This window comes from Spinacia oleracea, chromosome 4, assembly GCF_020520425.1.
Source record: "Spinacia oleracea cultivar Varoflay chromosome 4, BTI_SOV_V1, whole genome shotgun sequence".
NCBI lineage: Eukaryota > Viridiplantae > Streptophyta > Magnoliopsida > Caryophyllales > Amaranthaceae > Spinacia > Spinacia oleracea.
Genome location: NC_079490.1, coordinates 179,109,488 through 179,181,576, shown reverse-complemented (window position 1 = coordinate 179,181,576; position 72,089 = coordinate 179,109,488). Strand labels below are relative to the sequence as shown.

Here is a 72,089-nt window from a genome sequence, read left to right as displayed (position 1 = left end):
GTTTTCAATTAGTTGTCATATCATCATCACTCAAAAGATAAAAATATATAAATCCAACTACACCTACCTTATATAGTTATATAAACTCTCACATACACACACATACTACCAAGAAAAGAAAAGAAAAGAAAAAAAGATCCACCATCCTTACCACCCCACTCTAGTAGGAACTCCATTTCCCTCCATCACTCCATGGGTTCCTTAGAACTCCCACTCTCCACCCAAACCCACCAACCCGACCCAGAAAAACCCAAACATGATATCGACGACGACTACATCTCCCCGATCGAGGAAGTCCGTCTAACCGTGACCAACACTGACGACCCAAACCTACCCGTATGGACCTTCCGGATGTGGTTCTTGGGCCTTCTATCATGTGGGGTACTATCATTCCTTAACCAATTCTTTTCTTACAGGACCGAACCCCTCATTATAACCCAAATCACGGTTCAAGTAGCAACCCTACCCATTGGTCATTTCTTGGCTCGTATCTTACCCCAGACCCAGTTTCGAATCCCCGGGTTTGGATCCAGGAAATTTTCTCTTAATCCGGGCCCGTTTAATGTGAAAGAGCATGTTTTGATAACCATATTTGCTAATGCTGGAAGTGCATTTGGAAATGGATCAGCTTATGCTGTTAGTATAGTCAATATTATTAAGGCGTTCTATAAGCGGAATATCTCCTTCTTGGCTGCTTGGATCCTCATTATCACCACTCAGGTCTGTATTATTCCTCCGTTTTTTAAATTTTTCTCTGGTAATATAAGCTAACTAGCTAACCCTTGAGTAGTTTAATACTTCCTCTGTTCTTTTTTAAATGACACAATTATTTAGGCACGTTTGTCAATGCATGATTTCAAACATTAATATCTTCAATTATAGATAAGAAAAAATTATAAAAATTTGATATTTAAAAAGTATTTATTGAGACGAATCTAATAAGACCCCACACGCCTATGTTTTTTCTTAAGTATAAATCACAAAAGGAAGTCAAAGGAGCTTGTGTGAATAGTAAAACCCAATTGTGTCATAAATAAAAACGGAGGAAGTATCTACCTAGAACGTCTAAAATTCCCTTATTTTTTTATTCTCTTTTTATTTCGCGCACTTAAAAAGTCTAAAAAAATATGCATACACATCATATACATAAACACTAGTACTCTATATAAGGGAAGAAATATGATTTGGTTTACAAATTAGAAAGAATCTCAGGAAAAGGATATGATTTCGGTCATAATTGACTGTTGGATTCCTGAGATGCTTTGAACCAATATTAATTAATTCATTATTAGTCTTCCATTAAGCTAAGCTCCTAGCTGACCAATGAAACAAATACGGTCCTAACAATTTACTCCCTCCGTCCCTTAATACTCGCACCGGTTTGCAAACCAAATTTGAATTGACTTATTAATTTAATGGGTGTTTGTTGATAGTGGGGTATTTTTTTAATATAGTTAGACGGAAATGGGTAAGGGGTGGGGAGTGGTGAGTGGTGAGTGGGGGGTGTGGATTTTTAAATGATTTTTTGTAGGGAGTAGGGGTGTAGGTGAGGTAGTAGGTAAGTGTGAGAAATAATATAATATTGGTAAAGATTTCCATTTATAAAAGCAATGCAAGTATTAAGGGCCGACCCGAAAAGGAAAGCGGTGCGAGTATTAAGGGACAGAGGGAGTAGGATATTTTATCATAGAAGTATAAATTTGTCCTATACAAAAAAATTTGTCATGTTTAGACATATAATTATGTCTAGTCACAATTATTGATTTTTGTTCTGTGAATGAACTAGAAGGATAATATCATAATAATATTACGGAGTACGATGGAAGAGAGGGAATTGAAACCTACGGAAGTATGATCTATTATAAAACACAAACTTATAAACCGAAATTTAAGGACTATATGCTAGATTAATTATTTTAAGAATACAATTGCCCAAAAAAATGGGCAACTGGTCACATACAGTCATACTGGAGTGCTCTTATCAGATATTGGCAATGTACAATTAATTAAAAGTGATGCGGTCCATCTTGGTTGTTTGTTGCCTATTATAAAGGCCCACTGTCGACATAATTTTAGCTGCTCGGCAGGGGCAAAAAAATGAGCTAAGAAGAAATTAGATACTCCATATTTACTACGCATTTGTTTTTTGTTTTTTTTTTGGATGAATAATAAGAAGAATAATGTATTAGGAGTTCCTCTCCACTCGAGGGTTAGTCCCAAGTAATAATTTATTAAGAATAGAAACTAACAAGGTTCTACAAACATATGCGTATTAATAAGATGTTTGGCATTTGCAATCCAGTTTGCTGCTCTGTTGACTTCTATCATTTGATTCTAAATTTTAGAAATATTTATGTTTTCGGTTATTTTTTCAGGTATTAGGATACGGTTGGGCAGGTCTGATGAGGAAATATGTGGTAGAGCCTGCTCATATGTGGTGGCCAAACACTCTTGTCCAAGTCTCTCTTTTCAGGCAAGTTCCATTACCGTTGCTGGTAATCCGTATAGCAGTTTACTACCTCCGTTTCATATTTAGTCCTGTTTTTCATCTCGTGTGTTTCATGTTAGCCATGTACACAAATGTCTCTCAGTCTAGTAGGGTCGTTAATCTTACTCTTACCCAACCAAACGTACGCAATAGTCTTAGAGTAAATTCCATTTGGTAACGTCGACCTTGACATCAAAATCTAAAGGAACTATGACATCAACATCTATAGGAACTATAACATCAGAATATGACATCGGAGTAACGTCGATAACACCCAATACACCGATCAATTATACGGAGTACTTCATATACCTGAAACTACATATAATAACAATTAAGTAATAGTAACAATAACAATAGAGAATCATTTTAAACAAATTACAACATATAATAACAATTAACTTAGGACTTGACTGTGCTAAAACAGGACGAGAGAGTGTCAAAACTTGCACGGATGTTCGTCTTCTTAACAAGAATAAGAGCAAAAATGAGCTTACAAATTTCCCTATTTGAACAAATAAAAATGATAGTGTTTTGGGCATCGTCAAAACACAAAATCCTCTTGAAATGTGCACCCAAAACCCAGTTAATATCTCACAGCAGACGAAATACTGCATTCCTGCAGGCTGCAACTGCAAAAACTGGGGAGAAATATGAAAGCAAATTAGCAACTTGTTAGAAGAAAAAAAAAGTGGCTGTTATTGCTCCTAGTAGTTCAACGGTTCTACCCTATCACTCTCATATATTTGCCCCACTGGCCTCGTTGAAAATTTATTAATCAATTCATCCCGTATATCAAACAGTGGAATTTAATTAAAAAATAATTAAAATTTACAAGTAGGCCATTTCGTCAGAGGTGTGAAGCTACAAGAAACAAAGTACTCTCTATAATTTAGCAAATGTGAATAGCTCAACTAATTAGGCAATTAGTATGCCCAAGCGAGATACGGTGACATACTTGGAAATTATTCGAATAACTGTAATTCATAAATGTGAAATATAGAGTGGAAGAGGACTTCAACAAGATAAGAAAATAAAGTATCATAATCCAAGATAAGGATTAGATAATTAGAGTATGCCATTAGTCAACGATGGCTGCATGCCAAACTAATGGTCCAACAAGAACTACTAGTCTACTACTACATACTCAGAAAATAGTAAAAGCAACGTTAATGTATAGTGCATAGTTTTTCCACTTGCAATAAATAGGTGTACCGTGTACGTGCACGCAAATGTATAGAGTGAAATCCAAGGTTAAGGTTAAGGTTAAGGTTAAGGTTAAGGTTAAGGTCAAGGTCAAGGTCTAGTTTGATGGCTAACCAGCTCAAACTCTGAGTCAAAGTTACTACCAAAATGTCCAAAATCAATGGGAAATTTAACGGGTGTTCAGATGGACATGTGAGCAACTGTAATATGTAAACATCAACACTAACCTTGGGAAGCTTCGGAGACGTATGAATGGGTTAGGAGAAAGAATTAATGAATCAGAATATCCCAAAAATGAAACCCGGAATGCTTGTATATACGCCCAAATCAACTGTCTGATATATCATAAATGTGTCAGTGCCATGATCACAATCCCCGATTCCAATAATATGTACAGGCATGTTACTTTGTGCTGCTAAATCTGTGACCGGAAGAAAACAGTAAATAGATCCATTCAGGGAAGATTAAAGAAATAAAGCAACCCGATCCACATTGCAGTAACAGTAACACTTGAAAACAGATAATTACACATCATTAAAATATTATAAATATATGAATCTAAACAACTAATTATGACCTTCTGAATTAAGCAACTGAAACTTCAAAACAATTTAACTGCAGCTGATCAAACAGCAATGAAACAGACTTTGGCCTAAACTAACTAGGTTAGCAGAGTCGCAAGACTCTCAACAGTTGTATATACTCTAGCAGAGAACTTTCACATCACAAATTGGCACAAGAATCCAAATTTTAATGAATGCCTACCCTAACATCAGTACTGGCTTCTTTTTCATTTTATGCAGAGCCTTGCACGAGAAGGATGACAAAGAAGAAAGGCGCACATCAAGGGCAAAGTTCTTTGTAATTGCACTAACATGCAGCTTCTTGTGGTATGCAGTCCCGGGTTACTTGTTCTCAACTGTCACAAGCATATCGTGGGTGTGCTGGGTATTCTCCAGATCTGTGACAGCCCAACAACTAGGCTCAGGCATGAAAGGTCTTGGTCTTGGAGCCATAACACTAGACTGGTCCGCTGTAGCCGCCTTTTTACTAAGCCCCCTCATAACCCCATTCTTTGCCATCGCAAATGTCTGCGTAGGTTATGTTCTGATAATATACATCTTCATTCCCATAGCTTACTGGGGACTGGACTTGTATAGTGCTCGCACGTTTCCCATTTTCTCCTCACATTTATTCTCAGAACATGGTCAAATATATAATATATCAGCAATTGTCAACGACAAATTTGAGCTAGATTTGGCACAATATGGGAATCAAGGAAAAATCCATATGAGCACATTTTTTGCTCTGACCTATGGCTTTGGATTCGCCACCATAGCTGCAACTCTTACTCATGTGGGATTCTTCTACGGAAGGTAAAAATATACTTAAGACGTTTTGTTGACCTCTTTTTCAGAACAGATGTGTTCTAATCATCAAACTTCTCTCAACTCCAATTTTGTTTCATGGTATCAAGAATAGTTCAGTTTACAGTTAATTTTCTGATATTGAGTAGGTAGAATTAAGCATCATATTCCAGTCAGTTGTTACTACAAAGCCAGCTTATTGAGTCGCACTAATTGGGCTTAAGTTACTCTAGGTTTAAGTAGTTCTTGTTACTTAAAGCCCAAATTTTGCAGAGTAAGAATATTATATTTAAAGTAAAACATTTTTCACTGAGGGGTAGGTAATGTAAAAGAATGACAACAGTATCGAATGTCCAATAAACAGGGAGATCATCGAAAGATACCAAGCATCCTACAAAAGCAAGGAGGATATCCACACGAAACTGATGAAGAAGTATGAAGACATACCAGCATGGTGGTTCTACATACTTCTTGGGTTGACAATAACAATTTCTTTTCTGCTCTCTATCTTCTTGAAAGACCAAGTTCAAATTCCTTGGTGGGCTCTACTCTTTGCTTGTAGCATAGCGTTTGTTTTCACTCTTCCCATCAGCATCATAACTGCCACAACAAACGTGGTAAGTGGTAACATACTCCAGTATGTCAATAATTATCCCTACTCCTTATAATTGAGAAATATTTACCTCTGTTTAATTTTAAGCATCATCATCATATATAATTTCCTGCAGATCTCACTTTTTATTCATTCATCGTATAAGACTCTGGAACCATTTCCCAATCTAGTGTCTAGAAATTCCCATTTTGGTGTTAACTCAATACCAAGAAGTATCCTGAAAGTTATTCACACTTTTCATGCTCTCTGCAGACACCAGGATTGAACATAATAACAGAGTATGTTATGGGACTCATATTACCAGGAAAACCAATTGCCAACGTCTGCTTCAAAGTCTATGGTTACATGAGCATGTCACAAGCTGTTTCTTTCCTCAGCGATTTCAAGCTAGGCCACTACATGAAGATCCCACCAAGATCAATGTTTTTGGTTCAGGTATAGCTCTCACCTAGTTATTAACTTGGATTCTGCATCCAGATCACACATCTCCCACACTAAAGTAAGACTACAGCTAGTCAAGTATTTCCAGTGTCATTTACCATTTATCCCGGTCATATTTATAGTTTTTTACTTTTATAGATAACATCGTACCTTACTCTTGTAGACCTTTTTATATGATCTTTCAGTTCATAGGAACCATTTTTGCTGGTACCATCAACATTTCAGTAGCGTGGTGGTTGCTCAACTCAATTCACAATATATGCGACGATAGTCTGCTTCCAGCTGACAGTCCTTGGACTTGTCCTGGTGACCGTGTATTTTTTGATGCTTCTGTTATATGGGGCCTGGTTGGTCCTAAGAGGATTTTTGGGGATCTTGGAACGTACAAAGCCATGAACTGGTTCTTCATTGGAGGGGCAATAGGACCGATTATAGTTTGGCTCTTTCACAAAGCGTTCCCTAAGCAATCATGGATTCCATTGATTAACCTTCCTGTACTTCTTGGGGCTACAGCCTATATGCCACCAGCAACAACTGTAAACTACAATGCCTGGATCATAGTTGGAACAATTTTCAACTTCTTTGTTTTCCGTTACCGGAAGCAATGGTGGCAAAGGTACAATTACATTCTTTCAGCGGCTTTAGATGCTGGGGTTGCCTTCATGGCAGTTCTGTTGTACTTCTCACTAGGTATGGAGAATAAAAGTTTGACCTGGTGGGGTACAAATGGCGAGCACTGCAATCTAGCAACATGTCCAACAGCCAAGGGCATAGTGGTTGATGGATGCCCTATCCACTAGTTCTTGTACATCTATAGAATCTTCTGTATACTTCAGTTTGATAGAGTACAGGGTATTAGTGTGAGAGTGTGAATTCTTTTGACAAGAATCTGGGGAAGAACCCAGGTGCAATATGTACATTCACATCTCAATTTTAGGGTAGCAACAGATCACTTTTTAATTAAGAAAGACACAAGTATTTATACAGTATACTCTATACAAAGTGAACAGTACCCTCCCTTTTCCCTTCTCTTTTCAGATAAGGATGTATAGAGAACTTAGACACACTATTTGTACTTCCATAGCCTGCTACTTCTATTTTCTAAGGGATTCATAGGATTAGATAGAGATGCATGGTATCCCTAGTTATGGTTATTGATAATTTATTGTTGTCCGTCGTCCAATCCTAATCTGCATTTGTGGTAAAATGTTGCCCTAGACTCTTTAATATTGCTATTTTCTTGATTTAAAGTTGTAATCATACAAACAACCCTTTTATTGGTTACTTATTGTCTTGACCGTTTAATTGATAGTAGTAAAGAACATTGTTTACTTCCCTAACTATATTTTTAGTTGGTGAACATTAGGTTTTGATAGGAGTGCGATTTAGCCTGTGAGTGTGAAGCAAAGAAGACTTTGACACTCTGTGTGACCCAACTCGAATGCCTCACGGGTCATATTAAACAAATTTCAAGGGGGGGGGGGGGGGAGAAGATTAGAAAGTTATATAGAAATATTTCCTTTAATTAGAAAGTAGAGATTACTTCAAAACATTTTAAACTCGAATGAGTTAAGTGAGGCAGAAGAGGTATAAACGAATCCACTGGTAGTCAAAAACCATTAAGGTAGTGTCTCGAAACCTATATTTCATTTGAGTTTAATCATTTCAAATGTGGGGATTGAAAATTTGAAATGTTGGCACTCAATTCCAAATCCAGTGTTTGGCAAATATCCAGGTGCTCCAAAAAGTTAAGTTAGTACAGATCTTGACAGTCACAAAACTCACAATTTTTTCCACTGGAAATGGCGGGAGAGATATTCCAAGTAAGGAAAAGCATTGCAGCAAGAAATAGGCTGTCAATATCAAGACACTCCATCAAGAAATAATTATCACATTATGTCAAGAGTCAAGCCCCTCATAATTAAGGAAGTGACATGACTTGACTATAGGCCACTTTGATAGTTAGACCACCCTAAATTTCTACACCATTTCCAATCCTTCAATATAAATAGGGATAATTTAGGGGATTCAATTGCAAACCACCACTATTTTAAGAAAGGTGACAGCTTCCTTGGACACCCCGAAATGGGGATGCGAGAAATGTTACTATTAATTACGGACAAAGGGGAGTATACAGATCCATGCAAGCTGCAAACATATACGTAGTATAATGTAGGCCAACACTTTCTTATGTACAAGGGATATAAGATAATACCTACAATTAACTTGACAAATTGACTGAGAGCCACTGGTTATATTCATCCATCCTTATGATGAAGGAGCTAGAACTAGGCAAACCTCCACCACCATATGCCTACAAAATAAAGAAGCAAAGAAAAAAGAAAAACTAATTACAGGGCTTCATCTCAAGCATCCAAAAAGACTGAAACTCAAAGGTGGAAAGGAAAAGGAACACGATTTCTATAGAAAATACCTTTGCAATCTCAGAGGTGTCCGTATTTCCATCCATACTTCTCAGACACACTTTCAGGTTCTTACGTTGCATGAAAACTACAGCTCCTATAGACCTGGGCAAGAAGATATTCCAGAAGATGGCAATGAATAAAAGTAATTTCATACAATGTGCAGCAAGGGTTGGCACAGGGCCTGCTGGCTCATGTGCTAATCGTACCATTAAGTAGTATAACTAGTATTCTATAAAAACAGAATTATTTTTACATAAGTTGCGTTGCCTGCCCTTTTTTTATAAACAAAACATTTCATTTTGATCTTTGTAGGAAGTATTAATGACTAAATACTAACTAATTATGTTGGAGTATTAGTAAGTTACTAATGTATTTTTTGTAATAAACGAACAGTTTGAAAACGTTATTTTAAGTGAATAACAAACTAAATAAAAATTGGATGGGGGGAGGGGGGGGGGGGGGGGGGGGGAGAATATGAAGGGCCACTAGCCATGCCGTGCTATACCATTCTCCCAAACCTTTGACTCGTGCCCGCATATCATGAACATCTATTGATGTGATTTCCATTACAGGTTTCCAGACAGGGGCAAAACCATAAATTAATCATGGGTGGGTGGGGGGGGGGGGGGCAAAAGTTAACATTTGATTTTTATAACAATGCAAAACAAAACAAAAAATTGAGAAAAAAACAAGTATAAAGTAAGGGAGGCATGATTCGAACCTTGTACCCTCAACAACTTCAAACTTTCAAGATAAAATTACCACTTGAGCTATATGAGACATGTGTTTTATAATGTATATTTAATTTTTGAATATATCATGGGGGAGGCCATGGCCCCCGCCAACCCCCCTGAATTCCGCCCCTGTTTCCAGATTGACAATGCTGATTTTGAGAAGTTACCTTAAGCCAGCTGCAGCACTCTTCAAACTAAGTTCTTTCCCAATTTCATCGCTCAGGTCTGGATTGCTATCAGCTCTAACTCCCTGTAAAGATGAATTTAAAAAATCATAATAGTTTAGAAGGAAACATATCAAATAAAAAGTGGGAATGTTTTGGCCTTAAAACAATGACTATATGAAATTTTCAGCTGGCATTTCTTTTTTGCAGTCATGATATCTCCTTTTTGTTTTCCTTTGGTACCATCAAAGGGAATCAGATAAAAGTCATAAACAATTTATGAACGCCAAACATGGTTCAGCAAGAAAAACAGGGTATGTCAAATATAATACTGATTTGAAAGTATGAGATCTGCCCAAAAGTTACCAGGCACTCCCCATAGAATCCTCGACCTAGCCGAAGTTTAAAAGATTTTTCTAGAAATACTTTTGCCGCATCTTTTCGAGTTGAAATATTGGAATTTCCCTTGGTAATCAGTTCCGTAACATTCATCTCCAGTAGCTGCATTCAAGCAGTAATTATCAAGTTTGTCAAAGAAGAAACACATGATCAAATCCATGCAATCCTACCCAAACACAATTATAATACTCATCAGTACGCTAAGTTATTGAGGAAATAAATGTTGTTTTGGCAGCCTCACAGAAAATAATCAAAAAATTCTCAGAAAAAATATCTTCTGGCAAAGAAAAAACTTTCATTACATTTTACAAGTAAAAGAAGTGCATCAAGTACTTAAAAGGAAGACCATCAATTACATAAAAGAATGACACCAGTTGGAGGACACAAACATGAATCTGTCCCAAAAGGCCTTCCTATAGAATATATATATTCTCATTCTTCCCCAAACAAATAAAACCCGAAAAATGGCCAAGCACACCAGCCACCATAGAGACTGTCTTCCCTTATTCCCCCTAAGCTGACATGGCAGAATGCGGATAATAGTAGGCTACTTTATGCAGGTAAACATCGGATCCTCTAAAAATAGGAGGTAACTGAAGTATAAGCAGGTAAACTATGCAAAGACAAAATCAAGACCCCACGCAAAAGCCTAACCCACCAAACTCATCCTTTTATTTCAATTATATGAAGGTGTACATGCATTTGCAGGAAATCATTGGTTGTAAAAATATAGAATGTGAGTATGTGACACAGGGTGTCCTTCCTAGCTGAATCTCAGTCTATACATGGAGGTGCAACATGGTCCGTATAGTACTAATATATGATCACAATGTGTTGCTCCAGACCAATTTTGACAAAAAAAAAAATACTATACCATTAAGGCTACAGGTACAAAATTAAACAGAATCAGGGAAACAGTTTCATAAAAAATTAAAAATGATTACAAGAGCCCCATGATCCAATATAGGAATGAATTTTCATGTCCAGAACTTTCCCTACACACCTGGTCAAACATGTGTGGATTAACGATACAGTTCAACTTCGACCTCCATTCTGAAATCCCAATACTAAAAGCCTGAATGTCAGGCAACCTCCATCGACGTAGATCTCCATCTTCAAGATAGTTCAAGAGTAGTTCTATACGACCATTTGAGTTTAGCAAACTACTAGCCACACCCTGCATCAGAAAAAGTAGATGATGTTTCTTTAAAGAATCATTAAGTGTAAGTGCTGCACATGTCATAAGGAAAGATGCCAGATGAGAAAATGACCAACATTTCCAACAGGTGATTTCATGCATTCAGGCTGGCTTGAAAAATATTCAAAAACGGCCCTTGAGCTACTCCTCCCAACATCAACATGAAACGTTAGTTTCCCAGAACAATCCTCGACTGAAGGAATCTTTGGAAGTGTCAATTTTCTATGATCGAAGCATATCACTCTGATATCACAAGTCAGAGAAAACAAAAGGTCAACCTCCCAATGCAAGAAGCTGCTTTATACTTATAGAGCAATCCAATGACAAAGGGTATGAGCTTACTCGCAAGCTGTCCTCCGCCAAAGCTCCACAGCAAATCCTTTCGGGCCAATGAAATCAAGGAAATAGCATGTCTTGAGTCCTTCATAACACAGATCTTCAACCCTATTATCACGGACATCAAAGTTCAGCATAATAAAAGCTGAGTAAGACACCCTGTAAAACATGTATACAACTCCCATAAAAGCCAACATCCAAAAAAAAGGGGAGAATTATACCCTGGTATTCCACAATCCCATTTACTGCAAATTACTCACAGGGAGTTGTATTTTTTTCTTTTCAGTAATACACCTAATTATAGCATAGTAGTGAACAAAATTTGAATTTTTTACGCCTAATATCATAAATTGTACAAGTCGAATCAGATCATTTCAAATACAATCAAATAGGCATGATCATACAATAATTTGTTCCAAAATTTCAATATCATTTAACTGAATTTCTGCATCTACAACCATCACAACAAAAATGACCTAGAAGTAAAATCAAACGCAAATTACATAATCATTCTTCGAATCCTTCTTTTCACAACAGCCAAACTAAAACAGACAGAATTAAAATTGAACCCAAAAAAAAAAAAAGCAAAACTCCCAGTAGTTTCTAGTGATACACATGATTCTAGCATAACAATGAACATTTTCAATACTCCTAATCAATTTAGCTTAAAGTTGGAAAAGTGGTGAAGTAAAATTAGTGCACTTAATAATTTAGTAGTCGTATTAGGTAATTAATTAGTTAAAGATATTGCATGAATGGTAAAATTGACAACAAAATTGCAACGGTAATTCAGTGAGAGATAAACCTGAAAGGTATGACGGAGGAAAACGGGAGGAGGAGGCAAGGGCGGCGGAGGTGAGAGTGGAAGAGGTGAGCGAAGAGAGCTGAATAAGCACCGGAAAATGAAGGGTAGTTGTACAGCGCTACTACTGGCGTTTTCTCCTCGGCAGCTCTTGCGATTGCCTCTAGTGTCGCATCTGATCGTAGTTGCCGGAGTTGTTGGAACGACGACGGTGATGATGGGTTTCTCCGGCAGCTAAAGAGGAGAGATATTGCCATTACTACGAGCACCAAACGAAACGATTCAACATGTAGTTACTGAAAAACGGCTGAAATTGGTTTTATTCTGGTTTTTAGTGTGGAGCGCCAAAAGTCGCCTTATATTACTCAAAATCGCCCTACTGTTTTCCCTTATTTTCCAGTAGTATCCTTACTTAATCTTACTTTTCAATTATCTCCCACCACCGCTGGCCACCATTGCCGACCACTACCTCCGGCCACCACCATCACTTCGTCGGCGACAAAATGACCGAGTCTTCACAAGAGTTCTTTTTTTTTGTCCGGAATTTTTTTAAGAAACTTATGCATTTTTAGCTTGTACTATGGTACAGAATTATGAGTGTTTAGCTTCGACCATGATATTGTCTTATGCAATTTAAGCTTGTATCATGGAAGGAGCTTAAAATTCATAAGCCCGTACCATGGAAGGAGCTTAAAATTCATAAGCCCGTACCATGGAAGAAGCTAAAAATTCATAGGTCTCTATTTTTTTTCCTATTACATTAAATCAAATGCAACAATAAATCAAAACTTAAATAATATAGACTTATGAATATTTACAGGCTTATGAATTTTTTAGCTCCTTCCATGGTACAAGCTTAAACTGCATAAGTCAATACCATAGTCGAATCTAAATACTGATAAGTCTGTACCATGGTACAAGCTTAAAATTCATAAGCCTGTACCATGGTACAAGCTAAAAATGCATAAGTTTCTAAAAAAATCCCGGACAAAAAAAAACCTCTTGTGAAGACTCGGCCATTTTGTCGCCGACGACGTGATGGTGGCGGTGGTGGTCGGAGGTGGTGGCCGGAGGTGGTGGTTAGATTGGGGGTGGGAATGTAAGAGGGTAAATGAGGGGGGTAAATAAAGGAGGGTATATGGGTAAATGAATGGGGGGTTTTGAGTAATATGAGGCGGGAAATAGTAAGCCCATTTTTAATTCGTTGTAATGGGAATCGGTAGACATCAGTTTCGAAGGAAGTCCGTGCAGCTAGAGGCAAGTACTAAATACAGTATAAATAATTCTAAATGTAGAACAAGTTAATGAAATTTAGAAATTTTACAAGACAAAAATACCCTTATTTTATTAATACACTTTCTTCAGCCTCAGCACTTTTTCGTTCTTCTTCCCTGACACTATTTCCCCCTCAACAAACACTCTAGAATTCATTTCTCCCTCCTTGCTGGTAAGATTTTTGTTGTTTAATTGTTGCTCATTCATCCTCCCTCATTTGCTATGGTAAGATCTTTCAAATTGTTGATTGACCTTTATCATTTTCGCCGGGTAAACGAGTCTGCCGAAAACGTTTTTCGGAAGTTAAAGATAGGCTGTCGGTTAGATTTTCCGGAGGCTAAGCATATTTCCGGAAGGATAATCCGGAGGTGTAGTAAGGGAACCGTCTACTTTCAACGGAGATAGTTATTAACCACCGAGTACAAGTTCCGGAGGTGCTTGTGTTCTGGATTTTTTTTTATCTTGATTGTTATGTTTAATTGGTTTTTTTTTACTTCTATTCATACTTTATAAATTCGGTGAAAACATTGAGCTAAAAGAAAATCTAACTTGTAAATATTATGTATCAGTGAGAATTGGAGAAAAAATGGAGAAGAAAAAGGTTTTGAAGGTGTTGGTGTGGTTCGCTTTAGGGGAGTTAAAGTTGAGAAATGGGTCATGAGGAAATCACAATGATGAGTGCAGAGGAGGAGAAGAAGCATGACAGTACATATGTTTCTTTTGTTTGTCATAATGGTGGGTTCTAACTTCTAGCCTTCTTGCGGAGTTCTAAGGGAGTAACTACGTGGTTGCTGCTTGCTCATTTCCGGCAAAACTGAATGACATAGAATTGATCTTAATTAGAGTTGACTGTATAGATATTAAAACAAGGGTAATTTAGGAAAAACAATATTTTAAGTAACATTAAGTTGTTCTGCATTTAGGTAAAATACTACCTGCATTTAGTACCCACCAATAATAAAAGAGGTAAATGACAAATAATAGAGCAATGTATTGTGAAATAAATTAGAGAAGAGAGATATTGGGAGAGAACAATTGTATATCTTATTCTATGAACAATTAGTTTTTGGCCTGTTCTACGAACGACCTACTTATAGGAAAAATGAGATTATATATATTCGGAGTACTTTCGTGGGCATGTAGAACATGTTCTTGCAACATATGTATTTTGTTTACACCAAAAAAATACGGAGTATTCGTTAAGCTTTTGGGCTAAAGCCCGCTGCCACTAATAGTTTATTATACACTACAAACCTAAACACTGTAAAAATATGTTTTTGCAAGTAAATTTTGAAGTATAGAAAAATCTTCCAAATTCCTCCAAACTCTTTCCAAATTGCGCCACCCCCTCCTGCTTCATTGAGCTTTAATCTGAACACAGTGAGGAAAAATATACTAAAAAGAAAATAACTATTAGGGAGGCATATAAGTACCACTTCTTTAAGAATTACGGAGTATATATAGTAGAAGACTGGTAGGGCTCCCCGTATCTGCAAAAATAACTCATATTTATTGATTATGATTAACATAGCAAGTCAGTCTTCCTATCACCATATAGGCTAGCATCAAAAAGACAAAACCCTATATCATATAAGTTTTCAATTCACAAGACATTCAAATAATTTTTTTAAAACCAACCAAAATAACCTACAATTAATACGTAGTATAAATAAATATAAAGTTGTGAATTTTAGTTAAAACAATTTAAGTATTTATAATTGCATTGCCAAATTTGAAGTAATTTCGTGTTATTAGTCAAATGACCTCACTCTTAGCTACCTCGCCTAGTATTTTGATTGCATTGGCAATTGCAGATAGCAAAAAGCAGATTCATATGACCTCAAAAACCAAATTTATCATTGTCACTTAGCAGGATCGATTATGATAAGGTTTTTTCAGCCAAAACCTATATCTAGAATATCAGAATTATAAAACATTATCAACCAAAATCAAAAAACTAACATGTCTAACATCAGACATTCAATAGGAAGAAAATTAAAAACACAAAATCAAATTAAATAAGGGAGAAGCAAAATAGAAAAGACTTACCAAAAGTTGCTTCAACTTCTCGTCTAATTCATTAACCCTAATCACCTATATTTATACAAAAACTAAAATTCATAAATAAATATAGGATGTATATCGAACGTGGGTATGATCCTCATTGAATCCAGAAACCTTCATAAAACGTCAACCGTTTCAAATCCACCAATTATTAAGTGTTCTATTAAATCAATTGGTGCAAACAATTCAAAAATAAATTGAGGAGAAGGAGAATTAAGAAAGAATTCATTACAAATCAATTAGGTTTCAATACCAATTCATTTGATGGAAACGCTAATTGTTAGGTTATGACAAACATAAGTCATATATTTCATGCGGAAAAACCATAAAGCCAGGAATCCAAATTAATTGCCACATAGTCAATTAGCATAATTTAAGATACATACATGTGATGCGTGCCTTCCCTAGATGCTCCCGAACCGAACAAGAACAAGTTTAGGACTCCAAATGTCGCCCCTCCGTAGATAGTCCACAGCACGTTCGGATCCGCCTTAGATTCAATTAACTAGAATATTATCTAAGGTTTTATGTTTATTCGAAACCTTAATTATATATTTAGGCAATTTATTAAATTCGTACTTGAACTTAAACTATATCAATACTTATTGATTATTGTGTATAAATTGTGATTATGAACCACGTATTTATAGGGTGGAAATAATGGACTTAGATTTCTATTAGGATTCAAATAACTAAATCAATTAGGATTCTAGATAAATTAATCCTTTATAATTTAATGTTTAATCAAACACGAAAACATTTAATTCTTGTAGAATTAGGAAAACGATTAATCAAGCAATCCTAAACGACCAAGGAGTTTGGTCGTACGTAGCATTGCAGACACACGCACAACCCACATGGGCGTGGTGCACGGCTCGGCCCAAGGCAGGCGCTGGCAGCACGCGGCCCATCCGTGGGAGCTGCTGTTGGGCCTTGCCTAGCTCGCTTGCAACGTGCTGGGCTTTGCCTTGCTCGCTGCTTGCTGCGCAGGCTTCTCTAGGCGCGGGCCTGGCTTCGTGCTGGGCCTTGCGTCTAGCAAGTTCGTTCGTGGATCGTTTCGTACGTCGCGCTTTCGATTCGTTTTCCGATTCCGGAATTCATTTCCGATTCGAACAATATTTAATATTTTCGATTCCGGAATTTATTTCCGATTCGAATAAATATTTAATATTTCCGATTCCGGAATTTATTTCCGATTCCGACAATATTTCCGATTCCGGTAATATTTCCGTTTCCGGTAATATTTCCAATTCCGGCAGTATTTCTATTTCCGATAATATTTTCCGATACGTACCATGTTTCCGTTTCCGGCAACATCTATGACTTGGATAATATTTATATTTCCGTTATGATCCATATTCCTGTTTCCGGCAATATCATCATTTCCGGAGTATTCATATTTTGCCTTTTGACGATTTCAGCTCCCACTAGAACCGAGATCCGTCGATTCCGAATATCCATAAATTAGAGTATTTAATTCACTTAAATACTTGATCTGTTCACGTACTATTTGTGTGACCCTACGGGTTCAGTCAAGAGTAAGCTGTGGATTAATATTATTAATTCCACTCGAACTGAAGCGGCCTCTAGCTAGGCATTCAGCCCACTTGATCTCACTGAATTATTAACTAGTTTAATTAATTAATACTGAACCGCATTTATTAGACTTAGCATTGAATGCATACTTGGACCAAGGGCATTATTTCCTTCACTCTCCCACTTGTCCTTAGGGACAAGTGTGCATTGCCTAATTCCTTTGTCGCTTGATGCTTGCTCATGAACATAAGGTAAGAATAGTCATCCGTATATGTCCAGAGGTATTTCTCGATTTCAGAGTTCAACAGATCAAATAAACAGATAATCATAGCCTATGATTCATCTGAGCACGGCCATGCATTTTACAGTTTCTAGCTCTCCGAGTGGCCTTGTACAACTTCAGCATCTCATCCCGATTTATGGGAGGACAATCCCAATCTTGTGATCTTGAGGTTAGACTTCGTTTGATAGGTGATTACCTGAGCGTTGCCGTTATAGCCTCCTTTTACGGTGCGACGGTTGACAACGTCAAAGTAACCAGTTCTCAAACAAGTAATCTCAAATTACTCAGGTATTGAGGATTAGTGTCTAATAATGTAATGAAATTTACTTATGACAGATTTTTATCTCTTACAGTAAAGTTTCATAGGTCTTTCCGATACTAGTCTTCTCAAAGTAAGTATCTATGCAAATGATTGCGACATTGCCATGTCCACATAGTTCAAGAAACAGAACTACTAGTCATCTTGCATTCTAGTCGTCTAGAGTTTTCTATGCGTCCACCTTTATAGAAAACTTCCGACCATGGACCATTTTCAACTTTTGACATTCAAGTTTACTTGATAGACATTTCTTAGTCACAGGACTGGTCCTGACAGTCTATCTTGAATATATCGTCAAATTGAAGGGACTCATCATTTACTAAACCACAAATTAAATGGAAAATGAATTCTATTCATTTATATGAATGGTTAACAAAATTCTTTTACAAAGTATTAAACTCTAAAACTTTAAAACATTAATTAAGGATATCAAAGCCATTCTCCAACATGCTTGATTCCCAAAGCTGCAGTGTGCAAGTTGTGCTTCGCTTGCGACAGAGGTTTACTTAATGGATTAGAGATGTTATCGTCAGTTCCAATCTTTCTTATCTCGACTTATTTTCTTTCAACAACTCTCGTAGAAGGTGAAATCTACGAAGTACATGCTTGACTCTCTGGTGGTGTCTAGGCTCCTTTGCCTGTGCAATAGCTCCGTTATTGTCACAATATAGAGTTATTGGTCCTTTAATGGAGGGGACTACACCAAGTTCTCCTATGAACTTCCTTAGCCAAATAGCTTCCTTTGCTGCTTCATGTGCAGTAATGTACTCCGCTTTAGTTGTGGAATCCGCAATGGTGCTTTGCTTAGCACTTTTCCAGCTTACTGCACCTCCGTTGAGGCAGAAGACATACCCAGACTGTGATCTGAAATCATCCTTGTCGATTTGGAAACTTGCGTCCGTATAGCCTTTAACAATTAATTCATCATCTCCACTATAGACCAGGAAATCATCTTTGTGCCTTTTCAGGTACTTCAGAATATTCTTGGCAGCAGTCCAATGCGCCTCTCCTGGGTCTGACTGGTATCTGCTCGTAGCATTGAGTGCGTACGCAACATCCGGGCGTGTACATATCATAACATACATTATTGAACCAATCAATGATGCATATGGAATCCCACTCATTTGTCTACGCTCATCTAGTGTTTTTGGGCACTGAGTCTTGCTTAGAGTCATTCCATGAGACATGGGTAGGTAGCCTCACTTAGAGTCTGCCATATTGAACCTTTCAAGCACCTTATTGATATAAGTGCTTTGACTAAGTCCAATCATCCTTTTAGATCTATCTCTGTAAATCTTGAAGCCCAGTATGTACTGTGCTTCTCCTAGATCCTTCATCGAAAAACATTTCCCAAGCCAAATCTTAACATAGTTCAACATAGGAATGTCATTTCCGATAAGTAATATGTTGTCGACATATAATACTAGAAAAGCAATTTGGCTCCCACTAACCTTCTTGTATACACAAGATTCGTCTGCGTTCTTGACGAAGCCAAAGTCACTGACTGCTTCATCAAAACGTACATTCCAGCTCCTTGATGCTTGCTTCAATCCATAAATGGATTTCTTAAGCTTGCATACCTTTTTAGCATTCTTTGGATCCTCCAAACCCTCAGGCTGTGTCATAAACACAGTTTCTGTTGAAACGTCGTTTAAGAACGCGGTTTTGACATCCATCTGCCATATTTCGTAATCGTAATATGCAACGATTGCTAACATTATCCGAATAGAGTTTAGCATTGAAATTGGTGAAAAGGTTTCATCGTAATCCACACCGTGGACTTGCCTGTAACCTTTTGCAACCAATCTAGCTTTGAAAACTTCTAGTTTCCCATCCTTGTCCTTTTTCAGTTTGAAAACCCATTTGCTTCCTATGGCTTGGTAGCCATCTGGAAAATCGACCAAATCCCAAACTTGGTTTTCTGACATGGAGTCTAATTCAGATTGCATGGTTCTTGCCATTGCTTGGAGCTAGGGCTAGTCATAGCTTGTTTGTAAGTCGCAGGTTCATCGCTTTCCAGCAATAGAACTTCATGGCTCTCGTTCGTCAAAATACCTAAGTATCTTTCCGGTTGAGACCTATATCTTTGCGATCTACGCGGGGTTACATTTCTAGTTGGTTCTTGATTCTCACCATATACTTCTAAAGATCTCTGAGTTCCAACCTGAATGTCATCTTGAGCATTCTCTAGAGTTTGTTGTTCGAATCGAATTTCTTCGAGGTCTACTTTTCTCCCACTTGTCATTTTGGAAATGTGATTTCTTTCCAAAAAGATATCATCTCGAGAAACAAACAACTTGTTCTCAGATGTATTGTAGAAGTAATACCCCTTTGTTTCCTTTGGATAGCCCACAAGGATACATTTGTCAGATTTTGGTTGAAGTTTGTCTGAAATTAATCGTTTGACGTATACTTCACAACCCCAAATCTTAAGAAAAGATACATTTGGAGGCTTTCCAAACCATAACTCATATGGAGTCTTTTCGACAACTTTAGACGGAGCTCTATTTAGTGTGAGTGCAGTTGTGTTTAGTGCATGTCCCCAAAATTCTATTGGTAGTTCGGCCTGACCCATCATTGATCTAACCATGTCTATCAAGGTTCTGTTCCTCCGTTCTGACACACCGTTCCATTGAGGTGTTCCGGGAGGAGTCAATTCTGATAGAGTTCCACATTCTTTCAGATGGTCATCAAATTCATAGCTCAGATATTCACCGCCTCTATCAGACCGCAATGCCTTAATCTTCTTGCCTAACTGATTCTCTACTTCACTTTGAAATTCCTTGAATTTGTCAAAGGATTCAGACTTATGCTTCATTAGGTAGACATAACCATATCTATTGAAGTCATCAGTGAAAGTGATAAAGTAGCTGAAACCACCCCTAGCATTTGTACTCATTGGTCCACATACATCTGTATGGATTAAACCCAATAGTTCAGTTGCTCTTTCTCCAACTAGAAAGGTATCTTTGTCATTTTGCCAAGTAAGCATGATTCGCACTTACCATAATCCTCTAAGTCAAATGCTTCTAGAATTCCTTCCTTTTGAAGTCTTTCTATGCGCTTCATGTTAATATGGCCTAATCGACAATGCCACAAATAGGTGAGATCTGAATCATTCTTTTTGGCCTTTTTGGTATTTATGTTATAAACTTGTTTGTCGTGGTCTAGTAAATAAAGTCCATTGACTAATCTAGCAGATCCATAAAAAATCTCTTTAAAATAAAACGAGCAACTATTGTCTTTTATTAAAAAGGAAAATCCCTTAGCATTTAAGCAAGAAACAGAAATGATGTTTTTAGTAAGACTTGGAACATGGAAACATTCTTCCAGTTCCAAAACTAGCCCAGAGGGCAACGACAAATAATAAGTTCCTATAGCTAATGCAGCAATCCGTGCTCCATTTCCCACTCGTAGGTCGACTTCACCCTTGCTTAATCTTCTACTTCTTCTTAGTCCCTGGGAATTGGAACATAAGTGTGAGCCACAACCTGTATCTAATACCCAAGAAGTTGAATTTGCAAGTATACAGTCTATAACGAAAATACCTGAAGATGGAACGACCGTTCCGTTCTTCTGATCTTCCTTATATTTTGGACATTCTCTCTTGTAATGGCCAATTCCATCACAATAAAGACAGTTTGATGTGGACTTGTCCTGCTTTGTCTTCTTTTTGGGAACTGACTCAGCATTGCCCTTGGACTTTCCACCTTTCTTGAAGGGTCTCCCTTTATCCTTGAGTAAATCCTTGGCTTCACAGTCGAGTATGATTTCAGCCTTTTTGACCAGGCGAACAAACTCTTCAACTGTTTCTTCTCTTGGTTCACTCATGTATAGTAGCTTAAAGCGACCAAACCCACTGTGGAGTGAATTGAGAAAGATAGAGACTGCCATCCTTTCTCTTATTGGTGTTCCTAGTAGACTTAAGCGCTCAAATAATGAAAGCATAAAGTTCACATGAAACCTTAGTGGAACACCAACCCTTTGTTTAGTGCGAAGGACCTGAACATGTGTTTCTTGGACGTCTATCCTAAAACATCTGTTATGAGAATCAACCTTTAGGCCTGACATTGACTGGATCAACTCATGCACATTTAGGTCTATTTCCTCCGTGTTTCCACGATAGATATCCCTCAGATTCTTGATGAGCATAAAAGGTTCGTAAGCTACAAACCTCCTAGCCCAATCATCAAGGATGTTGTTCAGCATGAGACTCATAACCTTCTTGAGATCCGCATCCCAGGCGGCGTGTCTTTCAGGGGTCATGTCTCTGGCATAGTAGTTTGGCATGGGATTGAACAATACATACTCAAATCCATTGAGTCTCACTATTTCAACTAGCTTAGCTTCCCATTCAAGAAAATTTGTTAGGTACAGCTTGATCATAAGCTCAGAACCCATGATGATGTTTTGATTGTTGTTTGCCATAGTTAAAATTACAATTGAAAAGTAAAAACAAGTAAATAACCATTCACAGTTTCTCTTAATAAACTTAAATTCTAACATTCATGCATAATTCAATATTTATTAAGCATTTTATTCAAGTTATGTGTTCCGGCAGGTGTGAATAAAATGATTCCAAGACCCTTAAATCTTTGAAGAATTAAGCACATTACGTATTTAGACTCAATTCTAAAATAGTTTACGTAAGCAAATAGTCTAGAAACTACTCTTGGTTGATAGGTACGTCTAAGGATTTATTAGGTAAACCTATCTGTTTTGCCACGACATAAAAGGACTCCTTATATCGTTGAGTTTAACCAAAACTAACATGTACTCATTATTATTTGTGTACCTTACCCCTTCAGGATCAATAAGTAACACCTCGCTATGGCGAAAAACTATTACTAAGATTGATGTAAAGGTTATCCAAGTAAGTGTTATTTTGGCATGGCACCTTTTAACTCAATTTTTAAAGTTTGGAACTTAAGGCTCTTACTATGTTGGTTAGATTTAAGTGAACTAAAATCTTTAATCATACAACATAATCAAGCCATAATCTCATGCATAATTAAGACATATTTAAAGCAATAAATAACTTAAAGCATGCATAAGATATAAATGTGATCTAGTATGGCCCGACTTCATCTTGAAGCTTCAACTTCAAACTCCGTCTTGAATGGATTAGAAACTCCGTCTTGAATTTCACCATGGGAGGCGCCATTTTCTTCAAATAGGATATGCTATAATTGAAAATAATTACAACTATTTGATGGTACGCAGACCATATTTAAAATTAAAAACTTTGGTGCATTAGACCAATTTTACATTCAAATTAATGGTACGCAGACCATATTCTCTATCCTATTTGGGCCATACTAGTCACTTTCCATAACCTGCAAAACAGTACATTTACAATATACCATTCACCCATTCATTTATCAATGAATGGCCCACATAGCAAGTTAGTAGAACATATTATGCATCACATAAATATTTGCAACAACTAATCAAGGATTCCAATAATCTATAAATTAGTCAATCCTTATTAGTTATAATCGAGTTGTTTTAACCTTAAAGGAATGTAGACCTAATCAAGAGTTTAATGACTAAAAGCTCCCACTAAAACCAAGAAATTTACATGCTTTACAAATTTTAAACATAAAATGTATTTCCTAGTCCAACCGGAAACTTACAAATTTAATTAAAATTTAAAGCTCATATAAAATATTATTTTAATCCCTTTATTTTATTTTCAGTTGATTAAAATTAATTAATTTTAATTTTTTTTTTTTGGCAAGCAAATAAAGGATTATATTGATATCAAGAAACAGTTTTACAAACTAAGCTTCCTCAAAACAAAGAAAGCAAACTGAAAGGCTAGCTAGCCTAAAACAATTGTGAATCACAAAGAATGAAACCAATTCAAATCAGAGTTTCTAACTTTCTTCCCTAGCAGTTGCTGAATTCTGCCTTTAGTGCCTTTCTGAATCCTCTTAACTGTTTGTTGCACTGTAGGAACACTAGCTTCCCAAACTGCAGTGTTTCTAGCTTTCCACAGGTGGTACACTAGCCCAGCACATGCAGTGTAAATGGTCTGCCTTGTGAACTTACTAGAACCTTGCTTCCTAGTCCACTTTAGGAGCCTGTTTAGATCACCATTATAGCAAGGCAGCCCTAGCCATAACAGAATCAGATTTTTACATTCTTTGCTATAATTACAGTCAAAGAACAGATGGATAACTGTTTCTTCTGAGGTATCACAAATAGAACAATTGCTATTCAATCCAATTCCCACCTTAAGCAGCCTTGACCTTGTTTTCAGCCTGTCCAGACTAGCTAGCCACATAGTGAACCTATGCCTTGGAACATTATATCTGTTCCAGACTTGCTTAGCCCAATGAGCATGAGGCTGGCTTGTACAGAGACTGTTGTACATGTCCTTGATGGAGTATTTAGGGGAGGAGAGCCACTGAGAAGCTGATAACTTTTCATTGAACATGTTTTTTACTCTGCACACAATTTTCACAGCCCAACTAGCAGTTACTGGGGCTGTGAACTGACCCTAATCTTTGCCTTTTACATACATGGTGTGCACCCATTTCACCCAGAGGTTGTCTTCTTTTTGTGAGATGGCCCAAGCCTGTTTAGCAATAGCTGCTTGATTCCACAGAATCAGATTTCTGAAACCCAACCCACCTTGACCCTTAGCATTGCACAACCTTTCCCATGCAACTGCTCCAGGTCTGCTGTCATCATAAGCACCAAACCATAAATAAGACCTGCAAATTGCATTGATTCTTTTCAAAACAGCATTTGGGAATAAAAAGATTTGAGACCAGTAGACACTGATGCTCATCAGGACAGAGTTCACAAGCTGCATTCTACCAGCAAAAGAAATGTGTCTAGAACTCCACACCTTGATTCTAGCCACCATTTTATCAATGAGCATATCACATTCTGCACCCTTCAAATTTTTTGAACTGATTGGTACTCCCAGGTATGTAAAAGGGATATAACCAATTTTGAAGCCAGACAGTTGAGCAACTTGTTCTTAAACATGATCATCCATCCCACAGCAGTAGATAGAAGATTTGTTGGGGTTGACTTTTAACCCTGTAGTATCAGAGAAACACTGGAAACCCTCCAGCATGAGTTGAACAGCTTCAGTAGTACCTTTGCAGAACATAAGTAAATCATCTGCAAAGCAGAGATGATTTAGCTTCATGCTTTTGCATCTTGGGTGGAACTTGAACTCTAGGTGAGAGCAAACAGCTTTCATTGCCCTTGAAAAGTATTCCATACACAGAGTAAAAAGAAGAGGAGAGAGGGGGTCTCCCTGCCTCAGACCTCTGTGGGGCTGCACAAGATCAGTAGGGGCACCATTAATGAGCAAAGAGTATTGAGTAGTGGACAAGCAAGTCATAATGAGGCTAGTGAAATGAGCAGGGAACCCAAGAGCAAGCATCATTTCTTGTATAAAATCCCATGCTACAGTGTCATAGGCTTTCCTCAAATCCTATTTCATCAAGCATCCAGACTGCTTTTGACTCTTCATATACAGCTTTACAATATCTTGGCAAACCAACACATTATGAAGTATTGATCTGCCTTTCACAAAAGCTCCCTGATTGTGAGAGATTATGTCAGGTAGGACTGTGTTTAGCTTTTCACACATCAGCTTAGAAATGCATTTGTATAGAATAGAGCAACAAGAAATAGGCCTAAAGTCACCTACTGAGGCAGGCACAGGCACCTTTGGGACCAAAGTAATGCTAGTTACATTGATTTCTTTTAGCATTTTTCCTGTAGAGAAGAAATCATTGATTGCCCTTGTGAAATCATCTTTAATCACAGGCCATGCAGTTTTGAAGAACAAGCTACCATACCCATCCATACCAGGTGCTTTATCATTAGGAATAGAGTCCAAGACTCTTTTGATATCTGACTGGGTGAATCTACATTATAGCCTCTCTTGGTGCTCAGCTGTCAGTCTTGGTCCATTCTCTAAAATCACAGTGTTAACAGGAATCCTGTGATCCAAACTTCTCCCAAAGAGAGAGTTGTAAAAATTAGTGAAAGCCAACTGGACCCCTTTCTCATCTCTCACCCACATCCCATTCTCATCTTGAATGGAGTGGATTTTATTCTGATTTCTTCTCTGTTTTATACTTTGGTGGAAAGCTCTTGTATTCTCATCCCCTACCTTCAACCAATGGAGCTTAGCTGTTTGCTGTAAGTAGGATAGGTAGTTCTTGTGGGCAGCTGCATATGAGTCAGCAATCCCTTTCTCTTCACTGGCTAGCCTTGTGTTCTTGGGATCATCATGAAGGGAATTATGAGCAAGGATTAGCTCATTATACAGTCTACTCTTTTCAGATTCAGCAGTACCAGAACCACTAAGTGCTTTCAACTTTGGTTTTAACCATTTAATCTTTTGAAAAATTCTGATTATTGGGCAACCATAGACATAATTGTTCCAAACTGACTCAACCTGCTCCATAAAGTTACTAGCACTGGCCCAAAGGTTGAAAAACCTGAAAGGCCTCTTAAGATGACCCTCATGGTAACATCTCATTATCATTGGACAATGATCAAAATTAGCTTCCTCTAAGTAATTAGCTTCAGCTGTTTCAAATAGGTCAGTCCATTTTGAGTTGCTAAGAACTCTATCAATTCTAGAAAACACCCTGTCAGCTCCAGTCTGCTTGTTATTCCAGGTATAATGCCTTCCCACTGTTTTTATTTTAGTCAGATTGCAAAGACTCATACAGCTTCTCATAGGCTGCACTTCATTAAGACTCACTCTGGAGCCAATTCTATCCTCCAACTCCATTACAGCATTGAAATCCCCCATAACCACCCAGGGGTCATTGCTAATTCTTGCTATTTCTCTCAGTTTTTCCCACAGTGGCTCCCTCTCTTTTGCAAAGTTGAAACCATATACAAAAGTGCCAAAAAAAACCACACCAGAGCTTCTAACCACAATGTAGCAGTGTATCATTTGGCTACACATATGGATTATATCCACATTAAAAACATCAGCATTCCAAGCCAAGAGAATTCTTCCATTTTTATGACAGCTTAAATTGGTGGTGAAGCACCAGTTGGGGCAAAGATTGAGGTACAATGCACCCAACTTGGTAGCTTTCACCCTAGTTTCCAAGAGGCAAAACAGTTTAGCTTGTTGAGAATGAATTAACCTTCTCACTTCATTTTGCTTCTCAGTCCTGTTTAGCCCCCTCACATTCCAGCAAAGCACATTATCAATTAGGCATAAGGGAGGCCAATCCCTTGCCTAATGTACCACTCTCCAGTTCCCCTGCCTTGGTTGTACCATCTACATCCCCCATTTCACTGCTGATTTCATCTACACTGTGGTCATCTGAGAGAGCCTGAATGGTGTTTCTAGTCACAATAGGCCTCAACAGTTGCCCTCTTTGTCTACTAACACCAGAAGTTTGCTTAAACCCATCATCACTAGTTGTAGCTCTACTGTCCACATCCACAAGGGCAATTACTTCCTGTGCAGCAGTTGCAGCTGTTGTTATGGGCATCCAGACTTTCTTCATTCTTTGCTTTCCCTTATGCTTGCACTGTGTATCATCATGGCCAATGCCTTTACAGATAGTACACCCAACTGGCAACCAATCATACTCCACAGGCTGTGTCATGGTGATGTCATTCTCATTTACAAAGTGGACAGTTGTGGGAAATACCTGATCAAGTTTCACCTCTACTAACACTTTAGCAAACATCAATTTATCTCTATTTAGTGTGGCTTGGTCAACCTTCATTGCCCTGCCTACACCTCCTGCTATCTTATACAAACTTTTCTCCCCCCAATACTTCACATTCAGCCCTGGTAGTTTGATCCATATTGGTAACATCTTCATAGGTTCTTTAGCATAGTTGATATCAGGGGTCCAAGCTTTGATAATCAAAGGTTTTGCATCAAAAAATTGAGGCCCTCCCTTTAACACCTACTGGCAGTTTTCCATGGTGAGAAATCGAACCAAGAAAATCCCCTTTCCCGCCAGTGAAACTTTGTCCACCCCATATTTCCCCCATACTCTATGCACATACCCTTCCATTACATTTTGGGGTGGGTTTGCCCCCAAAACGTAGCAAACCAACGCAGAGTTCCAAAACTGAACTTCATCTTCAATATCTTCTAATTCAATTTTAACATGTGATTCAGGCTGAGTACTTCTAGTATTATGAACATCCACCATGCCATTATCAATAGGATTCTTATGCGCAGACAAATCGATTGAAACAGGGTGCGAACAAAAATGGGTACGAACATCTTTACCTTGACTTAAACCATTGAGCCAGGCATTGAAATTCGTTCGAACCTGCGATTGATGCTGTAGTTCAGCCAGTCCAGAACGTGGGGTGAGAATGGTATGCTGCATCAAATCATCATCTTCTGGGTATTCCTCCGAAACCTCCGAAATCTCATCATCATCCACCATTGTTGTGATCATGTTGTTTTTCGCACTTGCGCGTGTCTCAGGTCTGGTAGTGTTGTCCCTTGGTTGCGCTTTCTTCGCCATAGAAGCCTTGGGAGGTCTGCCTCGAGGTCTTGCCATGGCGTTCGTAGAGAGAGTTCTCTCCGAAAACCTCTCGAGCAAGCAACACTTTTTTATGATTATTATTATTATTAATTAATTAATTTAAATTTTATCAAGGTTTAATTTTAGTAAAATAGTTAGTATAAATAAATTTATAATAATTAAATTAATCAAAATTAAATTCCGAGAAAAAATTAAATTACGAATTTAAATTTAATTAAAATCGTTTTCAACCGGAAAAATAAATACAACGACCCTTACGTACTAAGGCAAGGCCTTAGGCCGAAGCCCAAGCCTAGCCCAAGCACAACACAGCCGCAGCGCCATGGGCCGCGTGCACGAAGTAGCGCTCAGGCCTGCGATGAGTATGGCCGAGTGATGCCCATCGCTGCGGGCTGTGCTCGCTGCCTTGCGGCTGCTCGCTTGCTCGCTGATGGCTGCCAGCGCTGGGCAGTAGCATGCACAACGCATGCGAGCTCCCTTGCTCGTATCCTGCTGCCTTGCCTCGTGCCTGGTGCTACGTAGCATCATTGCCCTACATTTGCTCGATCACCTACACGGCACACACGGCACAGCCTATGGCTGTCGCGCATGCCTCGTTGCTCGTTGCCTTGTACAGCATGGGCGACGAGCTCCCTTGCTCGTCGTCGCATGCCCGCACAATGCAACACCCCTTAAGGGTAACACTTAGCTTCCAATGCTTCGTGCGTGCAACATTGGTGATCGATTTTATAAAAATTAATAATTTTTATACTTTAGTTTAATTGACGAATTAATAAATCATATTAATTTCATTAAATTCGGGCAAAAATCGAAAATTTATTATTCAAATTAATTTCCGATTATATTTACTTTCATGGATTCAAATCTAGGTCATAAAATTTTAAAGCTTTTCAATTTTGACAAATTTTATGGTGGTTTTTAATCATAGGATCCTAATTAAATTGCTAATTAATTATGAAAATCAAAACAAATTCTAAATTATTCGAAATTCAACAAATTAATTACAATTACAAATTAGGTTGTATAATTAACATGATTAGGCTTTGAAATTGTTAAACATATACAGTAGGCCAATCATAGATTCAACATTTACATATAAGATCCGCAAATTTTTAATTTAACATCATAAAAATTATAAATTTTGCATTCGAAAAACTAAAGCCTCCGAAAAGTCATAGTTAGGCTTCGAATTTGGGAATTCTGGGTTCAGCGACAAATCTTTGATTTTTGTCAAAATTTTAAAACGTCGTTTACATGCGAAATTCATTATAAAATTATACGATTCCGACCATTATTGACAAAACTGCCGAAAAATCCTGCGAACATATAATCAAATAATCGCACGAATTTGCAATTAATTACATACAACGAAATTAATCACCCCTTTAATTCATTGAAAATTTATAAAATTTAACCATGTTAACTATAATTGATTATGGAATTAATTAGAGGCTCGTGATACCACTGTTAGGTTATGACAAATATAAATCATATATTTCATGCGAATAAACCATAAAGCCAGGAATCCAATTTAATTGTCACATAGTCAATTAGCATAATTTAGGATACATACATGTGATGCGTGCCTTCCCTAGCTGCTCCCGAACCGAACAAGAACAAGTTTAGGACTCCAAATGTCGCCCCTCCGTAGATAGTCTACAGCATGTTCGGATCCGCCTTAGATTCAATTAACTAGAACATTATCTAAGGTTTTATGTTTATTCGAAACCTTAAATATATATTTAGGCAATTTATTAAATTCGTACTTGAACTTAAACTATATGAATACTTATTGATTGTTGTGTATAAATTGTGATTATGAACCACGTATTTATAGGGTGGAAATAACGGGCTTAGATTTCTACTAGGATTCAAATAACTAAATCAATTAGGATTCTAGTTAAATTAATCCTTTAGAATTTAATGTTTAATCAAACACGAAAACATTTAATTCGATCTTGTAGAATTAGGAAAACGATTAATCAAGCAATCCTAAACGACCAAGGAGTTTGGTCGTACGTAGCATTGCACAGACACGCACAACCCACATGGGCGTGGTGCGCGGCTCGGCCCAAGGCAGGCGCTGGCAGCACGCGGCCCATCCGTGGGCGCTGCTGCTGGGCCTTGCCTAGCTCGCTTGCAGCGCGCTGGGCTTTGCCTTGCTCGCTGTTTGCGAGCTTCGCTGGCCTTGCTGCAGACGCGGGCCTGACTTCGTGCTGGGCCTTGCGTCTAGCAAGCTCGTTCGTCGATCGTTTCGTACGTCGCGCTTCCGATTCGTTTTCCGATTCTGGAATTCGTTTCCGATTAGAACAATATTTAATATTTCCGATTCCGGAATTGATTTCCGATTCGAACAAATATTTGATATTTCCAATTCCGGAATTTATTTCCGATTCCGACAATATTTCCGTTTCCGGTAATATTTCCGATTCCGGCAATATTTCTATTTCCGATAATATTTCCGATACGTACCATGTTTCCGTTTCCGGCAAAATCTACGTCTTGGATAATATTTATATTTCCGTTATGATCCATATTTCTGTTTCCGGCAATATCATCATTTTCGGATTATTCATATTTTGCCTTTTGACGATTTCAGCTCCCACTGGAACAGAGATCCGTCGATTCCGAATATCCATAAATTAGAGTATTTAATTCACTTAAATACTTGATCCGTTCACGTACTATTTGTGTGACCATACGGGTTCAGTCAATAGTAAGCTGTGGATTAATATTATTAATTCCACTCGAGCTGAAGCGGCCTCTAGCTAGGCATTCAGACCACTTGATCTCACTGAATTATTAACTTGTTTAATTAATTAATACTGAACCGCATTTATTAGACTTAGCATTGAATACATACTTGGACCAAGGGCATTATTTCCTTCACTAATACCGTATGAGGGAAGATGGATTGAGAAGTGAATTTGATTGTTGAAGGAATATCTAGATTAAATGGGAACTTGATTTGAAGAGGGATGGAAGATGAGGAGAGGCGGCATCCAGGAAACAGGAAAATGAATTAAGGGGGAAAGGGAGGAAAATTGGGTGGAAGGAAAAAATGATATGTGACATATATGGTTTGAGTTTTTAAATACTATCTATAGATGGGGTATATATACATATAACAAAATATGGTTTGCTTAGATGACAATACACCCTAAGATCTAGAATATTCCGGAAAAATACTAGGGGTATAACAGGCATCCTCAATTTCATAACACTCCCCCTTGGATGTTCATTATTGAAGATTATGCCTCGTTATAACCTTACTAGGAAAACCACGTGGGATGAAACTAGTGAAGGAAAAATAGTACATCATTTTTCATAATACGTTTGAGATGTTGCCTCGTTAAAAACCTTATCAGGAAAACCCAGTGGAACAAAATCTTGGTTAAGGGAAAAAGAGTGCAACGCGTATTTCTCCCCCCTGATGATACATCATTTGAGACCTTCTGGTGCAATCAATCCAATATTGTTGAGTAGCTTCTCAAATATAGCCGCATGGAGTTACCTGAAAATTGATTCTCCAAAGTTTAACTTGAATCTTCTGTAACACCCCACATTTTCAAAAAAACATATTTTGTTAATACTAATTATTATTAGCTTAAAAACGTCAAATTTTAATAACGTTATTATTAGTATAATAATTTTACTATTTATCATTTATGAATTACATATTAATTTATGAATTTGAAAACTAATCACGGAACTAGTATGAAGGGTTTAAGCCCAATTAGCCAACACTCATACCAAAATCAGAAAATTGTCCAAGTGGCAGAATTACGATTTTACCCCTAAGTCAACAAAAGAACAAAAGTCCATCTTCTTCTTCATCTTCCTCCATACTCCTCCCTTACGTGTAAATGGAACACCATGAAGGTCAATGTTTCTTGACAAATGTCACACATGCTGCTTGCTCTAGCTAACTCAGCAAAGACAAAGTACACAGTTTTATTCTTCCTCTCTAAAAATTTCCATGGTATTGAGCTTGGATGTTTTGCAAAACCATTAGCATGAGCTCATGGCTTACGTGATTCCTCTCCCAAACTTCCCTATAAATACTCATGAAATCAGGCCATAAAACTCACCCAACCAAGCACCAACTCACAGAAAAATAAGCACAAGAAATTAGCTATGTAATTCCCGTAACTATCCCCTGTTTTCGCGCATCACCACCACTGTCACCACCGCGGCACCGCCGCCTATACAACCCACTACTACCATAAGCACCTCCTCTCGTTAACTAAGACAAAGTGAAACCATTGTCCTTTATGTACAAGTCAAGTTGTAACAAACCGTAGCCGAGTCGAAACCCGAAATCACGTAGTCCCTCTCTCTCTCTCCTCATTAGAGCGAGCCACCACCGTCTACCACCACCCAGAAGCTGCCTCCATGAACCTCCGACCGCCTACTCTCAAAACAGTACCACTCTTGTGCCGCCTCACACGCAACCCATCTTCCTCCTTGTCTCGTGCTTCTCTGTTTCACGAGACCAAATTGGTCTTGAAACCAATTCCCCCAATTGGAGTAATATAGTATACTGTACCTAATATCCAAAAGTCAACCTTTGCTTCCTTTTAACCACCAAATAAAATGAGTAAGTTTGCTTTGCTTGGATTTTTAGTAGTTTACGCATTAGTGTATTTTCAATGATTATAAAATGGTTTTAAAACAATTACTACATACGTACTAGCTAAATTGCATTATTTTTTTTTAATAGCTACTAATTAATAATTTTCATCTTAAATTATAAACTATAAATAGTGCTGAGCTTGGGAGATACGGTACATTGAACAGGAAGTACAAACTACGGTTGAGGTAACATCTATTGCTAACACCCACAATCCCCTTATAAAATGTGTTTATGTGATTATGAAATATGTTTATAATGATGTGTTTTTATTGGATTGTGGGATATGAAATGTATTTATAAAGTTTGCTTTATGCATGAAGATATTCAAATATGTTTATGAATGATTTTATAAGACTGATGTTTATATATGAGTTACGAATAAGATACGAAACATGATAAATAAAAGTGTAACCGGTTCTGGCAGTTAGTGGGGTTACTATTTCTAGGTCGTGCACGTACCGCCGTACCGTGGGACACCCAACAAGGGAGAGTGCTCCTTGAGGGTTACCGCAAGCTAAAAGAGAAACTACTTAGGTACGGGCGTATGTCCAACAAGGGAGAGTGCTCCTTGAGGACTATCGCAAGGTGGGAGACGTCCCGCAAGGCTAACTTGTCAGTTACCAAGTAAAATGAATGTTTTATGAAAGATAATGGGAACTATTAAAGTTTCAAGTTATAAATTATGTTTTATTATAATGCATTTATGAAAGTGTTTTACTATATTCTATTCTCCCTGATTGCAAAGTAAATAAAATGAATTGAAATGAGTTTACGTTGTTAGGGTGGTATGTTACTGGGCCTCGGCTCACGATGTTGCTTTTGTTTTAGGTACGAAGAAGATCATGGGATGCCTTAGAGTGAGGATGCAACCATCAAATTCACGATCGATGTTTAATAAAGATAACTATGTCATTAGTAATAAAGGGATGTATTAATTAAACTCTAAGTTTGATTTCACGATTTGAGTTAGATTTTTAAATTAATGTCTAAACTTGTTAGAAATATTTATTAAGGTTTACTTAGATTTCAATGTAAATTTTAAAGAATTAATGGAAGTGAAGCATAATTACTGTTACTCAATAGTAGTCAGTAAACGTAAAAAGGTTATGTCGCCTTGTATTTCCCACGAGGGAGATACGGCAAGTGACGCTCCGACTAAATTAGGGTTTCCGCTGCTAATTAAAGATAATTAACCTAATTAATGGTGTTTAGAAGTCGGGGCGTTACAGTTTGGTATTCAGAGCCAAGGTTCTGCGACCATAAGTGCTAAACTTTACGGGTTTTGCACGAAATAAAATTTATTAGGTTTTAAGCAAGAATTTTAAGGGATGAGTAAAAAGAATAAGTTAAAATCATGCTAAGTTAAAATGAAATGAGTGTGAGTGATAGGACGGGGAACGCAACGGGAATGTTTTCTTTATTATGATTTGCCGAATTTCTTAGTCTAATTTCAAGAAGAAAAGATTATCTGAAGTGTTGTATCCTTGCGATCAGATCGGCGATGACTTCAAGCGGAAATATTCCTATTGACGGCACTAGAAACGATAACGATGTTAACGATGGCAATGGTAATCACAAATCTGCATTAGCGCTGGAAGGAATGCAAGAAAGAATTGAAGAATTGCGCAAGGATCCCATTTTCGGGGACACTCCAGGAGAAACAAGCGATAATCGAATGGATTTAATGAGATTGATAATGTCGGAACTTCTGCAAGGAAATCGTCAAAAGCCAAGGTCAGAGCAAGAAGAATGCTCCAACATGTTCAAGAAGTTCGCTTCTCATAAACCCCCTACTTATGATGGCAAGCCAGACCCTACTGAATTTGAAGAATGGATTAGCGATATGGAGAAGTTATTTGACGCAACTCAATGCCCCGAGAAATGGAAGGTCAACTACGCCGTCTTTTACTTGAAAGGACAAGCCAACCTGTGGTGGAAAAGTGTTAAAGGAATCCAAAACGAGCCTGGTTTTGGTTGGGAAAAACTGACGGAAGCTATGCGGGAACAATTTTATCCCTATTCTCTGCAACTGCAAATGGAATCGGAATTTATCAAATTGAGTCAAGGAAAGAAGAATGTTCTGGAATATGCAGTGAAATTCAATGAGCTTGCTCGATTTGCCCCTGACCTGGTGACTACTGATAGGCAAAGGATGAATCGATTTGAAGGAGGATTAAACATTGAGATCCGTGATCGTCTTTCGAGTTCTAGAATTTCCACTTTCCAAGAGTTGTACGATCGAGCAATTAACGTCGAAAGAATTATCAAGCTTCGAGAAGAAACATATGGAAAACGAAAAGGGAGCTTCGAAGAAAATCAACCGAACAATAAGAAACAAAATGTCAATGTCAGCTATCAAGGAGGGAATAACGGAAACCAAAACTTCAACAAGAATCGTGGATGCGCCAAGTGTGGAAGATGGAACCATACTGAGAAAGAATGTCGAATTGGTACGCGAGATTGTTTCAAATGTGGTAGCAAAGATCACAAAATCAGAGATTGTCCTCAAATACATCGAGAGCAAGGTGATAGGAGAAACGATGAAAACAAAGGAAATGGTGGCAATACAAGTTTCAATCGTAATCCCCCACGTGGAGCAACTTCGAATGGAAGAGTGTTTTTAATGCAAGGAAAAGACGATGATGCAAATGACAATGACGACTTCGCTAGTACGGAATGAAGAATGAAGCGTAATGACCTTTTGAAATCGTGTGATCGAACATCTAGAATATTTTAGAATAAATGATGGAAATTTTGAAAGTAATATGCGCTAATCAAGTATCTAACTAAGATGTATTACCATCATTAGTTATATGAATGTTATGCTTATGTATGAAATTTTCAATTAAAGAATTATGTGTTTAAGATATGCTTTATGGATTATGTTTATGCTGACATGATTGTATTGGTAATAACTAATCGTTACGTATGAAAGTCGTCTTCGATGGAAGTTCTCCTGAGCTCAGAGTACGAGATTATTATAACAAATAACTTTTACAAATTATTTGACTATTATAATTGTTAGGTAAATATTTATTGTCATTATATCTATCTTCAGAATTATATTAAAAACATTACTACTTTTGGTAGAAAATATTTTCAAACGGGATCTCACAAAGAAAAATGGGAGCCTAGTCTACGCTAACAAGTTTGCCTTTTTTTTTATGTTCTTTGCTCCTCGATCCTATTTTATGAAGTAAAGTAGAGATACAAAAGACGATGGCGGAATATAATTGACCTTAATGACGATTAAGATCAACATATAATTTTTCCCCTTTTGTATTCTTTACTCTTCGATTCTAGGTCTCGAGTTGAAGCGGGGTCATCAAAGAAAATGGCAGAATGAAGGCTGGACATTGTCGGAATCGGAATGAAATTGTGAGATCTTGATTTAAAATTAAATATCATACTTTTATTCGAATGTTTTTTATTTATTTTCGACAATCATTTTACGCATCAAAATTTTCAAGTTTCGAGGACGAAACTTTTTCTAAGGGGGTAAGGATGTAACACCCCACATTTTCAAAAAAACATATTTTGTTAATACTAATTATTATTAGCTTAAAAACGTCAAATTTTAATAACGTTATTATTAGTATAATAATTTTACTATTTATCATTTATGAATTACATATTAATTTATGAATTTGAAAACTAATCACGGAACTAGTATGAAGGGTTTAAGCCCAATTAGCCAACACTCATACCAAAATCAGAAAATTGTCCAAGTGGCAGAATTACGATTTTACCCCTAAGTCAACAAAAGAACAAAAGTCCATCTTCTTCTTCATCTTCCTCCATACTCCTCCCTTACGTGTAAATGGAACACCATGAAGGTCAATGTTTCTTGACAAATGTCACACATGCTGCTTGCTCTAGCTAACTCAGCAAAGACAAAGTACACAGTTTTATTCTTCCTCTCTAAAAATTTCCATGGTATTGAGCTTGGATGTTTTGCAAAACCATTAGCATGAGCTCATGGCTTACGTGATTCCTCTCCCAAACTTCCCTATAAATACTCATGAAATCAGGCCATAAAACTCACCCAACCAAGCACCAACTCACAGAAAAATAAGCACAAGAAATTAGCTATGTAATTCCCGTAACTATCCCCTGTTTTCGCGCATCACCACCACTGTCACCACCGCGGCACCGCCGCCTATACAACCCACTACTACCATAAGCACCTCCTCTCGTTAACTAAGACAAAGTGAAACCATTGTCCTTTATGTACAAGTCAAGTTGTAACAAACCGTAGCCGAGTCGAAACCCGAAATCACGTAGTCCCTCTCTCTCTCTCCTCATTAGAGCGAGCCACCACCGTCTACCACCACCCAGAAGCTGCCTCCATGAACCTCCGACCGCCTACTCTCAAAACAGTACCACTCTTGTGCCGCCTCACACGCAACCCATCTTCCTCCTTGTCTCGTGCTTCTCTGTTTCACGAGACCAAATTGGTCTTGAAACCAATTCCCCCAATTGGAGTAATATAGTATACTGTACCTAATATCCAAAAGTCAACCTTTGCTTCCTTTTAACCACCAAATAAAATGAGTAAGTTTGCTTTGCTTGGATTTTTAGTAGTTTACGCATTAGTGTATTTTCAATGATTATAAAATGGTTTTAAAACAATTACTACATACGTACTAGCTAAATTGCATTATTTTTTTTAATAGCTACTAATTAATAATTTTCATCTTAAATTATAAACTATAAATAGTGCTGAGCTTGGGAGATACGGTACATTGAACAGGAAGTACAAACTACGGTTGAGGTAACATCTATTGCTAACACCCACAATCCCCTTATAAAATGTGTTTATGTGATTATGAAATATGTTTATAATGATGTGTTTTTATTGGATTGTGGGATATGAAATGTATTTATAAAGTTTGCTTTATGCATGAAGATATTCAAATATGTTTATGAATGATTTTATAAGACTGATGTTTATATATGAGTTACGAATAAGATACGAAACATGATAAATAAAAGTGTAACCGGTTCTGGCAGTTAGTGGGGTTACTATTTCTAGGTCGTGCACGTACCGCCGTACCGTGGGACACCCAACAAGGGAGAGTGCTCCTTGAGGGTTACCGCAAGCTAAAAGAGAAACTACTTAGGTACGGGCGTATGTCCAACAAGGGAGAGTGCTCCTTGAGGACTATCGCAAGGTGGGAGACGTCCCGCAAGGCTAACTTGTCAGTTACCAAGTAAAATGAATGTTTTATGAAAGATAATGGGAACTATTAAAGTTTCAAGTTATAAATTATGTTTTATTATAATGCATTTATGAAAGTGTTTTACTATATTCTATTCTCCCTGATTGCAAAGTAAATAAAATGAATTGAAATGAGTTTACGTTGTTAGGGTGGTATGTTACTGGGCCTCGGCTCACGATGTTGCTTTTGTTTTAGGTACGAAGAAGATCATGGGATGCCTTAGAGTGAGGATGCAACCATCAAATTCACGATCGATGTTTAATAAAGATAACTATGTCATTAGTAATAAAGGGATGTATTAATTAAACTCTAAGTTTGATTTCACGATTTGAGTTAGATTTTTAAATTAATGTCTAAACTTGTTAGAAATATTTATTAAGGTTTACTTAGATTTCAATGTAAATTTTAAAGAATTAATGGAAGTGAAGCATAATTACTGTTACTCAATAGTAGTCAGTAAACGTAAAAAGGTTATGTCGCCTTGTATTTCCCACGAGGGAGATACGGCAAGTGACGCTCCGACTAAATTAGGGTTTCCGCTGCTAATTAAAGATAATTAACCTAATTAATGGTGTTTAGAAGTCGGGGCGTTACATCTTCAATTCTCCACTTGAACATATGAGGTGAATATTTATATCACCAATATTTTGAAAATAATACTTGTAAGATCATGTGCTTTTCTCTATCTCATTCGATACATATATTTTTGAGTTTCCCTATACATAATAATACTTTATCTTCACTTGAGATACATACATTTTCTTGTACATGATATTACAAAACTTATCCATACACATTGGATATATATATATATATACCTTCTTCTGGAGGTCATAAATGGTAGTTTTCGATCAATATTGATCAACCTTTCTTTGATCATACTTTCATGGCAATACATGATAAATAATAATATCATCGTCCAACTTGGGGGTATAAGATAGCTAATAATGTTACTTATGATTCTTCTGTACCATAAAATAATATCCATTGTAAGGACATTACATACCTTTATCTTACTCCCTCCGTCCCAAATTAGTCGTTACATTTTCCTTTGCACAAAGTTTTAGGTGATAAGTGATTGTTTGGTTATCAACTGTTATCTTATTGAAAAAATAGATGTGATAGGAGTTAGTGGGTTGTTTTTTTTAATGAATGAGAGAGGGTCTGGGGGGAAAATAGTGGGAAGAGATAGACAATATAATAATTGTGAGGTCATTCCTAATTTAGAAGTGTAACAACTAATGTGGGACGGACGAAAAAAGGAAAGTGTAACAACTAATCTGGGATGGAGGGAGTATATTTTAAGATAATTCATATTTGTACAAGAATTCTTTCATGAATAAATTAATATGTATAGTTCATAACTCTCAAGTACTCATACTACTGGTTGAGACGACATTCCAAAAACACGCTTTAAGATTTTGATAACAGTTTATCAATGTTGTGATATTCATATGCAAAACTTAAAGGACTGGATGTTTAAGAACATCATATATAAGTTCTTCAAGAACTCTTCTTATTTAATTTTCATGATTCACGACCTTTTATCAAAACAACAATATATATTTGTTTCGCGACTATTAGTTAAATGGAGTAGAAATCTCTTCTTATAAATTTTCATAAAGTTGCAAATTCGTCTTCCCATTCTTTGGATGATATTCATATACGACATTATAATAGATTTAAAACTTGTGCATGCAATATGAAATTATAACTGGATAAATCAAATTCATATCATGATAAAAACATAAAACAAACTAAATGTATGATGAATGATGTATTTACCTACAACTTAATAAACATGCACATAAATGTAAAACTTAAAAATATAAGATATTGTACAATGTGGATTTAAAAATCCATTTTCTTTACTGGACTTCTGGTCCATGATAAAAAATTTCTCATCATCATTCATATTTCGTTGGACTTCTGGTCCATGATAAGCCATTGATCGTTATCATTATGTCGACATCAGACATATATTTCAGATCCCTTATTCACAAGTCCATTCCTTTATGCATATGCAAATTATTCATCGGTTCCATCATATACCGGTATCATATAATTCTTCCAAAATACATTTTGCTTGCTATTTTACAATGAAATCTAAATATATTTCCAATTCGTACCATTATAGTTTTCTCATATCATAGGTCATCTATTATAATTCAGATATCTATACCACTTTTGAGGCATTTAATACATTATTATTATTATTATTATTATTATTATTATTATTATTATTATTATTATTATTATTATAAATCAAATGCCAACAAAGTCAAATAATTTACAAATAGTTAGTGGGAGGCCGAGATACAATCTGGGCCCCCACTCCTCTGGCTATAGCAAAGCCTATCCTGGTGAAAATATGAGCAGCAGCACGAGCCCCAATGTCCTGAGTCCTAGAAACTTCTGGATCCGCTTCAGCAACGCTACATCATCCTTATCCAGCTCCCCCAAAGAAGAGAAAGAGAACGGAAGAAAGCCATAACCAATGGCCCTACAACGTGCTTCGTACTTGGCCCGTTTTATTATTATTATTATTATTATTATTATTATTATTATTATTATTATTATTATTATTATTATTTTTATTTTTTATTATTATTATTATTATTATTATTATTATTATTATTATTATTATTATTATTATTATTATTATTATTATTATTATTATTATTATTATTATTATAAAGAAGCGATTACACAAAGTTGGATGGGAGCCTAGCCACTAATTGGGCTCCGACACCCTTATTCAAAGCAAAACACAAACGATAAAAAAGAAAAGAACGAATGTTAGTAGCAGCCGTGTTACTCTGAGCAACCTGTGAGACCCTAGCTAGACATGAACTCGAGGGAATCACTCCCTAGTTCTCCAAAGGTGGAGAAAGAAAAAGCGATAAAACCATATCCGTTGCCTATGCACTTCGCTTCATACTTCTTATTCTTCCTGGCAACAACATTAGCGACAGCAACCCCAGGAGAAAAAGCATCAACTCCTGGCCCGGTGAAGGGAGACATACCTGTGACATTTAAGCATACAGAGTATAGCCTTTTCTCTGGAACTCGGGTTGTGCTGTCCCATCATCTTTTTCTCTACCATATCAAAGTACACTGTAGCAAACTTTTTCATAAACGGGGGGGTTGGTACCACACGGCAGAGATTGAGAGGATTGAAATGACACAAATCCCGGAAGCTATTTAAAGCTAAATCACAAGCAAGGCCCAAAATAGAGTCACCACCATGCCCAAGCAGTCTATTCTGGAGACCAAGAGACTGGAGACGCGAGGCAACAAACGCATATGCGGAAGAATCCCGCGGTGTAGACCCCGAAACCACCCAACCGAAAAGGTAGAGTGGCACACCGCCACTGCCAATCTCCAAAGCCCGCACCACCATCCACAATAATATCCTGAAGAACCCTCCTTAAGGCGAGATCAAAGGAAATAGGAGCAGACCCGAGCATATGCGGCGGACAAGTCCGTAAAGAGAAGTACAAACGACTAACTCCCACACAACACCGCAGAAGAAGGAGCTCCGATTGAGGATCATTAAGCTCAGCCACGGCCTCCATCAAACCCACAGTCTTAGCGACCTTGTCCTCTATCAAGCGGCTGCAAAAGTCAGCCTTCAAGCTAACTGCCCGACCCAGAAGCTTGACTCCATCCCTGGGGCGGGCAATACTAGGAGGGAAAAGTGTGGAATCGTAGCTCCTCGGATCAGGAGTAGGCCAAAAGATTTCCGTTTTCTCAACATTTAAATGCAACCCATTGCTGGACCCTCAGTAGTGATCACCTGCAAAGCCGAAGAAACCAAAGCAGTGTCCCCAATAATGGTACCGTCGTCGAGGTACCAAGCCATGAAATCAAGATTGCATTTTTTATTGATCAAATGGACAAGCGGATGCAAGGTAAGCGCAAACAACAAAGGCCCCAAAGGATCACCCTGGTGAACCCCCTGGGAAGAAAGCAAGATAGAGCCCTCATAATACAACCTAGCCGGCCGGCATAACAGAATTCAACCTAAGGAGCGAGCGAAGGACATCGACGTCGGACCTCTCTAAGCATAGTAATACGGTATATCAAATTCAAGGCATTGCTAAAATCAACCAGAAGCATAGACATGCTTCTCACCTCTCCCTTGGCCTCGACCAACCTGTTGACAACATGGAGAATAGCCTCACTCCCGTTAGGCACACCCACCCCAAACTAAAAATCCTCAAGATAACTACCAACCTCCTTCCCGATCACGACAGCAGCGACCTTGGATGCAAGTCTCCTCCAAATCGTCCCAACAACAATAGGGCGGATACCCCCTCCAGGCTTAAGCAAAGGCGTAAGAGGGGCACTAGCAATAAACTCACCCAAAGAAGCAGGACACTTACCAGCAAGTAACAGATTAACCACCGCAGTAATAGAGGTGGCTAAGTCATCAGCCACTGCAACAGCAGCCTTTCCAAGCGCATCCACAACATGCTGGGCCTGTAAACCATCACGCCCACAGGAGGTTCCCTTGGGGAAACTATGAATCCTGCTTAAAACAACATCTTTATTATTATTATTATTATTATTATTATTATTACTACGGAGTATTATTATTATTATTATTATTATTATTATTATTATTATTATTATTATTATTACTACTACGGAGTATTATTATTATTATTATTAATATTAATAATACAATTCAAAAGTTTCAAGACAGTCAATTGCACTATCTTGCCATATATTACATATTTACATTGGAACCGATCATACAATCTACACTCCAGGTGTAGTGATTAAAGGAAAAATTGGCAAGATTTGTATGCACATAATATCACTATCACTTAGGGGTTTTCATGGGTGGTTAACCGTCCTGAAACTTGATTCGGTTCGGTAACCGAAAATTTCGGTTCGGCATCTTCATGAACCTTAACCGTACCGTTTAAACGGTTAACCGCGGTTTCGGTACGGTTACCCGGTTAACCATAAACTGCTATTCAAATTTTTATTTCTATTTTGGATCGCATTTACCGTATTAATTTTTTTACAAGAAATAAATTTTTTAAATACAAGATCAAGTCAAACAAAAATAAGTCCAAACAACGTCAAAAATTACACAATGTCATCATGTTCAAACAAAATTACGAAGTCACGTACTCATTTTTGCAATTATGGTCTAATGGGCTAAGAGCCTAAGAAGTAAGTACCTAATTGAGCTAGCAGCGCACAAACAAACATTTTATTACTAAAATACTTTACCTACTTCCTCCGTTTCTGAAAGTTCTTTACGCTTAGGAATATGTGTCCAAAATATGAAAATTTTGACTGTAAATTCTCACTATTATATACATCAAAACTTTACATGTAAGATCTTGTTAGATTGGTCTTGGTATGTGTTTTCACAATATCAACTTTTTATATTTTTTCCACATACGAAATTGGATATATTAGTAATTAAATATTGCATTGGAGTTCGTGCAAATAGTAACTGTAAAGAACTTTCTGAAACGGAGGTAGTATAATTTAGTGATTTTGTCACCTCCAACTAAATTAAATTGAATAATTCTTTTAAAAAAATCTGGTTTTTCCGGTTAATCGTTTTGTCAAAATTTGTAACCGTAATCGACCCGTTTAACCCTTAATTTTTTCGGTTCGGTTATCGTAACCGCTTACATTATTTTTCGGTTCGGTTACCGCCAGTGTAGTCCCATTTTTCCGGTTTTCGGTATGGTTCGCGGTTACGGTGTTTTATGAACACCCCTGCTATCACTTTGACCAATATGTATCTCTCTATGCCTCTGAGTGGGTTATAACTGTGTACAAATCAAATCATAAATGTGCAACATGTCTTGGTAATATAGACAAAAGTTGGCGTATACCTTTGCAATTACCATTATAGGGATCAACTTATAAATTCAATTTTTGTAGTTTGTCCAACTTACTCCAATTCTTCTCCCCCTAAGTTGGTAAAACAACTCAAATATAGGGGCATCAAGATTCTTAACCAACTTAGTATTTAATTGTGCAACATATTTCATTTCTTTGGGAGGATCATATTCAACACAATTTATCTCTTCTAGAGAGTATTATCCATGGGGAGTATATTGTGCAGTTATTTATCATTTTTTTTCTTTATTCTTGTGCTGACTGATAATATCCCATCAAGAGATTGTTATATAAACATAAATAACTTTTATGTAATTCCACTAGATGGTGATCTTCTGGATCCCCAAAAAATTTAATAGTGATAGTTACTCAAAAAATTTCACTTAAAAGTTATTTTGGTGAGCTTCCAGTCACCTAAAAGTGAATAACATATAAGCTATTGTGATGAACTTCTGGTCACTTATTACATGTTCACATACAAAGTTGTTCAAAACTAATATATAATCTCTTGAAATTATCTTCAAAATAAATTAACTATTAAAATCACAATCCAAATATAGCTCAATCTCAATGTTATGTCTTGCCATTCAATTAATTTCATATATATATAACATGAGAGAGCTTCAGTACATTATTTCTTTCATATCAAATGAAACTTCAGGTTTCCATAACGGGTAATCATTAAACCCGGATGGCCTAATTTAATTATCACATCCAATCACTTTTCCGAATTAAAATTATGGTCGGTTTTCCAATGCTAGTGATCACTTTATTAGACATACTTTATGCATGGCCATGAATATGATGTGATTTAAGAACACCAACATGCATTTCTTTAGGATGGTACTATTCTAATAATATATAATTATCATGTGGCCACCTTTATTAAATAAATCATTGATATTTAGGCTAATGTATGTACCAAACTGACCATCAATGTATTTTGTTATTCATGTGCAAGGGTTACATAAAATAATGAAATAAATATTATCTCCCCCTAACCCTTGCATATGGGGGTATGCAATTAATCTAACAACCTCTAAAACTCTTGCACCTTTTAAGCCATAAATTCTTTTGGCAATGTCATGTATCAAGCAAAGTAAAATTATTCTTATAAAACTCTTACCTATTTCTCTTGTCCAATTATAATAATCTTTATATTAAAAATTCTTAAAAGTATGGGCATAATTGATTATATTTTTCAACTGAGTTGCACACAGTGTCATGCTCAATTTCTTAAACTCATAAAACAATTTCTTGCTCAAATAGATATTATATACTCATGTTTGCAATTCTTATGAACTTTTTGTGAATTATAAAAGAACATCATGCAAATATAATTATTATTCTTTCAAGTATGCAATTTCCCATTAACTTATGGGAAGGAGCTAGTAAGTCTAGTTAGCTATGAATCACCAATTCTCAGCCAGAGTTTGGTATCAAGAATATCCACCCAACAGACAATATATAAGCTATTCAAAATATTTTTGCATATTTTTTTCATGATATTGCGCTTACGAGGTCACATTAGTTATGTTAATGGTTGATAATCTAGTCGATATACTATAGAAAATATTAGAAATTTTAGGTCGTGTACAGGTCTTCCTATTATTCTCAGGGGTTTTGGGTCCTTCGTAAGTTTAAGGAGCTTCAGGTCCATGTTTACGAGAATTTCATGTTCAATTTACACATCAATCTAATTACTCAACTTCATGTAGGTACATAATACAATGTATAATTGAATTAAATCAACACATCGATACTAAAAACATGATAATATGTTTCATAATAGTATTAACACATAAGTATACTAATAACATGACCATGGATCGAATTCCTACAGGTTGGTCTGAGGAATTGCAATGGATGGTGCAACACCAAAATTCCAATTCTTTGTTGAGTCATGTGTATATATTGAGCATATCGGTGATAGTATACCTAATCTGGAAAGAAAGAAATGCTAGACGTTTTACACCTTTGAAGAAGGAACCTCCTAGCCTTGTAAAGCAAACTCAAACTTTGGTTTACATTAGGTGCCTGCAGGTGAAGAAGTTAGAAGGCTTTGTGCCTTAAGCTTGTTTGTTTGTTTGTTTTGTGTTGCCTTTGCTGTTGTTACAGTCAGGCTTGTGTTTGTACTCTTGGTTGTACTTGACTAATTTGGTATTAATAAAGCTCTATTTTACCAAAAAAAAAATAACATGACCATGGTACTAAGTTAATTAAAATACATGTACGTGAACAAAATTTGGAATTTCTAGCCCAAAAAAGTAAGGGAGCAAGCAATTATAGAGCATTATCTCGCAAGTTACTAGTATTACACTGCTTGTCTTACATATTTTGTAAGAAATCATAAGTATGTCATATATTAATCAATTAGTTATTGTCATTACTGAAGGAAATGTGTCCTTCACCCAAGGTGCATTAGTCTAATACCAAGGTTCAGATTAATTATGAACAATTAATTCAGTGAGATCAAGTGATCGGAACAACTAGCTGGAGCAATGCTTCCAATCAGTGAGTTCTAATCTATATTAGGCTCACAGCTTACTCTTGACTGAACCTATAAGGTCACACCATTGGCATGTAACAGATCACCGGATTAAATGAATCGGAAATTCATTTAATAGCTTTTCGGGAAATTAGTTCGGAAAACATAATTATACGATTAAACATTGGATCGTGAAATCGTATATCGTATTGCGTATATTCGTAAGCTAGGCGAGACGAATAATCGTATCGTACGACATTGGATCTTCAACTACAAACGATAAATAAATTGTCGAACAATTATCTTGGAGTCTTATTGGTATGAGTTAGTTCTCTCTGTCTTTTTTCATGGAAACCATTACGAGTTACCCATGGATGCAGTATCACTAGTATAATATAATCTTCACTGCCCTTCTACTTCTCATTTAATTTTCTTTTGGAGGATTCCATCTGCTATGATTATTAGTACACTTCCCGCCTTGTATAAATTTTCTTTATCAAACATTTGAGAACCATGCCAAGTCATCGTAGTTTCTTATATGATAAGTCATCACATTGCAAAAGCATATACATATTTTTATGTCGTGATCCGAATATTTTTTTGCAAAAAAGTACATTGCAGTTAAAGGTAGTTTTAAAAATATAATCTTGCATCTTCTCTTTTTTACATCTTGGAAGTATCTTGGCAAATCCTTTCAACTATAAGTGTAATGTAGTAATAGCTATATTGCAAAGCTTTTTATCTAAATGATTTTTTACAGGCTGATGTATACCTTTCTCATTGACCAATCCAATGTTTTTTTTTTATCTTATTGCTCAAGAAAGGTTCTATAACTATAAGCAATTGAATTCACAAAATACGCCACCTTAAGACAATCACATACCTCTTTTTTCAACAAGCATATCTATTGTTATTTACTTCTTATTGCAAGCAGCTATTGTTGGTTATTGACCTGCTATACTAAATTAGCTCTATGTACCAGTTCATTACAAATTTTAGGTGTTTTCGAATGCTTCTTTCTCTATGAGCACATGCATCATCCAATTCAAATAGAATTGTCCGCTATACTTCTCGTCTAAGCTTTACTTTGGTGTGGCACCAGACAGATGTACAGTACCAGCTTTGCTAATGCAGTTGCAAGCTACAAACAAAAACATCCCTGATCAGTCTTAATTATATTTGTTCCTTGATTCTTTTAATGAAATTCTGAAGAAGAAAAAACTACTACGTAGTTGGTTGGAGTATTTAAGTACCATAGTTTCATATTTCTTGTAGATGTTTCATCATTCTGCTGCTCTGGCTGGCTTAGTTGGAGATTGATTGCTGAGTTCATGTGATAATTGTTTTTGCCATTGTATGACATGTGTGGGTGTTGCTGTATCTGATTCATCTCCTCAGTTGTGAACACCTGAGATTCAGAATCTTTCTTAGACACATTAGGAGAGAGGGTCATCGGAAAAAAAAAAAAATCTTTTTAGCAGTTGATTTCAATTATAATATAATGGCTTCTCCGCATACAACAGACTCTCTGTTTAATACCTTCTTTTGTAGTTCTGAATTTTGTTGTTGCGCGAGATTAAATTGCTTATAGAGCTCAATATTGTCTTGATGAATAATAGCTCCCTGTAACAAGTTTATCAAATGTTAGCACACTGTCTTAGCCTTTGGAAAAAAAATTAATAGATATTGTGAATTAGGAGACCCTTTGGTTTAGTTCTCTGATCTCTTCTGATAGGAGTTGGTCCTGCAAACAAAGAAAAATGGTTAATTGTTGTCCTTGCATTTAGGGTCTGAAGTTGGGTGAGGGGTGGGGTTTTTATTTAATGGATGTGGTATTTTTGGAGCAAAAAGATTTCGGACCTTTTTCATTCGTACACTTTTCAGACTTGTTTCCAATTGATTTTCCAAGTTCTGCAAGTCTTTAGTGCTTAAACCTGAAAGTTCTTGCCCCATAAGTTTCCTGCAACCATTAAACTGGATGCTCAGATAAAACAATATTTTTTCTGCAAATTTGTTGAAACTAAAAGTATTTTCTTGTCAAAACTCATTTTTGTCCTCTTGGAGTAACTTATACAGCTCCAATATTTGAGTGGTTTGCTAAACTTTGTTATTTGGAACCTATCGAGGTTGAGTTTCAATTTGTACTTGAATTATAGTCACTAGGTGTTTTCAGAAAGCAAGTGGCTTTCATTTTTGCTAGGAAGATATGATATTTTCCCCTGCTTATTTTGTTATTATCTTCTCCGACGTGTTCTAAAAAATATACACTTGTTTATTTTTAATCGTCTGTTTTGGATTTAAATAAGAAGAATTAGCCAAATACAACTCAAAACTTCCCCTCTTTACAAGTTACAACCTCAGACATCGTTTTTGTTAATGACAATCCAAAACTTAATCTCCAGCTTTAAATTACAACATGGGGTAAGATTCCGGCTAACGTTATCGGAAAGTGATAGACCTAATTACAACCCTATCAATTTCTTCCCAATTAAATGAATTTGAAAAAAGAATAAAAAATATTTAACCAATCTTCAAACATAAAACATCATCATCCAATCTTCACCATCGTCTTCTCATCTTCACAATCATCAAACCACCCCTTACCCACTAGGAACCACTTTTCCCACCCAAAATCAGCCCCACAAACTATCTGAAACCACTTCCACCGACTCAAAGAAAACCCCACCCCTACCAACTCAAAAACCACCAAACCCAACCCACTATGTTACGCAGACTCGGGTACCCATGTCGGACACGGGTACGTATCCAAATGTCCGACTCGGTTATTTTGTGAAAAAATGATCATGATTTAGTCCAAAATAAAGTGTCCAATGTCCGTACCCATGTACGAGTGTCGAGGATCCGACACGGGTACTTGAGGTAAAATGAAGAGTCCAAGTCTATGTTACTCGGACTTGGGTACCCATGTCAGATACGGGTACGTGTTCAAGTGTCAGACTCGGCTATTTTTTGAAAAGAGATCATGATTTTGGTCCAAAATGAAGTGTCTGATGTCTATACCCATGTCCGAGTGTGGAGGATCTGACACGGGCAATTGAGGTAAAATCAAGAGTCCAAGTAACATAGATCCAAGTAACATAGCCAATCCAAAACCTCTATCAATTTTTTTAAAATGTAAAATTACCTTTACTTATCATTGATTATCGCTTTAAGTGGTTAAATTCGACCATAGAAATTCTAGTTAGAGCTTTTATGTTCGAATGTGACCTTTAAAGCCTTAAATATATAATTTTAGGGTGGGTGGGGAAACAATAAGAGAAGGAAGTGAGAGAACGGGGTGGCGGCAACGACCGAAAAGGAAGGTGGTGCGGAAACATGGAGGGGGAGGGGGCAGTGGTGACAACCGGGAAGAGGGGGTGGAAGCGGGAAGGAGGACAGTGGCCACACCATGAAAGCGATGAAACTATCGTGACATAAAGACGGTGAAATGACTAATTTCAAAGAATACCTTATATAAAAGGTATCACTTTCCAACTCCAATTTGGTGTACCTCAAGAAGGTTGAAGAGGATTTTGAGGAGAGAGAAAGTGAATGTGAGGGAAATTAAGGGAAGAATTAACACTTATTTGAGTGAAAGTTTGAATTTGATGGTATTTATTATTTTGGATTGAATTCTACTGATGTTGTCATAATTGACCCAGTTCAAAGTTTTTTTGATTTCTTAATTCATTTTCCTCATGAATTTTGAAATTTTAGGGCTTGTTCGGTATCAATTTCATTTTTTTGTTTTCAATTTTCAGAAAACTAAGAACTGATATTGGTTTTGATTTTTGATTTTTTCAAAATTGATAGTAAAATCAACAAAACTACTTTAGAAAAATTGCTCAAACAATATGACTAATACTCATTAATATATCCACGTTTCGAAAAGATTATCCTTTCATTTAAGAATTCATCTACTCATCTTGCCTCTAGAGTACAATTTAATGAACATGAGAAAAAAATTAAACCGAAAAAGTAATCAATAGAATAAAAAAATTGAAAATACAATGGATGATTAATTATAAAATTTGAAGAACTTTACTATCACTTCTCTCGCCATAGATAACAAAATCAAGTTTTTTTTTAAAAAATTGATGGAATCAAGTAATTAACAATTCTCCTTCCCCAATAACTTGAGCCTAGCGGCAAGTCGACAACTTATCCACGGTGAAGATTGTGGGTGTTCCATAAACAAATAAAAGAGAAGAAAACATGAAATTAACTTAATATAACAGAGGTTTTCAATGGTTGTCGCCTCCGCCTAACAGAGGGGGAATCGCGCTTGAGCCTTTCCGGCGTGAGTTTGGATTCTGGCGGTTTTTCAAGTTGCTAGACTTCGTTTGGCGACGTCAGGGACTGGAGAGAGAAGAAAGATGAGGACTGAGGAGTGACTATAGAGGAGAGAGATAGCGGTGATTTCCGCACTGTTTTCCCAAAAGTACCATTGTTTTTCTTAACGGAATTCCCGAACACTGTTTCATTTAATTTTTGATTAAAAAAAACGAAAAACGAAAAACTGCAACACTGCCAGACACCCCCTTAGTTAACCCATTTTGATTGATGACTTTTGCATCCTTGGTTGTATTTTTTATTTTATTTTTGTAATTCTGGGTCAGTTTGTTTCTTTCGCTGGTTTTATGATAGAAAATGTTTGTAAATTTTTTTAATTAGAAGAAAATTGGTTGGAATTATAATTATGACATCATTTTCCGATATTGTTAGCTGAAATATGACCCGAGGTTGTAATTTAAAGTAGAGGATTAAGTTTGGGGTTTTAATTGAAAAAAAGTGAAAGTTTGAGGTTATAACCCGTAAAGAGGGAAGTTTTGAGGGTTATGTTTGGAATTTTTTCCTTAGTTCACGCTCCACCAAAGTTTCCAGCCTTCCTTCTACTTTTGGGGCCCTATCCGACCGAATCACTGTAGCAAACCCTCTGTGTACTCATTTCTTACTAGCCAAGTAGTACAACAACTGTATATTCTTGATCAAAACAGATCAACTCGCCTTCTTGTTATCTTAAAGTTGGTCGTGTCGGACCCTGCTTCTATTAGCTGACATAAAAGACTAAGATTCTTCGCCCAACAGGGGTCTGCCATCTCAGGAAGCCAAAGGCCTAAATAATCCTACCGTTGTTGTTTGTTCTAGCGTTGTAGAACTGGTGGTTCATTTTAGCATTATGGCTGGAAAATTGACTTAATTGATTATTTCTTTCCACCCTCTTGTTATTCTCTGTTGCTTATAAATATTTCTAGAACAACTTTGTTCTCGTGTGCTATCCTTCCATTTTGTGTTTGAAGTAGACCAGTCAAAAATCGATCCAACCCGAAAAGCGCCCGAACCCGACCCGAAAAAAGGGTCTTGAACAAGATTTCTCAACCTGTAACCTGTTTTATCCGAACTCGAATAACCCTAAATTTTCGGGTCTAAAACGGGTCGGGTTCGGTATGACCCGTCGGGTTAGTGATAAAGTGATTTATTGTATTTATGTTGAAAAAAGGGTAAAAAACCAAAAACTAAACTCTCAAACATTCATCTCTCTCTCATACTCTCGAACTCTCTGGTTTACCGCCGACATGGGTCGACGGTCAAGCTCTCGTCCTCCCTTCCATAAGCTAGGACTTTGAAGGCAAGTAATATTGTCACTTGGGTAATGGCTTCTTATTTGATCTACCCGCTTTCATTGTCTTGTTTTATGCTGAAAGTTTTTAGTTATTGGGAGTTTTGGGACCATAATCTTGCTTGTGCGAGCTAGTTATTTGAATATGTGTCTTTCCAGTAATTGTTGTTTTACTAGAAGGTCAAAAGCAAGAATTTTGAATCTCGTTCTGAGTGATATGGTTAATTAATCAAAGTTAGTGGTCAAGATTAGTTCCACATATGTCTGACTGAGTTTAAGATCAAAAGTTTGTTTACCTGTGGCTTTCTTGTAAATATTGCAGTTGTTGCCTCAAGTTTGTTGCCTCCCTTTGCCAAAACTGTCACCAAGAAATGGGAAATGGTTATTGCCATTTCTGTTATTTCATTATTAATAATCGAGTTGGAACATTATATGTAATGCTAAAATGGTATCAATGGGGGTCTATTAGTTCAGACATCAAAAATTCGATAGTAGATTAAAACAGCGCAAGCATCATAAAAGTTTAAGATAGACTAAAACAGTCCCTTGTCATAGTTATTTTTTTATTTTTTATTATAAGTCTTTTGAAACTTTAGCCCTCATGTTAATTAGGTGATATCCTCGCATTTTAACATTTGATCACCTCATCGACTCATCCCTTCCAAGTACCGGTATTTCTATGTATTCCCTTAGTAACTGACTGATGGAAGTTTCTATATGCACATGATAAACAAGAAAATCACTGAAACTTCAGTTTAAGTAGTAGAAGTTTAGGATATGTACGGTGCAACAACAAAGCCTTAGTCCCAAAATGATTTGGGGTCGGCTAACATGAATCGTCGTAGGAGATCGTCATTGTCACCAATCAAACCAGAAAGGAGCAGGAATTAAAAAGAAAAAACAAGGAAGAGAAAGTGGAATTAATGAAAGTAAGATAAGAGAAAAAAGTATATATATATTATAGAAGAAATATTGTAAGAGATAATAAAAAATAAGTAAAGTTTAAAACGAGTGAATAAGTAAAATAAGTACATTTCAAGAGAGCATGTAAAATTAAAAAATTAAAGAATTTTAAAAATAAAATAAATAAATAAACATAGGACAAGTGCAGGGAACAATGTGAAAGGGAAGTTGAGCCTTCTTTCCCTTTTAACTTGGGAATATGTTCGTTTCACAAAGCTGTCGGTACCTTACAATCTTACATAGTTTGAGAGGGAAACTTGTCATGACTCGTGATTACATAAACGTCGAAGTATGCACCTTGAAAGTGTTTAGGCCTTTAGGTTGTTGGTAATTCTACACTTTCAAGTGTTACTACTGCTACTTCAAGTTTGAGCAGACTGAGTACCCAATGAGGAACGTTCTCAATGTATGATGATTATTTCTAGGCATGGATTTAGTCACGCTAGACTCCGTTACGCATTGATATTTGGTATTTTAGGATGTTGTTTTAGATTGATAAGTTTTATCAAGCATCACATAAGAATAAGTTATTTATGGTAACCTTGTACTAAGGTGGCCAAAGGTCAACAAACTTGATGGGCTACTAGACATTTAACTTCAAATCTGTAATGCATGCTGCAGACAGGCATGATTTTTCCATAGTGAGTTAGCATAGGGGTGGATTTCATTGCACGCCAAGATGGTAGGACTGGTCTCTTTGAAGTCAGGTAATTTGACGGACGTTACTGTGGAACAATGTGCTTCAGATTTTAGGCGGTTGCTACCCTAAACAGCCTTGTGGCATGTGGAGGTGTGAGGATAAGATATTAAGATCCTTCTCAAGATCCGATTACTTGAGTTCATTTCACTGTTAGACCTCGAGATTCTGAACGCCTCGTATTGTTGAAGGTCTGATATCTACGTAGTGGAGGTATCATGATGAGGCTGTGGACTATTTGAAGAGATCATATAAGGATTTGTTCTTAGGTGTCCGATTTGGGTGGGAGTTTACGTATGAGGTGATGCCTAACTTGAGGTGAGGATAGACTGGTTGGAAGAGGTGCACTCTAATGAGTTTGAGCTGGTTTGATCTGGAAGTAGCCATACTGTAATATGAGATGAGATATTGTAATATTGAATCCCGATAATTGTGCTATGCTTTGTAAGGCCTTAGATTACTGGAGAGTAGTAGGTATTCAAGATTCAAGAGCACAACTTGAGTCTAACATAAATGAATCATATTTGTTAGAGTGTTTTCATGAAGGTAAAGGCCGGACATCCGTATGCGGCTTTGGTTGAATGAGCAGTCGTTGCTGGAATCTTAAAGTTTGATAGGTTATATGAGTTGAAATGATAGGATAACCTACTTGTGAGGCTAGGGTTGAGCTATAAATTGTTGAGGTAGATGGTTAGATTATGACATTCCTTGTGTGTTGCAGAAATTATATTAAGTTTTAGCATCCTTATTTGCTTGCTAGTTGAAAGAAAAAGACTTGTTCAAGATAGGATAAGTAAGAGAAGATTGAGACGAAAGTAAAGGGTTGGCAAATTCTGGCATGAGACCGTCTCATGCCATAAGACGGAAATGTCCCTCCATTTCTCAACAAAGGTCACTCCATAATTTTCTAGTTAGTCATAGAAGTCACCCCAATTGCGAAGTTGCCCCTATCTTATAAGGGTAACAAGGATTGAAATCAAGAGTAGGATAAGATTTCATGACAAGAAAGAAGAAAGATACTGCTGAAGTGTGGAAGATGGTTCTGTGGGCAATTTGGTGGTGCGCTAAAGTAGCACCAGTGTCTCTTTTAGTGGTTGATTGGAATCCTTGAACAATGGGAAGGAAATTAATTAAGATAAATTGGCCATTGCAGTGCTCATGGTCATTTGAGCTATGCATCAGTAGGCTTTTGGTTAATATTTTTCTACCAGGAACAAGTATATATACATATGGGTGAAAAATGGACAATAAATGTTGAGATTCCTCAAAATGGAGCGTCATACTCTGAATTGAAGAGAAACAGAACTAAGATCATTTTCCTTTTTTATTTTATTAAGCTTGATCACGTGCTTAAGTTTGTTCTCTAAGATTAATTTCAGGGAAAGTAGTCTCCTGGTTCATGAGCAGCCACTTTTTTGCATACCTGTTGTTCACATGCTGTTTCCGAGCTGTGGCCTTGTTGAATCCATGATACCTGACACACCGTTGCCAAAAAAAACGAACTATATTTTAGTGGAACTTTTTTCTGATTGTTGCAGGGCTTTGAGGCTCTTCTGAGTTGCAGATGTCTTCTGCAAATGAAACACAAGACAATTAGATTGTATGCTTGCCGGCAGGAGCTTTAGTGTGAAGCTGCACTTTGATTGATTTCTATAGCTACTTCACGTGAGACCTGCAGCTCATGCTCCGTAAGTTGCCACTGCGACTACTAGGATGACTCATCTTGTATATTTGTGTGTGGGAATGATGGTTGAATGAAGCTGCACTTTATTTGGATTTTGTAAGGATTGTGCACAGTGATTTAATGGAAATTAGATAAAAAAGGTAAAAGGAAAGCTGTATTTGTGGATAGAGCAAGATATTCATAGGAGTCAGAATATGAATTGTGTCAGAGATGACAGGAAAGATTATTTTCTGGATATAATAGAATACTCCGCAGACACCATGATTTTGTGATGGTGTTGTGTATAAAACTAGTAGCTTTATTTGGACAAATATGATTTTGGGAGCAAGGGGTGGAAACTTGAAAGAGAGGTCTCCTGATTCCTGAATGCATCAACATTTGATACAATTTATTTTATTCCCCTTACCATCCTTTTCTCTTTCAATTCTACCTCAGTCTGCTGAATGCATCAACATTTGATACAATTTACTGCCTGGGGTGTAGAATGTCAGGATGGAAAAATGTTTCTGGTTGCCAGATGGTTATAGGGGAAGCTTTGATAGCAGAATGAAATTAGCTGGTTTCCGAATATCATTTGATAGCAGAATGAAATTAGCTGGTTTCCGAATATCATTGTTTACTCTTCCTTGTTGGCACATGCTTTTTCATGCCTTCATCGAGTAATACACTGGACAATGCCTATACTTGCATTCATTTTCCCCTCGCCTTATTCGTGCTGTACCATATGCACTCTCTTGTGTTATAGCACACTATATCTTTTCTTTGACCTGCAGTCCACTGATGGCTATGAAACTTTTGAAGGGGAAATCAGCATTTTGGAAGTTATTCTTGTAATGTAATCTTGTGGGCTTAATTGAGGTAGTTCATTCATCTTTCAGCTCTATGCTCCTCTATGATGGTAAGAGTAGTTGATCATTTGATGCAAGGGGATTACTGTAGGACATTTTTGAAAATTTGGGTTTTTTCCTTTTCTGGGGATAATTAGCCTGTTAGTTGCAACTTTGTAAGATTTATTGTGTATTTTATCACAAAGTGTCAAGTATTAGGGATGTGCTGTTTGATTTTTTGGAACTTTTTAATGTGAGGGGAACAGCAGGAGAGAATTTCTCCCCAATTCCTTTCCTCTCTAATTTCTCCGTCTTCATCCCTGCCCTAGGAGTTAAATACCGTGGGGAGAATTTGAGGAATAGAGTTTCCCTTGGTAAAAATTATTTCTTTCATCAACTTGCCTTCTTGAACTGCCTAAATTAATAGGGTTGTTTTCCAAGGAAAACCACAAGCTCGGAACTCGACAAAAGAATAAATTTCAGCATCAAGTAAATGAGGGTTGCCTTTACTTAACTATTGGATTAGATGATCCAAAGTCCAGTTTTTCTTATTTCCTTTACTGCATAGGAAAAGATCTTCACTCCAGAATGGTAGTAAGACGAGCTGTGCCTACGAATATCTAGAGTTCTTGACCTCTTCACAGGCTTGAGCCAGAAATATAACCACCCGTAAAATGTGCTGAGAGAAGTCGCATGATTTTTTGCTGCTCCTCTTTTCCAACCCAATGATGGATCTAAAATTTTGAGATTAGGTATGCACTACTATAAAAAAAACGACAAGTCTAGCCCGTTTTGATTATCATGCATCTCTCTTTTAAGACTAGTACTTCTCCTCTTTTAGGTGTCTTTGATGTTATCTTTGTCAACACCTAACTCATCTATTCTCTCAATTCATTTCTATATTTCCCTCTCCCTCTTGGTGTTCGTTCTATTCTTCGAGCTGTTCTCCTCCTGAACAGTAAGTTTAAATGCATCTAACATTCTTTCCTCTACCCTCTCTGATAAACTTTGAAGTTGTGTCAGATTTTTGGGTTCTGCTACCACTTCCTACCGCAATTCTGATCATTTGATAGCAAACAAACTAATGGACTGTCTAATTGTCATCTTTTAACTGTAGAGTAAACACTAGTACACCTATGCCCTTGAACCAGAACCATAGTTACCAAAATAAATTTACTCCTGTAGTGCCATATTATTTTGCACACTTATCTTTTCAAGTAAACCTACCATTTCTTTCTCTCGCTATACATTTTTCCTAATCTCTTTGCGCTAGGCAAATGTGCAAATAATGTGGGACCTGCGGAGTAATACCAGCCAGTCAGCCACTACAACATACTGTTTGGCACCTTAGTTTCCAATACAAAATGGCACCCATGTTTCCTTCTCCACACGCTAATATCTTCCATATTTGATGATATTTCAGGAAAAAAAAGAAGGAAAGGGGCCAGGAATTATGTTACTTGGACTCTTCATTTTACCTCAAGTACCCGTGTCGGATCCTCGACACTCGGACATGGGTACGGACACTGGACACTTCATTGGACTAAATCATGAATTTTTTTTCACAAAATAACCGAGTCGGACATTTGGACACGTACCCGTGTCCGACATGGTTACCCAAGTCAGAGTAACATAGGCCAGGAAGGACTCAGGGAAGCAAATGTGTTATTTTTTTGTGGTGAAATCAGTTTGACAGTTCGTTATGTTTGGTTTAGCTTTGTTTGGTGTCTGATGTACTGATGGCTTGAATGTAGGGTATATGTCATGGATTATGAACGTGTGGAAATACTTCCATGTGGACTTTATGTGACAGACTGGCTTAGTGGGAAGGGTTCTATGGGGAATAGCTTAATAAATCTGTTATGGGTAGCTTAGAGAATTAGTTAGAGATTAGGCTCTATTCTCTTAACTTGTCTAGTCTGATTTTTTTTAGTTTAGTTTATGGTCTGATCTGTCTAAATGTTTATGATCTGGTTTCTTTTTCTGATTTAGTCAGGTCTGATTTTTTCTTTTCTGGTCTGGTCTAGTCTGAAATTTTCTTATCTGGTGTGGTTTTAAGAAAAATGAGTAATAAGCAATAAGAATAAGGTGAAGAGAACAAAGCCTTAGAGGGGAGAGAAGGAAAGAAAACCAGAATCGACTGTATATCGAGGAAGGTAGAGAGAGATAGACATCAATCAAAGGTAGTTTGGTTTATTTTACTTTGCCTTCAGCTTGTTACTACTTACTAGTGTCATAATGTGGGAGTATCCAGCCACCCAACGGTCTTGGAATGTACCTAGTTGATGATATTGCATCAATAATATTTTCTTGTATCGGACTTCCCTAGTTACTCATCTTCTTCCTCATTTATTTATTACACCTAGGTGGTAATATATGGAGGTTATGGAAATGATTTTATTTGTAATTTTGTGAATAAATTCTCATACAATATCCACAGTAATGCTAGTCCATCCCCAAACACCTTCATAAATTTCCTGAACATTACCACTTTAAAGGTAGTGCTACTGCAGACTGTTGAGTGTTGATAAAACTTTTATGTAAAAACACATGTTTGGGGATGGAGTTCCATTTGCCATGATAATGAACATTACCTTTTCTTAAAAATCATATACAAATTCATTACAGTTCCCACAGTTTATGATCACTGACCAAATACGCCACTAGTGCTACACTTGGAATGAGACCAGCAGATATCCAGGGTTACCTACTGATTGTGTATGTGAAATAGAATAGTTGCAAATACCACTATGTGCATGCTATTTCCATTAAGTATTTCTATTGTTATATGTGAAAACAACGTCACTGAATTTGGGCTGATAAATGCAGGTCAAGCTTCAGTGTCAATGCAGGCTAATCAAGTGATAAAATATGTTTACCTTAAGTTCAGAAGCAGCAGATGACAGCTGGTGGTTGCTCTCATCCTTCATTTTGTTGTATCTTTCTATCACCATTTTCATGCTGAAAGTAGCATTCAGAACATCAATGTCATGGTTCCAAAAGATATGAATGTAGAGAAATGAACATTCATGTTAATGTGGGTTAAATGATAACTTCAATTAATTTCTTTGGTAAGTTAATGCTGAGTGATTTACTTAATATGTATAAAATCTATTTGGTGGTTGTGAACTAAAATCTCAGGTTAGTAATGTAACAGGAGCTCTCTCTTTATTGCCTAAGATAACCCTACTGCTCTATACATGTAAACAAGCTAGTTGAGTATATGTGGGTTTTTAGTACTCCGTAGTTAGTTAGTTAGTTAGTTAGTTAGTTAGTTAGTTGTTGAAAGAGGGGATTTCCCTTGAATTCCAAGGTAGCGTTAGATGATGGGACTCTTAGAAGTGTTTTTTTGGCCTGCTGAATTAACTTGTGCAGAAGAGAAATTGCCATTCCCTCCAGTGAGTGAACCTCAAAGGGCGGCCAGCTAACAGGATGATCACACAAGCAAAGCAAACTACCCTATAGCAACTTCATTCAGATATATATGTCGAAAAGGAGGTGGATGCGAATATCATTTTCTCTATTGCACAAACTAATATGTGGATGATAAATACTACGATGCAGGTAATATTCTCTGTTTTTTTCCAAATTTAGTTCCCTGAAATTTGTAGTAACGGTGTATTTGGCAAGGAACTTTATAGCTTTCTTTTCCTCATACAGTACTTCCATGGAAAATACAATCAGAAGACATTAATTTCTTTTGATAATATATCATACTTTTTTGTATTAAAACCCCTTTTACCTTATGTTACTCCCCTTTTTTCTCTTCTTTTATGTCTGTTGCTTAGTGTTCTTAAGGGTATACGATATCTAACTGCTACAGCATTGGGCATTGGCTAAATTAATCGAGTGTGATGAATTTGAACAAAAGACTTGAAAAGACTGCCGGGGAATAGTTTTTGACACAATTTGTTATTGGATGTTCTTACTGAATTTAAGGAAATAAATTTTTACAAAAGTTGGACAAATTTCTCTTTGATTAGCTGATTGCGGGATTATCTGGTCAAATCTCTCTGAAAATACAGGCCAATTTTGGTTGCATTAACTTGCTTGCCATACTGACAATGGACTTTCATTGTTAGCCATGCATGTAGATAAACCAATGAACATCCATAGCTCCATCAATATGTCTAATTTACGTACTCTTGTACCAAGCCACAATTTTTGAATAAATCTAGCTTGTCTACATCATTTACCATTTGTTATTGGCTTTGTGGTTATGATAAGCCTTATTTTCGTTGTTTTCCGGTCAAATTTTATAGGTTCTCTCTATGTATCAAGCATTCATGCCAAATGCCAATAATATACTTGGCAATATTCTCCTTCAACTAGCTTAATCATATGTCACACAACACCTTATATAAAGATATTACAGATTTTTACCATAGCTTTCCCAATCTTCACTTATCAGAGTTGTAGCTTCCACATTTTTTCTCTCATTGTTCTTGACAACCCTAGCGTTTTCTTATTTATTTTGGAATGCAATCGGAGTTTAAGACGGTGGTAAGTCATTTTTCTTCTTCATTCTTGTTTTTTGTGCTTCTTTTAGATTATTGATTACAATAAATCTTCATTATTTGTTGACCATTGGGTTTTTCGTTTTCTCTTTTCGGTTTATGTTATTTGTTTTCAAATCAATTCGTCTATGGAATTTTATGCAGTATAGCAGGAATCAAGTGATGTTTGATTTTATGCTATAATCAATTGAATCAGAATGAAAGCCATCTCAAAATAACAGAAAATTGTTAGACTTCCTCGTTGAAAAATGTATTAAACAACGATATGAAAAAAGGTTTACACATGTGTCAGGTCTCATTCACAACAATATGGAAGAGCGTATGCACATGTGTCGGATCTCATCCACGACGACATAGAAGAGGTATATACAAGTGTTAGATATCATCTACAACAATCGTAGTTTTGTCAAATTGGAATTTTATTTGGTTTAAATCAACATATATTTATTAATGTTTAACTTCTTTTGTAGATATAGATAGTGTATGACTTTTGATTAATAAATTACTCTTGATTTTTACAAAAATAGTTGTAATTTCCAAAAAGTAACCCTAGCTAGAACACTAAAATTTTGTAAATGGTAGTTTTCGATTCTTCTTTGTGATTAGTAAAGATGACAATGAATCCCGCAACCGGCTCTTCAAATTTGGACCGGATGGATCAGGATTTGGATTTATTTCTGATGCATAGGATATGGATCAGGAACCTATTTTAGATAGTTTTATTTTTAATAGAAAAATATGTATAAAACATAGTATAAATGATGAACTTTAAATATTTTTCATGATTGTGATATTTATTTATGTTTTTCCGATATAGTATATTTTGCATAGTAGGTTGAATGCATAATTTTTTTATTTTTTGAAAATTTAAGTAGCATAAAATTAATATTTTATGAAGGGAAAAAAATTACATATATGTTGATCCAGATCCAATAGATGTGGATTCAAATTTTTTGGACTCGTGGTTTTAAATTTGGATCCAGTAGGATCTGGTCCAAACATGATATGTTGCCATCCCTAGCGATGAAGGTTAGGATCTTAGGTCTTACCGGTCCTTAACTTAACCCGCTGGTCTATAAAGTGATTTATTTGAAATGTTAGTTGTTTTATATTTTCCCTTTGTTTCTCATTTTACATGTCAAAAAGACATATCAGGTAAGATTATGTTTTGTTTACTTTATTACATAGTATTACTTATTTCCAAAGTGTATATAATTTCAGATAAATCATCCAGTTAAGTTCATATAAGTTTAATTTGAGAAAAATACGGGCTACTTTTAGCGTATCTTAAAACTAAAATACGAAGTTATGGTAAGTTCTAGTAAATTCGAATAACTCAATTAAGTTAAGATGAGCTAAAATAAGTGAAAGTCGGGTGAATATAACGCATCATAAGAGAATTACGTTTGATGTGCATCTAATTCTCGCGGGAAAAAAAATCAAAATTATCTTTGCATATTACATCTGTCAAAAAACTATTTTGTATATATACTAAAATACTACTATATCCATTTCATAAAGATCGTTAGGTTTCTATTTCCATAAATATTAAGACAAAAATGGAAAAGTTGGTTGAATATAATAAAATATGGATAAAGTAAGAAAAATGTGTAAAAATGTGGGTGAGTGTAAGAAAAAATGAATTAAGTAATGGTATGTTTGGATTGAGGATTTCATTTGAAATCCAGGAATTGGGTCAATTCTATTGTTGATGACTTAGAATTTTGAAATTCGGAATTGACCCAAATTCTGAAATAGTTAAGAAAAGCCCACTAGACTAGGGATTTGAAATTACAATTTAAAGTAGGTCATTTGAAATTCTCAGCCCATTGCATCGCTTACCACAAGATCCATACTAAAGCGTTTATTTTTCTCTCTCTCTCCTCCCTCACTCCTTCCTTATTCCTCGACGTTTGTTTCTCTCTCTTCTGAACTCTGTTGATCTCTCTCTCTCTCTCTCTCTCCTCTTCTATATTCCTCCTTTTAAATTTGCTCATGCTATCTCAACGTCTCTCATGTGTAATTCTTTCTCCTCGATTTTTGCTAAAGAGAGCACAAATGCTTCTTCAAGGCCTTGCAATGGCACTGATGGAAATTTTGTCACTTTGATCTAGAATTCCGAATTTTCGTTGCTACGACTGTTTTCATATGTTACAATTCTTTAGCAAGACTTTGAAATCATTAGACTCCGGCGAAGAACAGTGGAGAGGCCCGATTTTAGGGTTACATTCGACCTTTTTGGGGGGGGGGGGGAATTAGTCTGTGGGCTTTCCGGTATTAGACAAAGAGAAAATTGATGATTATTTCAGAAATAGTTTGTGGAAAATTGAAGATTATGTTGAAGAATTGAAAAAAAAATCGATAGTGTCGAAGAATTAAAGATTGATGGTCTGTTGTTTTATTGACTTAGCTATTTTTATTTTTTTTGTCAAATAATTCATTGAACCTTTTATTTCTAGAATTGAAATTCAAAGGGTTGGTTATGTACAATTTTGAATTATGTTTTTCATAAATGATTGCATGGAAAGATTTAGAAACTGTTTGATTTTGAAATCAAATTATATTTTCCCAAACAGCATTGGGGATTTGAAATGATGATTTAAAATTCTTGTTTTTCTCAAACATGTTATTTGGAATTGAATGCCGGAATTTGAAATCATGGAATTGAAATTCATCATTTCAAATGAAATGTTCATATCAAAACACTACCTAAGAGTTATTGAGTGGAAAATTGTAAATATTGTGGGGGCAAGAAGGGTAAGATAGTAAATTACATGTCCAAAAATAGAATAGAACAAAATATAAAGAACATAATGAAACAAACTAAAACGGATAGTGTAAATATCATTTTGAAACGGAGATGGTACTTCTTTTTTTTAGGGAAATACTAAATACTACGCTGTACACTAATGAACTTTATATGCTTTGATGATGAAAACTTATTGTTTTAACGGAAAATATTTTGTTGGAAAGTATTTTTTATTTGTTTGTTTTATAGACGGGTAGAAAACATTATTCTTTTAAAAATAAGGAATGATACATTTTCCTTTCTACTCCCTTATATTGCTAGTCTTCTTCCATCATCCTCTCATTTCCAGTTACATTTTTGTTTTCTGTACACCTTTTCTTGTTAGGAATCAAAAAGAAGAAAACTACTCTAGAAATGTGTTTTCTGCTTGATTTTCTTTTAAATGTTTTCCATTGAAACAAAAGGAGTTTTAATCTGAAGGGTAAAGTTTCAAAATATTTTTAGTTAGATTAAAAATTTACGATAATAAATCATATAAGTATTTTATGTCAAATATAAAGCTTATACATTCATTAAAATAATCATGTGGATGTCAACTAGATTAGTTGGTAAAGTCATGAGGAGATGGTACCCAAGATTTGAGATTAAATCCCGTCTACACTATATGTCATCTTGCCTTTGTGGCTCCCTCAACACCAAATTAAACATAAAATTAGGAAAGTTTGTCAGAAATGACCTTTTAAAGTCCAAAAATTGTGACAAATGACCTTTAAAAAAAAGGTTGTGAGAAATGGCCCAATTCATGTTTTTTGTTGTGAATAAGACCAAAAGTCATTTACCGGTGGTCAACGCCGATTTTCCGGCGTTGACTGGCACGTGGCTTGCACGTGATTCATTTTTTAACAAAAAAATATTTTTTAAAGCAAAACATATAATATTCACTAAATGACAAAATATATAAAAAAGATAAAAGTACCATTTCGTTAAAAAGAGTATTATTTCAGTACCATTTCGTTAAAAAGAGTATCATTTCATCAAAATAAAATATCATTTCATTAAAAAGAGTACCATTTCATAAAAAAAAGTATCATTTCATTAAAAGAAAATACCATTTCTTAAAAAATAAAATATCATTCTAGTACTATTTCATTTATCTCTTTTGGTGTTATGCATTTGCTAACACATCACGGTTGACCGCCGGAAGATTGACGTTGACCGCCGGAAAATTGGTGTTGACCACTGAAAAATGGCATTTGGTCCTTATTCACTACAAAAATTTTGAATTGGGCCCTTTCTCACAACTTTTTTTTTAAAAGGTCATTTGTCACAATTTTTGGATTTTAAAAGGTCATTTCTGACAAATTTTCCTTAAAATTAAGATAATTATAAGATTCGAAATTATACAAGGTACAATACTGAATCATGGTCCTCTCGTATACCCCTAGCTAGCCAGCTAGCCCTGACATCCTCAACGGTTGTTTTTGCATGGACATTCATACGTTTTATTAGTGATAACTGGTAAGCCCTAAAATTTGTCATTTTAGATATGTGGTGTTATTCTGTAAGTTCTACAATTTTATCCTTACCTGCTATACTAATTTTATGTAGATGTCCATTAGAAATGTCGATGATAAATCATGGTTAAGATTGTGTCATGTTATGAGAGGTCAAGCTAGACTCAAGAATATACATGTTTTGAAGAAGCAACTAGTGTTTACCCCGGGCGATGCCCCGGTTAAAACGTAGAATACTATATAAAATATTCTTTTACGCGCTGTTTACACGTTTTGGGTATGTGAGTTTGACTCATTTTTTATTAACTATCCAGAAATAGTTTATTTTATTTGGGTGTGGTGTGTTGTACGTAGTATCATGTTTTCATAATTGTGTTCTTCATCCTTTATGGGTTGCTAGTATTTGTAAATCATACCTAATATCTAATTAATGTCTTGTACGTAAATATGTTATAAACCATATATGCTAACACAAATACACAATTGTTGACTAGTTAATGAAAAAACATGTTCTATTACATGTAGAAAATGGACAAATTAAAGATGCATGTAGTAATTATAAAAAATTGCACTCTTTAAAGATTTTTTTCCCTGAAAACTTTATCTTTAAGTTTTCTCTCGGGTGTATGGTAACTACCGTGCACCGTCGTCGTTGCAAGGAAATCTGGTTCTAATCTTAGGGGAACAAGCATGAAAATGTGAAATCAAAACCACGTGGACCTTCTTCGGACTCTCAAGCTTTGAGAACACAACCAATTGATGAAGTTCTTGGAGTAGAAGCATTGGATTTTGGAATTGAAAATAAGGTTTTCACCCCGAAATCGGGCCTTCAACATCTTCAGGAACGAGAAATGCGTCATTTTCAATGAATTTGTGCACGTCATTCATAATTGGACTGGAAATGTGAGGAATACACAATCTAGAGCCAATGTTAATGTAGGAACAATCCCTATTTTGCAACAATTTGATGAGGTAGCTGTAGAAAATGAATCTGATGTTGACACTTTAGATTCTGAGAATGAATTGAATGAGCCGATGCCTTTGAATGATGATATTAGGCTTGTAGAGATTGATTTTGATGATATACAGTAGGAGGTAGATTTCTAGAATTCAGCAATTGTGTGCTACATTGTTTGAGCAAATCCCCCTATTAATGTAATGGAAGGTTTTATTAGAAGGATTAATTTGGAGGAACTTAAGGGATAAGGTATTATCAGGGCACTACTTGTTTGATAGTAAACCTTTGATATTGAATGCATGGAATGTTGAGATGGATATGGAGAAGGAGGATGTGAAATCAGTTCCCATTTGGGTACAGTTAAAGTTGAACTTCAAATATTGGGGGGGGGGGGGGGGGGAGTCTTTGTTTAAGATAGTGAGCCAGTTAGGGAAACCTATTAAAAGGGACAATGCCACTTGCTGTAGGGATAAGCTTCAATATGCAGGGAAAATCTCAGTGGCCCAATGTGGAGTTTAGGTGGATAAAATGAGTACTAGAATCAAGCTATGGAGTTCAAGAAATTTGTCTTATACAGCTTGAATGCAGCTTGTGAACTCTATGCTTCTTAGCTTGCATATGTACTAGGCACAGATATACATTCTACCCAAGAATATCTTGCAAGAGATTACTAAGATCTGTAGGGATTTCCTGTGGAGTGGGCATGCTTACAGCTCAAAGCCTAGCAACATAGCATGGGAGAAGACTTGTTGTAGTAAACAGGCAGGTGGGCTAGGTTTTAGAGATGTTTTATTATGGAACACTGCAAATATGGGCAAATATGTGTGGGAACTGGCTACTAAACAAGATAATGTGTGGATCAAATGGGTCACCTCAGTGTATTTAAAGGATGGGGACTGGTGGGGATATCAGCCTAGCAACTCTGCTAGCTGGTATTGGAAAAAAGGTGTGTGCTACAAATGATCAATTGAAACATGTCTATACTGAGGCAAACTTGTGTGCTATGACTCACTATTCTGTGAAGCAGGTGTATGAAAAGTTAGTTGGGATCAAGCCTAAGGTGCATTGGGATAGATTAGTTTGGAATAGACTTTACCCTGAAGCACATGTTCATTGCCTGGCTTGCAGTTCACTCTAGACTGCAAACTACAGTCAAGCTTGCAAGAATAGGCATTAGTACCTCTACAAGGTGTTTGATTTGTGGTCAAGGTGATGAAGATCATGAGCATCTTTTCTTTTGCTATCCTTAAAGCAGTAGGTGTTTGGCAGAAATGAAAGCTCGGATGGGAATTCAGGCCACTGGTAGTACTTTGCAGCAGTTGTTCAGAAGTATGAGCCAGAGCATAAGGTCTAAATTCAGGAAACAAGTGTTCTTTACAGCACTGGTAGCAGCTGTGTATTTAATTTCGAAATGTAGGAACACTAGTTTCTGGGAATTGAACAGTCCATTCCTACTATCATGAACACCATTAGTAGTCTGAAACAGGTTGTAAACAGTAGAATTCAGGTGGTTTTGCCTTGCAGTGTTAGTAGGAGAGATACAAGTTCGTTTTTGGCTTTGTAAGCTTGGTTGTAACTTGTAAGTCGTGTTGGGTGTTTGGTTGTGCTAGCTCTTAGGTGAAAGGGTCCAACCTAGTTGGTTCGTTTCTCTTTGAGCTAGCTTAGATTGTAATTGTTTGGAGCTTAATAATATTATTCTCGCTTGCTTAGCAAAAAAAAAAAAAAAGATGTAGTAATTATTTGAAACCATTTTTAATAATGGTAACAAAATTACATTTTCTTGCATTAGTATGTTGTAAAAATTAGCCAATAACATAAACATGTGAAAAATAGTGTAAATACACACTAATCCTGTACAATTTCTAATATTTAGCTAAGATGGTAAGTTTTCTACTATATTTCTTGTTGGTCCCATGTCCGAGCCCTATCAAAAACATTTTATTTATCAATATAAAAAGCACACTTTGCATGTCATTGTTGATGTGGCGCCTTGTCATATTAAGAGAATGTGACATATGACAGCGTGACATACTTTGTCTTGGAGATTTAATAATAGTATAGATTTGTATGTGTTTATTTTGTTATTACGGAATATTAAAGGTTTTTTACACTTAGCACAATGTATATATGCACTTTTAAACTTACCACCTTATAAAACAAATAATTACCTTCAATTTTTAAAAGTTTTGAATATATCTTTAACCGTTTTCGTAAAGTATATACCCCCCTTCATCTTTCTTTTTTATTTCCACGATTTTCCCTATCATTATTTTCTCTAATTTTTTCGCCCTTAATATGTATTGCTTCTTTACTCCCCCGTGTTGATTTATTTCGCTTTTTAATTGAAAGCTCACATCTTAACTGATTTGAATTTTAGTGTGTATATTATGTTACCATTTGAATTTTGAAGAGTACATAGAATGAGAAAATGAGCGAAATCATAATTTTTAAGGAAAAGATGGGGAAAATTATTAAAAGCCGGATGTATGGTCTCCATAATATTGACGGAAAATGTTTTTTATTTTATTTTCAAAGTTTGAACATTTAAGGGGGTGATTTTCAAAAAAGACTTTAAGATGGTAAGTTTTAAAAATAAGTTTACATAAAATGGTAAATATCAAAAAAAATGTTAATACTCTCAACGTCTTATTTTACTACTCAAAAAGTCGAATGAAGCATATAAAATAAAACCGAGGGAATATTAATGTTAATTTTCCTAAAGTAGAGCCTGCTACAGCATGTGTTAAATACTGATTACTGCCTATACTCTACTGCACGACAGTCTTTTAAGTTTTAACTCACCCCAGCAAAAATTATAGACATCAATCGTACTCCCCATTCACTTACTCAGACTAATATTCCACTTTTGTTTAGTACGGAGTACAAATATTTATTCTAAAAAAAGAATGGACATGATCACATGATCAATATGTACGGAACACGTAACTTGTAAAGGATAAACATAAGGATTTGGTAGATTCAGTTCTAGTTGTTGAATTCCATGTTATGTGTACATGAGATAATTAAGAGAGATAATGATTCACCGGTAAATTTCTAAGTTTAAGGAGATACTCCCATTCACTACTAATTATGATCGATGAAATCTCATTTTTGTTTGAAAGTGAACTGGACTCTCCACCTTCTTAGCTAATCCAAACACAGTCTCAGCTCGTATTATTTATCTAATGACACTCTAGGAATCTCGGCCTTTCCGGATGAAGAATGTGATTTTTTTTTTTTATATATAAACATTGTTACTACTAGTATTTTTAATTTGTTGTATCTAATTTATACATTTTTTTTTCTAAAGAAAATAGCCTCATGTCAATCCCTTTCGAAAATAAAGCAAATTCAACAATGATAGCCTCTTCTCAATCCCTTTCGAAATTAAATTAAATTAAAAACATAAGAAAAGATTGAAAATGGAATGAGAATTAGCACACATTTAATAATCAGCCAATTATATTCTAGTCCGAAAACAATGTTCTAATCAACAAAACATGTGTGTTGGTGTTAGGCTGTTAGCCCTACAAAATTGTAATTTTAATCTCTCAAATTGTACACTTGTAATTCAATCTCCATGAATTATTCATCAAAGAAACAAATAAACTCTTGTAAAAAGACAATTTTGGTTGGTTTCAGAAAGAAAATGACAAATTAAAATTGAGGAATGTTGATCTTTAATACTAGAAGAAAACAATTAAGAAATAAAATTAAGTAAAGAAACAAAATGAATTCCCTAAAATAACTATTAAGTAAATGATTAATTGCTGTTGATTAATTAATTAATGTTATGTAATTACTACTTTCTTCTTCTATACCACCAATACAAATATAATACAACGGATCGAAATCGAAATCGAAATCGAAATTGAAAAAAACAAAACATACTTGGTGCTTGCAAAGTCATAGAGTTTCCCGGTGCTAGAAAAGACAATAGCTCCAACTTCTGCATCACACAAGATTGATAACTCTCGAGCTTTCTTCAGCAATCCGCTCCTTCGCTTTGAGAACGTTACTTGTCTACTTGTTGAATTGTCTATCCTTTTTATCACAATTTTTCCTCTTCCCATTTTCTCTATTTACCTAATTGGAGTAAAATGAAAATACATATTGGAGAAAATCTAGGTCAAAACACACAAAAATGAAAGAAATAATTAATTAAGAAGATGAACATATAGAACTAAAGCAAAATTGAAGACTTATGCAGGGAAATAATAAATCTATCTATAAAATCTTTAAATCCAATTATCTTGGAGGGACATATTGAGGGGAAAGATTAAATACTCCAAAATATGACAACTTAATAAATTATGTTAAAGGGTCTTGTAGTAAAAATCAATCTATACCATATTTGTGAGTATATGAATTATCCAATTGAATATCAACAAAAAAAAAAAAAAAAAGGCTTAAATTTGTTGAAAAACATCATTTAATTACCTAATACAGAAAGGATTTGAATTTACTTTGTTGGTAAATACAAAAAAACAAAAAAGTTTCTTTTTGAAGAAAATATTGAAGAATGGGAAATTAAAGAGGGATAGAGAGAGAGCTTGACTTACTATAAGAGTTGATGAGCAGCTTTTGATTTGAAGAAGGACAAACTAATTAGAGAAGAAACTACTCCGTATATGATAGACTTTTCCCTTTTTCTATTTCTTCTAAATTCCGATAGAGTTTTTGTGGCTCTTTGTAGAACTTTATGATGTTTTGTACGGATCGAGTACTATTTTAAAATACAAACCTTTTGTTAAATAGAAATCTCATTACACTATTAATTGTATTTTTATTAGCGAATATTAATTATTACATTAATATCAACTAGTTTGGATGTTTAACTGTTCAAGTGTCAAATTATGCTCGATCAATGACCTGCGATATGACAATTAGTATATATGATCTTTTACAAAAAATCGTATGTTAACTTATGATAAATAACTACAACAATTATTACAATATTATAATTTCCTTTTCTCTAAAACAAAATCAAATAATTTAAAATCAAATAGTACTAATAAGAGAAGAAATAATGATAAAAAAACCCTAAAACAAGGAGCGGCTTAATAATGTAAAAACAGCTCTTAAAAACAGCTTACCGGAAATGGAGACCCCCACTTGCGCGAGTGTGATTGACTTCACTCACTCTCTTTCCCATTTGATCGACATCTGTCGACAGAATCACCAACATATCTTCACATCAATTATGCGACACCAATAACCCCACCCTAATTGTGGTCATATGTACATCAATTATTTATTTATTATCTTTGTAATTAATTAAACAGATTATCCTTATTTGATTTTTTTTTCCTATTTTTATTATAGATGTCGTATGACTATTTTATTAATAAACTATTTTACTTAATTTTTTTTGACAATACCCTCAAACTAGAGTTATTCGGTACTCTATTCGTTCATTTTTACACTACAAAAAGTGTAGCATTAACGACGGGAAATTCCGTCGTTAAAGACCAATAATCGTTGATTAATGACGAGATTTTCTGTCGCGAACCCGTCATAAAAGGGGGCCGTCGTTAATGGAAAATCTCGTCGTTAACCCGTCATAAAAGACATTTGTGATGGTTGTTCCCGTCTTTGTTTGGTTGTTAGCCCCGTCGCAAAAAGACTTTTGCGACGTAATTTTTCACCCGTCGTAATTAGGTTGTCGTTAAAGATACAAAATTTTCTAGTGTTATTCTTTATGTTTGGTACCATACACGAGAATAAACGACTCATTAATGTGGATACAAATTGCTTCAATCTTTTTTATTTTAACAATTCAAATTATGTTAATTAATAATGTTTTCACTTTTATACAAAATATGGCATTGGAAAGTGTGAGAGATTTAATGCATCATGTGAAAATATGATAGATCTAATGCCTCGATAAATTTGATTGATTAAAATAATCATTTGACACAAGTTTTTACGTACATTATACTCCCTCCGCCTCTTTTTATTCTTTACGTATTCCGTTTCTAGTGTCACATTTTAATATTTACATTTATAATATTTCCTTTTATATTGTATCATAAATGTCCTAAATATTCTGACAAAAAATGTGCAAATGTTTATTTTAATTAATTAAAAGTATTGTGATCCTAAACCTTCCACACTTTTCTTTTTACACATTACATCTCTCACACTTTCCCAATCATATTCGGAT

At 36.0% G+C, this 72,089-nt stretch overlaps 3 protein-coding genes and 1 long non-coding RNA gene across 20 annotated transcripts; 2 read left to right on the top strand and 2 right to left on the bottom strand.

Annotated features, from left to right (window-relative positions):
• The first annotated feature begins 83 nt into the window (after window positions 1–83).
• LOC110801427 (oligopeptide transporter 4) lies at window positions 84–7,242 on the top strand. The gene is made up of 6 exons (XM_022006793.2): window positions 84–720; window positions 2,376–2,473; window positions 4,498–5,070; window positions 5,426–5,678; window positions 5,927–6,109; window positions 6,301–7,242. Exons 1-6 carry the CDS (start codon window positions 193–195, stop codon window positions 6,913–6,915), a joined length of 2,250 nt encoding a protein of 749 aa, XP_021862485.1. The 5' UTR covers window positions 84–192; the 3' UTR covers window positions 6,916–7,242.
• LOC110801428 (uncharacterized) lies at window positions 2,798–12,500 on the bottom strand. 11 transcript variants are annotated; one of them, XR_008932500.1, is made up of 14 exons: window positions 12,178–12,500; window positions 11,379–11,480; window positions 11,114–11,279; window positions 10,842–11,015; window positions 9,806–9,940; window positions 9,443–9,525; window positions 8,550–8,643; window positions 8,331–8,429; window positions 6,266–6,945; window positions 5,976–6,141; window positions 5,745–5,891; window positions 5,509–5,661; window positions 3,922–4,115; window positions 2,798–3,129 (listed from the first exon to the last, which is right to left on the bottom strand). XR_008932500.1 is itself a non-coding variant. In XM_022006797.2 (9 exons), exons 1-8 carry the CDS (start codon window positions 12,429–12,431, stop codon window positions 8,337–8,339), a joined length of 1,101 nt encoding a protein of 366 aa, XP_021862489.1. In that variant the 5' UTR covers window positions 12,432–12,500; the 3' UTR covers window positions 2,798–3,129; window positions 8,331–8,336. The 11 variants fall into 11 exon arrangements, 2 of the variants coding, with proteins under 2 accessions (XP_021862489.1, XP_021862487.1); XR_008932499.1 differs by having other exon boundaries at window positions 5,976–6,945; XR_008932502.1 differs by having other exon boundaries at window positions 3,922–4,029; window positions 5,976–6,945.
• Window positions 12,501–47,280: 34,780 nt separating this feature from the next.
• On the bottom strand, window positions 47,281–70,880 carry LOC110801414 (MADS-box transcription factor 23-like). 5 transcript variants are annotated; one of them, XM_056843095.1, is made up of 10 exons: window positions 70,486–70,869; window positions 69,815–70,009; window positions 59,065–59,146; window positions 55,098–55,148; window positions 52,311–52,372; window positions 48,255–48,354; window positions 48,097–48,138; window positions 47,934–48,017; window positions 47,648–47,802; window positions 47,281–47,535 (listed from the first exon to the last, which is right to left on the bottom strand). In XM_056843095.1, exons 2-10 carry the CDS (start codon window positions 69,994–69,996, stop codon window positions 47,520–47,522), a joined length of 774 nt encoding a protein of 257 aa, XP_056699073.1. In that variant the 5' UTR covers window positions 69,997–70,009; window positions 70,486–70,869; the 3' UTR covers window positions 47,281–47,519. The 5 variants fall into 5 exon arrangements, with proteins under 5 accessions (XP_056699073.1, XP_056699074.1, XP_021862467.1 ...); XM_056843096.1 differs by lacking the exon at window positions 70,486–70,869 and adding an exon at window positions 70,364–70,481; XM_022006775.2 differs by lacking the exon at window positions 55,098–55,148 and having other exon boundaries at window positions 70,486–70,858.
• Window positions 50,697–61,422, top strand: LOC110801415 (uncharacterized). 3 transcript variants are annotated; one of them, XR_002536904.2, is made up of 5 exons: window positions 50,698–52,044; window positions 55,213–55,362; window positions 59,015–59,256; window positions 59,561–59,749; window positions 60,995–61,422. It is a non-coding gene; the product is annotated as an uncharacterized lncRNA (long non-coding RNA). The 3 variants fall into 3 exon arrangements; XR_008932495.1 differs by having other exon boundaries at window positions 50,697–52,044; window positions 59,015–59,749; window positions 60,995–61,411; XR_008932496.1 differs by lacking the exon at window positions 60,995–61,422 and having other exon boundaries at window positions 51,529–52,044; window positions 59,015–59,917.
• Window positions 70,881–72,089: the final 1,209 nt, after the last annotated feature.

Coding starts and splice junctions, on each gene's coding strand:
- LOC110801427 (XM_022006793.2), top strand. CDS start 193: ATGGGTTCCTTAGAACTCCCACTCTCCACCCAAACCCACCAACCCGAC. Junction 2,474..4,497: donor GTCCAAGTCTCTCTTTTCAG/GCAAGTTCCATT, acceptor CATTTTATGCAG/AGCCTTGCACGAGAAGGATG. Junction 5,679..5,926: donor TAACTGCCACAACAAACGTG/GTAAGTGGTAAC, acceptor TGCTCTCTGCAG/ACACCAGGATTGAACATAAT.
- LOC110801428 (XM_022006797.2), bottom strand. CDS start 12,431: ATGGCAATATCTCTCCTCTTTAGCTGCCGGAGAAACCCATCATCACCG. Junction 9,941..10,841: donor ATCCACACATGTTTGACCAG/GTGTGTAGGGAA, acceptor GCTTGAATGCAG/CTACTGGAGATGAATGTTAC. Junction 8,430..8,549: donor ACACCTCTGAGATTGCAAAG/GTATTTTCTATA, acceptor TTTATTTTGTAG/GCATATGGTGGTGGAGGTTT.
- LOC110801414 (XM_056843095.1), bottom strand. CDS start 69,996: ATGGGAAGAGGAAAAATTGTGATAAAAAGGATAGACAATTCAACAAGT. Junction 59,147..69,814: donor TATGACTTTGCAAGCACCAA/GTATGTTTTGTT, acceptor TGCTACTTTCAG/CATGAAAATGGTGATAGAAA. Junction 48,018..48,096: donor TCAGAGAACTAAACCAAAGG/GTCTCCTAATTC, acceptor AACTTGTTACAG/GGAGCTATTATTCATCAAGA.